The sequence below is a fragment of the Nelumbo lutea genome, chromosome 1 (assembly GCF_056320005.1).
Source record: "Nelumbo lutea isolate HS-2025 chromosome 1, American lotus-T2T, whole genome shotgun sequence".
In the NCBI taxonomy this organism is placed as follows: domain Eukaryota; kingdom Viridiplantae; phylum Streptophyta; class Magnoliopsida; order Proteales; family Nelumbonaceae; genus Nelumbo; species Nelumbo lutea.
The window spans coordinates 130875292-130947380 of NC_142684.1; the positions used below are offsets into that span (position 1 = coordinate 130875292).

Genomic DNA, 72089 nt, shown 5'->3' on the forward strand with positions numbered 1-72089 from the left:
GCTTAATTTGGCCATGAGAGATCTGTCCACGTTAGTGTTGTTAGCGGAATATTATGCTGTTTTGCTAGCTGTTAGGAATTGGCAAAACGGTTGAATTTGAGGTCTTTCTGTGTCCCACCGGATAGCTTGGAGGTGGTAAAGTCTCTCTCTGGCTCTCTATCCTCTTTTTTTGCTTTGGAGATCCCTAAAATGCTTGTAGACATCCATTCAGAGCTGGACTCAACTTTTTTGATTCATTGGCAATTGGCATCATATACTTCGAACAGGGAACAATGCAGCTCACTTCTTGATCAGTAACAGTTGTAATTTTGTAGGACAATGGGATAGTGCAGAAGCTATTCCTGCTGAACTCTCTAATACTTTGTATCAACTATGCTATGTAAACTCTTCTATTCCAGTTGCTTTAATATAATTTTCCCTTTAGGCTTAGTTTGGAAGGAGTAGAAATACATATATTTAGAGTGCAAAATCTTACATTTTATATTATTTTGTATGTATTTGTATGCAAAAGTATGTATTTCTTCCAAACTGAGCCTAAAAAATAAAGTATGCAAAAGGGTATTGGACTAATACTAATTATCAATGAAAATTGCTGTGACAAAGACCAAAAAAACATGGGAGAATATGTATAGCAAGGAAACACAAGATTCACGTGGTTCGACAGACTTTTATGTCTACATCCACAGAAGGGCCCTGCTGTGAAATTCATCATTCCCAGATCATTAATTAGAACACACAGTTAGAGGTGTAAATGGATCGAATTCGAACCTGATCAGGTAATATCCGAATTCAAATCTGATTAAAAAATTTGATATCCGAATTCAATTTGATATTCGACGGATATTGAAAATTAATATTCAAATTTGAATCTGATTAAATATTTAAATATTCTGTTCAAATTTGACTAATTAATTATTTTAGGTAATTAATAAATATATAAAATAAATATTTTATTTATATAAAGTATATAAATATATAAATTATTTATACAATGTAATTATCATATATATAAATTACATAAAACATTTAAAAATTATATATATTATATATAAGAATTAAATAATCGATTGAATACGAATATTTATTGAATCGAACTAAGTGATATCCAAATTTGAATCCAATTAGTTATTCAATATGAATAGAATATTTGAATTCAACGAATTAGATATTACCGTTGACACTCAATTATACCAAACCTCAAATTCAAGATCAGATTTACCGTTGACACTCTACACAACCCCAGAAAACAATTTCGTTTGCTTTTACAATACTAATTTATTCTCTAAGTAAACTGTTTAAGTGTTAATTAACCGACTTGCACACGTCAAAGGCATCATTATTGAAGACCTTTTCAGCGTCTTCTTCAGAAGCTGTCAGCTTGGCACTTTTCTTTTTATTTTTTTCTTGTTTGGCACCGTCGCCGCAGCCACCAAGAAGTTGACTTGACAAAAGGCAACTTCTATAACAAGTTGATGGCAGCAATAGAAAGCAAACTTCTGCAGTGACCACAGTATGGTGAGTCGGTGACACTCCCTCTTCCTTCCAAAGGGCCTCTTACTTTTTGAGCCATCGCCACGTCTAACTGTCCAAAATCCAAATGTGCAAGCAGAGTATTCCAGCTGAACCTGTCGGTGGTGCGTATCATAGCTTTACAATTGGCTTAATTAATAATAAGGATGAAAACCCAAATGGGGTTTGACTCTATTAATTAATTAACTATAGGTTATGGTTAGTGCCTATGATAGCAGATTCGTTAGTGGGGAAAGGGCATGCATGAATATAATGGTGGACCACTGAAAATTTGATTATCTTGGCAAAGCTTCTCCATTATTCAGCCAAAAAGGCCAGTCTGGCAGTCTCATATTTGTGTCTTTTCATGGTACATTATTGAGTCAACGCCTGCCTTTCACATTGTACATTTGTTTCAGTCATGGGCCGGCAAGTCTATACAGCAGTACTGGATTAAACTGGTTCTAAAGAGAAAACAAGAAAAAAAAAAACAAAAAACAAAAGCTTCTACAGGAATATACTAGTAATGGAGAGAAAATGAGGAAAAAAATGTGGTGGATTCCAGGCAAGAAATTTTATTTTTCACTCTTAAGACTTATAACAGAGGAAGCATTGTTCATATTTAATTTTCACTTGCAAATCGAGTTTGTCTCTTTATAATCTACTTCCCTTAGTTTCTTCTCTTTGTTTTCTTGTCACAATTTTAGAAACCCAAAATATGCTTCCACATGGTTTCGAAGTCCACTAGAAAGTAATGCAGTGTGCCTTGATCATCATTTTCCGGCTTTTCTATGGAAATGGAAAAACGTCAGGCTTTGAGCTTTGTGAAGCTCACATTCTACTGATCAATAGGGGTGGCCAATTTACAGAATCGCGAAAAGTTTGGTTCGTAAAAAATTTGGCTCGGTTAAATTTCAACTGAGTTTCGAGTTGAGCTCGAGCCTAATTTATTGGTTCAATTAAGAAACGAGTCTCTCTCTCTCTCTCTCTCTCTCTCTCTATATATATATATATATATAATAAAATTATAAAAAATAATATATATAATAAAAATATTATAATTCTCACCTTTTAAAATATCAAATAAAAAATATTTTTTATATATATTTTTTATTTTTATAAAATATTTTTTCTCAAATCAAGATCGAGCTTATGAGTTTTTGACTTGAGCGGAACTCGAGCTCAATGTTCTAGCTCGAACTGAGCCTTGTACAACCTTTGCAAGCCGAACTCGTGCCTCGTACTATTCGGCTTGACTTGGTTCGAATCCACCCCTACTGATCAACAAGACATTTCTTCATCTGCTGGATTTCTTTAAGATTAGATAGGATGAATCAGAAAACCTGATATATAGCAAGGTTCATTGAAAAAGGAAAATCCAAGTAATTCTAAGAACTGGTCCTACCAATGCAACTGAGAGTACTGAGAACATCAATTTGACGACAATGATGAAATCAAGCTCGACAAGGACTTGCAAACAATAATTGCCAAAATAATTTAATGCATTATTTACCAACTGCGCAACAAAAGAAGTCGGCAGCCTGTCTACCCTAGGAAAAAGGCCAATATGAAAGTTTCAAATCTCTCCAACGTTTCTCTGGTTGAATGTCAAGATTTGCTGGGATATTGTGTGGGAAACCTTTCAGCTCAGCTTATTTGGTAGAGAATTTTCTCTAAGCTTTTGGCAGTCATCTTCTTATCTATTGCTTAGGATCCTGATACCATTTCTAGATTACTTAACATCACAGACCGCATTCTGCTTCTTAGCTGGGGCCTTCACTCTCCACTTCCAAATTAGCTTTGGGAGCCAAAATGATGTTGCTTACTCAAAATATGCATGATTCCAACATCTTAATCAAGATATTAAATCCTTCAAGACAAGCTACTGATTCTAATGACTCCTTTCATTCGCACCCTAAATCACTTGATGGATAAACTCTTGTAGATGGGAATAATGGGATGGGGTTCAGAAAGTGAACACTTTTGATCAAGAGTAGCCTTGAAATGGGATCAATCATATCGGGTTTTGATTTTAGCATTTGAAACCACCCAGATTTTTGTTATCTGAAAACCGAAAATGTGTCTGGAAACATTTAACTATTTCATTTCCTACTTTTTCGCAAGGTAGGATTATGCTATATTCAACCCTCTTGGATCATGACCTTAATGCAGACATGCAGTTTTTGTTACTTACATGCAAGTAAAAGCCTTAAAGATGATATTGTTTCTCTTAAGGCCCTGTTCGCTTTTCAATAAGTTAGTTACCCAGGTAAATGTAGTTACGTGGGTAAGCTTTTCCTGGAAACACTTACCAAGGTAAGCTTTTCCTGGAAACACTTACCAAGGTAAGCGCATTTATCCATGTTCTTGTATTTTTCATGTAAATAAAACAATGACCATTTTAATCATAAAAATACATTATTAAAAGAGGCATGTTTGTCTCATTCAAGTATTGGCAACTTCCCCCTAGGTGGGAAAGTTATTTGTCCACCTGGGAGATGGGTATCACTTACCCGGGTAAGTGGTACCTAGGAAAATAAACTTCCCCTGGTACCAACATAAATCTGAAAAAAGAACATGGGATTCTTAATCAATGGAAACCAAAATCTAATTGATCAACTTTTCCCCTCTCAAAATCCAAATAAAGAACACCCCCTAAGTGGGACCTCGAACAAGTTTCCTTCCTCCATGTTAGCAGGCACTAAATCCATCGGTTCATGCTGTTGCTACAGCTATGGGTCTCACGCTTCCCCCTCGTTTACATCTGATGCTGCTCATCCTTGGCTTAGGCCTTTTGCTGAATCCTCTTATGAGGCAGACTATTCCCCATGATGTATGATGTATCTTCTCTTTGGCTTGTCCTTGGAATAAATAAGCCCTCTTATTACCAAAAAAATAGTCCATACCATAGTCCATCACAATGGAAACAGACATGTTACTATGTTAGTACCAGTCAGACATGTTATTATGTTGGTACCAGTGTTACAAGTTACAACATCACAGCAGCTGTCAGCCCTTAAAACTATAGAAACCTCTACGCGAATGCATAAATGTCTCTGCTTAATGCTTTTCCTCTTTCCAATTGAAAAGCTCCTGGCTATTGCGAGTTGTGGAATAAGTATTCCTTTAATGGAGATACAAAAGACCAAAGCTGACGATGACCCTGCCCAGACACTCGTCAGATTCATGGTTTGTTGCCAGACTACCTAGACTGATACAAACTTCGACGAGGACTGCTAATGGCATCCGAGAAACCAGGCACTGGAGGTTAAACTCAACTATAATAATGGTTAAAATTGTAGTTGTCAAGAAACACTTTTAGAATCTTACGACTTGCATGCTTGCTTCTTGCATCATCACTTCATTCTGTACAAATTTGTAAAATTTACAATTTGCACAAAATTCACCCACCTTCATGCTAGGCTGTTCCAAGAATATTTAGAGTCATAAGAAAAAATAGTAATAATTGGAGTACACCCTTTTCAGGACAGTTTATTCAGGCAGAAGTGGTAATCTGTCCACATTGTAGGATGAACCATTCATTTCACCATCTGTACCACCAAAATCATCAAACCAATCACCCGTTTCATCCATTTCACCATGTCTAACCACATCCATCTTCGTCTGAAAAGGAAGGATACGGAGCCGTAAATTAGGCTCCTCCCCTACTTTCTGTGATTGTAGCTGGTATTTTTGAATGAGATCCATCTGTAAAGACATGATGTGGGATGACCTTGGAAGTAGCTCAACAGGCTCTCCTTTTGGAATCACAACTTCCTCAATGGCCAATCTCACCTCCTGTCAAATGGAACACAACATCAATAGAGTTCTTCACAATACTAGTTGCAGAATTGTACTTTGCCTATCTAAACAAGGTCCAGGTATAAAACTGCCTTGTGTGGTGGATATATATATATATAGACCCTAAGTGTCAGACATTTTTCAAATAGCTACAACATGGATTCATACTTGTTATACAACCATGCCTCTTTTCTAAAGAGAATAACTTGGCCATTAATGAAACAGATATATCACACTACCTGAGACTTGAAGTTCTCATCCTCCCTAGGTGGTTTGATTTCATGTGGTAAAGACAACGTTGCATGGAGACATGGACTAAATGGACTGATGCATCATGTGGGGCAGGCAACTGAGTCCAAAACTCCACGGATTATTGAAGTCACTCCTACTCTATATAACATTTTCATTTTTGTCTCCTAGCTTATTTGACATGAATGAACAACCAATCTACAAGATGAATCCATTTTTTGTATCAAACATCACTTAATAAAGGCAATATTTTTGTATGTACATAATATTGGAATTCAAAATATATGAATTATTTTAAATAGTATAGACTTTTTTCATAGACATGTATCAACGTCCATGTCCATGCAACACTAGGTAAAGGAGACTAGAAAACCAGCACTGATGGTCTCCCCGAAATTAAAGAGCCCTTTGCATTTATGATCATTGTCTCAGTGCAAATACAAAAAGAGAAGAATTGCAGACTCCAGGGTGAAAGAAAAAAGGTTGGTCAGCTTGCCCAAGAGAGAGGAGAGGTGGAGAAATGATGATGAGATGATGATAATGATAATAAAGGAAAGGAAAAAAATGTAAAACGAAATAGTGGAGCTAGTTGCTTCTGCTTTTGGTTCCAAACCTTAGCAGGTAACCATTTTAATAGACACAAAACATTCATTCTCCCATGGTGATCAAATTAGGAATTTCTTAGGTGCCTGCCAAGCAATGCAATATAAAAAGGAGGGGGATCCAGTGATACCTCTAAAGCATCAATCTTCTCTAATGAACTCATTCTTTTTTCAGATTTGGAATCCTTTGCTCTATCTGCATATTCCCTTGTAAATGATCGTATAGCCTTCACTATCTGCAGTAACGAGCTTGTCTGCAAGGAAAGAAAAAAAGGTTCATCATCTGGGGACTATTCAGATTGACAACATGACTGCTGAATTACCTTGGTCACATAAATGGGAATTTCATGAGATTTAGCAACAGCTTGAATTCGGGAATTCTTCTTCAGCTTAGACTGCAAGGCAAGTAGTGCATCTGCTTCACTGATATTATCAGATAATTCAACTTCACCATCGACTCTCAGCTGTTTAATCGCTTGTATCACGCTTGTCTCCAGGATCTAAAATAACTGCCCATCCTATAAGTCCCAAACTGGCAGCTTTTTTTGTTAAACATTAGCAACTGAATGTGACAACTGGCAGACACTAACATTTTAAACTAAAAGTTGAAACCATTATTTGGTTCAAATATGCTTAGCACTAAACAATTTAATGGTACTTAAATAGATTTCGAGCTGAAATGATAATTGATACTCCCCATCAGGTAAAATCTCAAATGGCCATGTCATCAAGAAAACTGATCAGATTGACCATCTACTAAACCTTTTCCCTTGTGAGGTATATATTAAACCAGTGTTTTAGAAGGCAAGGCTCTAAGATGTAAAGCTTAAGCCTCCCTGAGCCCTCATCTTCAAAGAAACAACCAGGTAAAATAAAGGAAACGTGCACAAGTTTATAATAGTAAAGGGCTACACACACAGATGTATATATTTGCAAAGTTGCAAATGTGATAATATCTTACCCCATAAACATATAGGAAAAGAGGTGCCTCATCATTGTGAGGATTTTCTACCAATACTGTAGGAGGCTCATTGGTGAACTCATTATGGCCATCCATTTTGTCATTAATTTCTGGAATGTCATCAACCACAGATTCATTTTGCTCTTGAACAGAAATATCAGTTAAAGGTTCCATCACTTCAGTCAGAACATCATGTCCCACTCCCTCTGAGCTTATTCTACGAACTTCATAATTTGGTGATCGACCTTTGTTACAATACCAAAATAGCAAACAATAAGAAGATGCCCAAGGACATATCACTGTTACTTTGACAGAGAATAAATAAAACAAAAAAAGGATGGATTGATCAATAGATAGCCAGAGGGATAAGAAGGGAGGGAGGAGGGAGAGAGAGAGAGAGAGAGAGAGACCTGAAAGGATAGCATCCACTGTTGCTTCTAAATTACGATGAACTCGTAACTCAGCTTTTGATATAATCTCCACACCGGAAGTAAAGGTTGAGGGTCCTTTCCTCTCTAGTACAGTTTTCTGTACACCCCTCCTGCTGGCCTCTTCATCCCCTAGTGTAACGCTCTTAAATATGAACCAATTTGAATTAGCAGAAGAAAATAATGTCAGTGGTTTGCCTAAGGCCAATTGATATAATTGAAGAAATTAGCATTCAAGATGCCAAGAAAGAACACTTGTTATGAGGATCTTAAGAAATTGAAACTACAATTTACAAATGCATTCTCTCAAATTGCTTAAGATATGGAAACCATGTAAAGGTATGTGTTAGAGCTAGCCGAATAAGGGTAGATTAGTCATTCTATTTCTGTTAAGTTATGTGCTTATGTGGCAGTTTTAATAGACTTCCTGTCCCATACTTAAGTGGGGGGCAGTTTAGTCTTTGTACAACTAATTAGAGGTTAATCCAAAAGGGTCGACTGATAGGGTTTATGCTATCAGATTTGACTGTTCTTCTTCCTTCTTCTTCTTTCTCTCTTACTCTACTGGTTCGAACTACTTAAACAGAGCTGTCAAAACATGGTATCAGAGCCATAAACGAAGGAGAAGAAGGCTGCGACTTCAAGATTTCCTTCCTGCGGCTTCAAGTTCTCTCTCTTCTTTTTTACTTCTTCTCTGGGCTGCGAATCTGAGGTACACAATCTGATAGCTGCGGCATCTGTTATTTATTTTTTGTTTTAGGACTGCCGCAATCCCTATTACATGTATTAGGAAGGTGCAGCAACCCTAGGATATCAGCCTAATACTGCTGTCACCATGTGTGACAGCCCTAGTCATGTGGTGGTGCTTGTGGTATTTACCCTCTACTGAACAATTTCAAGAGGGTTTGTGTGTGGTTGCTCGAGTTGTTGCATTGCTGTCATAGTGACTACTATTTCTGGGTTGTGAGTAGTGGTGTGAACAGAAATTTTTTTGTGTGTGGTTGCTTGAGTGTTGTGTTGTTGTAATGGTGCCTACTATTTCTGGGATGTCAGTAGTGGTGTGAACAGAAAAAAATTGTGCTGAAAGAAGTGGCCGAATACCTCAGCCTAGTAGCTTTCATCAATGTTCTAATCTGGATGGTAGCCGAATCTGCTCAAAACATCCAGTTCTTAACCTTAATGTTAGTCTACATCAAGTTATTGATTGTGACTAGTTGTGAGATTGTTATCAGTGTGCTGTAGTGTTGCCTTGACAGCAGTAGCCGGTTGGTGACTGAGAGTTCAGCATTAGAGATAGCAGTGGGGGACATAATGGCAGCGACGGGAGATGGTTCCAGTGATCAGAAACCGAGTGTGATGATCCCCTCCGACTATTTGGGTGTGCAGATGACCTCCATTAAACTTAATGGTGAGAATTATGTGCCATGGGCCAAGTCAGTGGAAGTTTTCCTCGAGGCAAAGAGGAAAGTGAAACACATGAAGGAAGATAAACCATCAACTAACTCTCTAGGGTTTGATGACTAGGAACAGGAAGATGCCCAAATCATGACATGGTTATGGAATAGTATGGAACCCAGAATAAGTACCAACTTTATGTTCTTAGATACATCTAAGGACATATGGGAATATGCCAAGAAGCTTTATTCTGGGCAGGATAATACTACAAGGGTATATCAGCTCTATCAGGAGTATTTCGATCTGCAACAAGGGAATAAAACCCTAGAAGAGTACTATGCCAGTATGAAGAACCTTGTAGAGAACACTGATGTGGGCCCCACAGCTGTGGTCCCACTCTGTCCGTAGGGTAGAATGTGCCCTAGTCATCCTAGGGTTAGCTGATGGTCAGTCTGTTATTCCAGTTGTTATTTATATTTCAGTTTTATATTGTTTTATGTGTTATGTAAATACCAAGGGCAGATTTGTCCTTTCATGTAACTAGCATAACCTATAAATACTAAATAGAAATGGTGGCGGCAGAACATTCAGATTCTGTCCTTTCTTTCAATTCCTGTGTTCTACTGCTCTTTCTCTACTCTTTCTCCTCTCTCCTCTATACTTTTTTTCTCCTTTTTTCGAACCTGAAATCTGTTAGGGTTCAAGACCGATAGCAGTCTTGAACATCTACTTGGTATCAGAGCAAGGTTAGGGTTTCTCATGTGAGTCTAGCCCAGCCGACCACATGAGAATCCCCTAGGACTGAAAGCTGAGAAAGTGGAGTTCGTGGACTGATTCTTGGAGATCGCCAGAGGGTTTAGCAGCTGTTGAAGACTTGTCACGGTTGCAGAGTGTTGGTGATCAAGAAGAATTAGAGAAGACTAGGGTTCGGGTAACCTTGGAAGGCAGCGAACAGTTTTTTTCTTGTAAGGTATCTATTTTCTAAGTACTATCAGAGAGGATAGGTTGGACCTATCTGGAAAGGGTGGCCAAACCATTCTAGGGTTTTCTCCCTTCTATTCTCTAGGGTTTTACAGCAAACCCTACTGTTCGACTGAACTGCCTTAGGGTTCTTTTCTCCTACTCTAGGGTTTGAAAGTGATCTTGCGGCAAACCCTGATAAACTTGCAGCAAGCCCTATTGTTAGACTGAACCTTGCAATTTACCTGGAGCTATCCTCAAGTTTGTTAGCATTGATCAACTTCTAGGGTTTCATATTAACCCTACTACAAGTCTATCTGTACGGTACTGATTGGAATGTGCAACTGAAATGTTTTCTTTAGGGACTAATTAAAACCCTAATTCTGCCAAGCATATCAGATCTGCTACTAAGCTGTTTTTTCAGATCCTTTTGGGGTTTTCGAACTCTCTTAAGGGGTGAGAACTGTTCGGACTGCTGCTGTTGTGTTTGCTAGTTGGTTTCAGATCAGATTTATACCTGTTTTGTGCACATACACTGTGAATACAGATTGGTCCTACACTGTTTTGATTGTGATTGGTAGTCCAAGTGCTGTTTTTGAGACTTGATTGAGATGGAGTTTAAAAATCAGGCAGAAAGCAGTTTTGGGAACAATAGTTATGGTAGTGTTTCTGAGATAGGTAGTCAGATTACAACCGTAAAGTTTGATGGATCAAACTATTTGGAATGGGCCCAATCAGCCGTGATGGCTATTGGGGGAAGAGGTAAATTAGGGTACCTCTTGGGAGATGTGAAAGAACCTCCCAAGGGAGACCCTACGTATACCAAGTGGATCCAAGAAAACTACTTGGTTATGACATGGCTGTGTAATTCTATGCAGCCTCATATTAGCCGAAATTACTTGTGGGCAAAGACAGCTAAGGAGATATGGGATGTTATGAAAGAAACTTATTCCCAATCCCTTAATGTTGCTAGAGCATATGAGTTGAAATGTGAAGTGAAAAACCTTAAACAATGAGAGAAACCGATTTCAGTTTACTTCTCTACCATGTAGTCTCTGTGGCGTGAGATTGATCACTTAGAGACTCTTGAGTGGGAGTCCCAAAGATGCACGGATATATAAAAAGCAGGTCGAGACAAACTGGGTGTTTGAATTTCTAGCGGGCTTAAATTCAGAGTATGATATTGTGCGGCAACAGATTTTGACTAGAGACAGTGTGACTTTCTCTCAGGCATACTCCTTAGTACATAGTGAAGAGACCAGAAGGAAGACAAAAAGGATGTGGTATGTAAACATTGTAAGAAACCCAAACATACAAAAGAAACATGTTGGAAACTGCATCCTCACTTGGTTCCGGCAAAGTTGAGAAGCAAGAAGGGCAATGCTCATGTGGCCGTGAACACTGATTCAGCATCCTCATCTGGCACAAGAGGAACATCTTTAGAGACCCTTGCTGCAGTTCAGGCTGCCCTAATACAGTTAGAAAAGGAAGTTGGAAGTTCAGCTCAGCCACAACAGTCACCGTCAGCTCCTGCCACATCTGCCTTCGCACATTTAGGTACTCGAGCTTCAGCCTACCATGCCTCAGCTCCAGGTACTACTGAACATTGTTGGGTAATAGATTCAGGTGCATCCGACCACATGACTAGCTTGCCTTCACTGTTTACCACTTACCATTTGTCTTCGGGTAGGGATAAAGTATCTATTGCTGATGGCTCCCCAGTCCCTATTTCTGGGAAGGGTGACATCAAGTTATCAGATACTATCTCCCTGTCATCTGTTTTGCACTTTCCTAAGCTTGATACTAATCTTCTTTCAGTCAGTAGTATTACCAAGCATATGAACTACTCAGTAACCTTCTTCCCTGACCGATGTGTTTTTCAGGACTTGGAGACGAAGAAGGTGATTGGGACTGGCCGTGAGACGAATGGGATCTATCTGCTTGAGGAGAGGTCTCGTCAGGAAGAGTCAGTAGAGAAGATGTCTTTTGTTTCTCAGAGTGTGAGTTCGGTTATGCTTTGGCATAACCGATTGGGTCATTTGTCCTTTCGGTCTCTAAAGAGTCTGTTTCCTGCTTTATTTGAGTCTATTGAGTTGTCTCAGTTGCAGTGTGAAAGTTGTGAGTTTGCTAAACATTGTAGGTCTTATTTATTGAGTAATAAAAGGAGTAAAAATTCTTTTGATATTGTGCATACTGATGTTTGGGGGCCCTATCACATCCCTTCCATGGGTGGGTACAGATATTTCTTGTTATTTGTTGATGACCATACCCGTTTTTCTTGGGTTTATCTCATGCGTTCACGAGACAAGGTTCCTGCCCTGACCCAAAACTTTCACCAAATGATCCTAACCCAATTTGATGCCAAGATCAAAGTTCTTAGATCCGATAACGCAAAGGAATACTTTGCTAAACCCTTGGCATCTTACCTTCTTAATCATGGGGTTATACACCAGAGCTCTTGCCCTCATACACCTCAGTAGAATGGAGTTGCAGAAATGAAGAATAGGCACATTTGGAGGTGGCTAGAAGTCTTATGTTTACCTCCAATGTCCCTATTCGCTTCTGGGGTGATGCTATCCTCACGGCAGTATATCTTATTAATCGGGGTTCTTTCCCGGGTCCTTGATATGAGATCTCCTTTTTCCCTTCTATACCCAAGTGAGGAGTTGTTTTCTATTCCCCTTAAAACATTCGGTTGTACCTGCTTTGTTCAGCTTCTCGGACCCCATCACTCCAAGTTCGAACCCAAGGCCTCCAAATGCATTTTCCTTGGTTATGCACAAACTCAAAAGGGTTATTGCTGCTATGATCCTGTCTCAGGGAGGAAGCTTGTCTCCATGGATGTCACTTTCTTTGAGGAGACACCCTATTATCCTTGGGTTTCTCCTCAGGGGGAGAGCAGTGAAAGTGGGGGTTTGAGTCCTTTTCTTCAGGGGGAGAGTAGTGAGAGTGGGGGTTTGAGTCCTTTTCTTCAGGGGGAGAGCAATGAGAGTGGGGCAGTTCCTTTAACTATTCCATTGGGCGATGAGAGCTGCAATGGTGAGGGTGGTCAGAGGGATCAGGAGTTGAGGGTCTATCACAGGTGATGCAGGCAGGTTGATTCCGATTGCCATCCGTAAAGGGAAACGACATTGTACCAAATCTACAGCCCACTGTATTTCCTAGTTTTTATCCTATGATCGTCTATCTCCTACCTACAGGTCCTACCTTAGTTTCGTTGCCAATGTCCCTATTCCAAGAACAGTGCAAGAAGCCCTATCCGTCCCGGAATGGAAAGATTCAATGCAAGTTGAGATGGATGCCATGTTGAAAAATAACACCTGGGAGCTAGTTGATCTGCCCAAAGGAAAGAAACCAGTTGGCTGCAGATAGGTATTTACCGTGAAGCACAATGCAGATGGATCCATTGAGAGGCATAAAGCTCGATTAGTTGCAAAAGGGTTCACTCAGACTTATGGTATAGATTACTTGGAGACCTTTGCCCCGGTAGCCAAAATGACCACCATTCGAGTCATATTATCCTTTGCAGCAAGTCACACTTGGCCTTTATACTAAATGGACGTGAAAAATGCTTTTCTGAATGGAGACCTGCAGGAAGAGGTTTACATGCGTTTGCCTCCTGGATTCTATGATGCAGAAACAGGTAAGAAGGTCTGCCGGCTCAACAAGGCTTTATGGTTTGAAGTAGTCACCTAGGGCTTGGTTCGATAGATTCAGACTAGCCCTTGTGAAGTTCAGTTACGTACAGGCCCACTCAGATCATACTCTATTCATCAAGAGGGTAGAGTCCTCCTTGACACTACTTGCAGTATATGTTGATGATATTGTGGTGACAGGGAATGATAGCCATGAGGTTGAGTCCCTTAAACAACTCCTTCATCAAGAATTTGAGGTGAAAGACCTTGGTGTACTTTGATACTTTTTGGGTATTAAGGTTGCTAGATCCAAACAGGGGATCTTTATCTCTCAGAGGAAATATGTCCTAGATCTACTGGCAGAAACTGAAAAGTTAGGTGTCAAGCCTGCGGATACACCCATTGAACAGAACCACAGGATTAATGCAGAGAGTGGGGAGCCTCTTGAAGACAAGTTTATGTTCCAGCGATTGGTAGGAAAGTTCCTATATCTCTGCCTCACTCGGCCAGATATTACTTATGATGTTAGTGTTGTCAGCCCGTACATGCATTCTCCTAGAACTACATATCTTCTTGTCGCAGAAAGGATATTAGCATACTTGAAGAGATGCCCAGGTAGGGGTATACTGTTCAAGAACAATAACCACATGAAGGTGGAGGTCTATACGGATGCCGATTGGGCTGGGACTGTTGATGATAGAAGGTCTACCTCAGGATATTGTGCTCTTGTGGGAGCTAATCTTGTCTCTTGGAGAAGTAAGAAACAAAGTGTTGTCTCCCGATCTAGTGCTGAAGCAGAATACAGGTCAATGGCTAACGGAGTGGCTGAGATCTCTACTTGAGGAGTTGGGTATTGAGTATGAGAAGCCCCTGATGTTGTATTGTGATAATCAAGCAGCTATTAATATAGCACATAATCCAGTGCAGCATGACAGAACCAAACACATTGAAGTTGACCGACATTTTGTACGAGAGAGGGTCTCATCTCAAGAAGTTTGCCTCCCTTACATCACATCCAGTATGCAACTAGCAGATATCCTCACTAAAGCTATATCAAGAAAGAAGCTAGAGGCGGACCTATCCAAGTTGGGAATGATAAACATTTATTCCCAACTTGAGGGGGAGTGTAGAGAACACTAATGTGGGCCCCACAGCTGTGGTCCCACTCTGTCCGTAGGGTAGAATGTGCCCTAGTCATCCCAGGGTTAGCTGATGGTCAATCTGTTATTCCAGTTGTTATTTATATTTCAGTTTTATATTGTTTTATGTGTTATGTAAATACCAAGGGCAGATTTGTCCTTTCATGTAACTAGCATAACCTATAAATACTAAATAGAAGTGGCGGCGCAGAACATTCTGATTCTATCCTTCCTTTCAATTCCTGTGTTCTACTGCTTTCTCTCTACTCTTTCTCCTCTCTCCTCTATACTTTTTTTCTCCTTTTTTCGAACCTGAAATCTGTTAGGGTTCAAGACTGATAGCAGTCTTGAACATCTACTAACCTCATAAATGAACTCAATGTCTATCATCCCCTCACTCCAGTGTTAAGGTTCAGCAACAACAGAGGGAACAACTAGATGTCACTAGGATTTTAGTGGGGTTAAAATCAGAATATGAACCAGTTAGGGCCCAAATATTGGGAGGCTCTACTCTTCCTACACTTGAGGAAGTTTTTGCACGGCTTCGTAGGATTTCTTTGGGATCTACAGAGAATCCCACACAGTCTGACAGATCAGCATTTGTGATAACTAGAGGAGGTCGACGTAGTACTAGAGGGGGAGGACATGTCTCCCGAGGAGGTCGTGGTGGTTCCGTATTTGGCTGTGGTGGTGGTCGTGACTCAGGGGGAGGCCGTGGTAAAGGAAAAAGTAACTCTACAAGGAAGTGTACCCATTGTAGCAAGGACGAACATTCGGTGAATTTCTGTTATGATCTCCCATGGCCCTCCTTCTACATGGGCTAATCTTGCAGTAGCTGGTGGGGTTGATGTCAGTGATAACCAACAGGCAGATCTAACACCTTCCACATCTACATCTGTTTCCGGGAAGGAGATGGTGAGTGTATCGCATGATGAGTATGAGAGGTTTCTCTAGGCTACTTCACAGCATACTACAGCCACCCTTGCCCACTCAAGTATAGCTTGTCTGGCATCCAAACCCTCTCCATGGATTATTGACTCTGGAGCCTCTAATCACATGACCGGAACTTCAGGAGTGTTCTCTTCCCTCTCTGAAACTTCCACATCTCAAACTGTTACCCTTGCCAACAGTTCCTCTTCTCCCATCTGTGGTGTTGGTAATGTTGACACGGCTTCTCTTTCTTTATCATCTGTTCTATATGTCCCTAAGTTTCTATTCAATCTTATGTCTGTTAATAAATTAACCAAGACTCTTAATTGCTCTATTACAATCTTATGTCAGTTGCACTTCAGACTTCACTCACTCCTCTACAGTGGCATTGTCGACTGGGACATCCATCTCTCAAGGCACTCAAGATACTGGTTCCGTCCTTGAGTCATTTGTTGTCTTTACAGTGTGAGTTGTGTCGGTATGGGAAGCATCGTCGTGTTCCCTTCAGTCCTAGAGTTGAAAGTCGTATGTTGAGTCCTTTTTCTTTGGTTCATTCAGATGTTTGGGGTCCGATGAAAATAGAGTCTTATAATGGTTACAAGTATTTTGTCACTTTTATTGATGATTGTTCAAGGATGACATGGATTTATTTAATAAAAGAAATGAGTGAATTATTTTCCATTTTTCAAATATTCCATGCTGAAATACATACACAATTTGGTGTTCCAATCAAAGTTCTTCGTTCAGATAACGGTAGTGAATACTTTCTTACTTCCTTTCAACAGTATTTAGAATAGCATGGCATCATTCATCAAACTTCATGTGCATCCACTCCTCGACAAAATGGGGTGGCTGAACAAAAGAACCATCATCTCCTTGAAACTGTTCGGTCTATTCTTCATCATATGAGTGTTCCTAAACGATTTTGGAGTGATGCTATACTTACTGCATGTTTCCTTATTAATCGGATGCCCTCCTTCATTCTTCATGGTCGGTCTCCTTTTTCTATTTTGTTCCCCACCTTGTCTCCCTTTCCATTAACACCCCGCATCTTTGGCTGTGTGCTTTGTTCACAATCTGAGTCCTGGGATAGACAAGCTGGATGCACGCTCTATTAAGTGTGTCTTTCTTGGCTACTCTCGAACTCAAAAAGGGTATAAGTGTTACGATCCCATTACTCGAAAATGCTATGTCTGTCCTGATGTCACCTTTTTTGACTCTGTCCCCTTCTTCTCGGGACCTGAAGCATCAATGTCTCCACCTTTGCTTCCTCTTCCTCTTCCAGTCAGTGATCCCGTTCCAGTTGTTCCAGTTGGAGTTGACCCTTCACCTCCTCCAGTGCAGATCCCTACTGAACAACCACCGATCCAGCACGTGTATACTCATCGACAGACACCGGCTCCTCCTCCAGCTTCTACCTTGTCTGCAGATCCTATTGTTGCTCCTATCCCAGAACCTTCAAGACTTGATCTTCCCATTGCTTTACGGAAAGGTAAACGTAGTTGTACCCTCCATCCCATTTCCAATTTTGTTTCAGTCTCTCGCCTTTCCACTTCACATCGCCAGTTTGTTTCACTATTGTCATCTATTTCTATACCTAAGAATGTCCAAGAGGCTCTTAGCTCACCTGGGTGGCGGTAGGCAATGGAAGAGGAACTCTCTGCCCTTCAGCATACTCAAACGTGGGAGCTCACTACTCTTCCTCCCGGTAAGCATGTTATGGGTTGAAAATGGGCGTATACTGTTAAATACTTGCCAGATGGTAGTGTGGAGCGTCTGAAGGCCAGACTTGTTGCTAAAAGTTATTCACACGTGTATGGGGTGGACTATATGGAGACCTTCTCTCAAGTGGCTAAGATTGACTCTATCCGTGTCTTAATTTCCCTGGCAGTTATGTATGGTTGGCCCTTGTTTCAACTTGACATTAAAAATGTCTTCCTTCATGGTGACCTCATGGAGGAGGTATATATGGAGCAACCACCTGGGTTTGTTGCTCAGGGGGAGGATAGTAAGGTGTGCAGATTGAAAAAGGTAATTTATGGGTTCAAACAATCACCTCGTGCTTGGTCTGGGAAGTTTAGTGAAGTAATGAAGAATTTAGGAATGAAACAATGTCAGGTTGACCACTCAGTGTTCAGCTATGATTCAGAAACCGGAAAGATTTTACTAGTGGTCTATGTGGATGATATTGTCATAATTGGTAGTGACAAATTGGGGATCGATAAACTAAAGGTCTTTCTACAAAACCATTTTCAAACAAAAGACCTTGGGACATTGAAGTATTTCTTGGATATAGAAGTTGCTAGATCAAAACAAGGTGTAAACCTGTGTCAAAGAAAATATGTTCTTGATCTGCTAGATGAAACAGGACTGCTAGGTGCATGTTGTAAGGCTTACTTAATAGTTGCTGTTACAGTTATAGTTACTTGTTTTCTCTTCTTTCTTTTCTCTTATTATTTTGATTATAGGATATGCCGCCAGGGGCATACTTGTAATTTCAAATTCTTTTATGAAGTTAATATAAATAGAAAAATGGCAGCTGCCAGTAGATGCTTTTCTCTCTCAACCGTACCTCTCTCTTTCTCTCTCTCTCTCTCCCAATCCCCACGAATCACCACATGGTATCAGAGCAAGTTCTCTGGGTTGAAAAAGACCTACGATCCCTTCTGCTCAGTTCTTAAAAGTGTTTGGACGTGGCTGTTTCTACAGAAACCCTAGCAGGTGTCTGGCGGCTGTTTCTACAGAAACCCTAGCAGTGTTTGGCGGCAGTTTTTTGGGAAACCCTAGCAGTTTCTGGCGGCAGCTTTTGTGATCTCTTTTTCCTGGTCGTAATAGCAAGAAAACCCTAGTTGGAGAAGGGTGATGCTGGTGCAGACTCCTCTGTTCGATGCTGTGAAGTCAAGTTCAGATTAGCACCTTCGTACAAATGCTGAACAGGTGTGGTTTTTTGTTTCAATTTGTCCCAGCTTTCTTTGGCCAATGGTGCGTAGGGTTCATGCCTTGATTATATAGTTATTCGTTTGGATGTTGGATGGTTAGAGTGTGTGAACTACAGTCAGACTGATTGTAATGTCTGTATTGGTGGTGCTGAACCGATTACCAGACTGATTTATTGTTCTGTTTGGACGTTGTGTTGACTGAACCCCTTGTTTTTAGCAGTATTGCCTGTGTTCTCAGCAATATCTAGTGTTCTTTTGCTCACATTCTAGGAGTAAACCCTAAGTTGTTCACATTCTGATTGTGGCGGCTGTGCTGTTGGGTGATATTTGAACTGGTTTTCATTAGTATTCAATGGCAAGTCATGATTTAACTTCATTGGGGGCTACACCAACCCGCAGCACAGCAGGTATGGGAGGTGAAAACATGGTTTTTCCCATGCCAATTACCCCTTTAAACGGTCTGAACTACCTGGAGTGGGCTAAGAGTGTAAAACTCAATGTAACAGCAAGGGGTAAAGCTAGTTACATCAATGGAAGGGTGAAAGAACCCAAGGGTGAGATGGCTGAACACGATAGGTGGGACCAAGAAAACAATATGGTGATGTCTTGGCTCCTCGGAGCCATGGAACTTAATGTGAAAAAGAATTTTATGTGGGCGGAAACCGCCAGTGAGATCTGGGAACAGGCCATAACTACCTATTTTGAGCAAAGGCATTACGCCAAGGTTTACCAGTTGCAAGCTGAATCCTCAACATGTAAACAAGGAAACCGTAGCTTGTCCTCATACTATTCAGCCCTTACCTCCATATGGAAGGAGTTGGACCATTATCAGGCCATAGAGTGGAAGCACGATGATGATGCTAAGGCCTACAGGAAGCTGGTCTCTCAGCAATGGGTGTTTGCTTTTTTGTTGGGACTGAACCCTGCATATGAACCGTTGAGGGTGCAGATCCTAGGAAGCAAGGAGTTGCCTACGGTTCACGACGTATACTCCCTTGTCCAATCTGAAGAAAACAGGCGGAATGTGATGGTTACAGCTGAGGGGGAGCAACAAGTTGCCTTGGCTGCAATGAATAATAGCTCAACAGGAAAGAAAAGTGACCCTAAGAAGGCGGATGATAAAGGTAAGCTATTCTCAACATACACGTGACACTTTTTGGGACATCCACAGGAAACCCAAGTGGGTAGCAAAGAATCAAAAACAGGGTAAAGGTCATTTGAAGAAAATGAGCACAGCACATGTGGCAACCCAAGACACTCAAGTTGTCGATAGTACCCGGGACCACCCTAATAAGTCCGACCCCAAGGAGGATATAATGAATTCATTCAGAGAGCACCTGGAATCTTATGGTAGGGCCTTGCGGCAAATGGACAACTCAATCACTGGTACTCCCTCCACTTCATTTGCATCCACTTCAGGTAATATGGCTTCTGCATTCCATGTTACTCCCACAGATTCCCCTTGGATCATTGACTCAGGGGCCTCCAACCACATGACCGGTAAGCCTAACTTATTCCAGTTTTATAGCCTTTTGTCAGGAAGGGATAGAGTGAGACTTGTAGATGATTCTTTTTCTTCCATTGCAGGCCAAGGATCCATATCCCTTCCCCATGGCCTTAACCTGAATTGTGTATTGCATGTCCCTCAACTTCCCATAAACTTGCTTTCAATTAGTAGCATTACAAGCTCCTTAAATTGTAGTGTGACCTTTTTTGCTGACTCATGTGTTTTTCAGGATCTAACTTCTGGGAGGACGATTGGTAAAGGAAGCCTAGTGGATGGTCTCTACATTCTCAACAACAAAGCTGGTCTCTCAGTGTCATCCTTAGAGTCGCATAGTCAGTCAAATAAGTCAAATTTTCTTCTGGCATAGTCGTTTAGGTCATGTTTCTTTCGACATAATAAAATGTTTGTTTCCAGTTTTATTTAAGTCATGTTCAATGTCAGAGTTCATGTGTCAAACGTGTCAATTGAGCAAACAATGTAGAACAAATTTTCACTCAAGCAATAAAAGATCAAAGGTTCCTTTTCATGTTGTGTATTCTGATGTATGGGGGGCTACCAATGTACTCTCTGAGGGCGGATATAAGTACTTTATTACATTGATCGATGATTACTCTCGTTATACATGGGTAATTCCTATGCGTAGTAGAGACGAGGTTCCAAAGATAGTGAAAGACTTCCATAGGATGGTGTTTACGCAGTTCCATGTTGAAATACAGATCTTCCAATCTGATAATGCGAAGGAATACTTCCATGGGGAGCTCAATGAGTTCTTCGCCTCCCACGGATCTATTCATAGGAGCTCATGCGCCAGAACACCACAACAAAATGATGTTGCAGAAAGGAAAAACAGACACCTTCTTGAGGTAGCTCGCGGGATGATGTTACACATGAATGTCCCAAAAAAGTTTTGGGTGGATGCTATACTTGCAGCTGCGTATGTCATCAACCGCATGCCCTCCAGAGTACTGAACTATATGGCCCCTCATTCTTGAGGTAGCTCGCGGGATGATGTTACACATGAATGTCCCAAAAAAGTTTTGGGTGGATGCTATACTTGCAGCTACGTATGTCATCAACCGCATGCCCTCCAAAGCACTGAACTATATGGCCCCTCATCAGTTGTTGTACCCTCAGTCTCCTTTATTTTCCATCCCCATGAGAGTCTTTCGTTGTCGGGCCTTTGTCCATGATTTGTCTCCATCCCGAGGTAAGTTAGACCCTCGGTCCATTCCTTGTGTCTTTCTGGGGTACCCCTCCTCTCAAAAAGGGTATTGGTGCTTTGACCCAATTAGTCATAAATTCTTTGTGTCTATGGACGTGTCCTTCTTTGAGTCCGAGCCATTCTTCCCTCCTCCTCCTCAGGGGGAGAGTCGTAGTGTGGAAGAGGAGAAGCAGGTTCAGGTATCTCTTCCTTCTATTCCGGACCTTACTCCCTTCCGTGTCTTCCAACGTACACGTCGGAGAGATCAGTGGGGTGATAGAAATGTGGAGCAGCCAAACACTAAGCAACTAACACCATCAGGCTCCCAGGAGGTAAATCCATCCCCTAACCCTACTCCTACTGTGGATGACCTTGACATCCCTATTGCCCAACGAAAGGGAGTCAGGTCCTGCACTACCAAACACCCCATTACCCACTTTGTCTCCTATGACCACATTTCTCCCTCGTACCGAGCCTTCCTATCAGCAGTTGATTGCATCCCTGTTCCCAAAAATGTTGCGGAAGCCTTAAAATTCCCTAAATGGGTAGATGCCATGAAGGAGGAGATTAATGCCCTCCACAAAAATCAGACTTAGGAATTAGTGGATCCTCCAAAGGGGAAAGATCCCGTGGGGTGCAGATGGGTGTTCATAGTTAAGCACAATGCAGATGGAACAGTTGAAAGGTACAAAGCAAGACTAGAAGCCAAAGGGTACACACAAGTACATGGGGTTGACTATGATGAGACTATTAGACAGTTTTGTATGCCCTTAGCTTCAATCAAAATGATATGCTTTATGAGTTTATTGTAAATGAATAAAAGTGCATATTTGATTCATGTTCCCTTGGTATGTTTCTGTTAATACCCTTAAACTGGACACTTAATGAGACTCGTGTTAGTTTAGAATGTTCACAGCCAGTGGATCGGTCTGGGGAGACCTATCCTGATAAGGCTGACACTGTGGTGCCACCAAGTCGGTTGGGGTGGCTTGTCTCAACTACCGGGATGAAACTCTAGGCACATACAGTGTGGGATTAATTGAATCTTTGAACTGGACCAGATTTCCAGTATTGCCCTGGACCTTGGAGATTGATGGGCAAAACTGAAAAGTTACACCCGACCCCTAGACTCGATTATGATACTGCACTAGGTGCGGATTAGGCTGTCTTTGATGTACCAATCAGTGTGATCCTTAGCGGGGGTCAAAATCTGGGTATGTTGGGACAGTCTGAGAATTCATCTGAGTGGGTGATCATAGTGACAGGATCAGCCCCTTTGTCGGACAAAGGTAATGATCGGGGATGCACTCCCACTGATGGAAACCAAGACTGCCGGCAACTGATTTCAATCGTTGAAATTTGTTTTGCAAAATATATTTTATATGAGATATAAAAGTATATATATTATGGTTTCGAAATGATTTGCAAAAGGATTTAATTCCCGGGATCCATACTTGAGAGAGTGCAACACTGTTCCTTGCAGCCGAGGGAGAGGTCCTCTCTTGTCGGGCAGTGTATGATCATTATGGGCTGAGAGGTTAAGTGTAAGACCATTGATGATAATACCTGATGGGCTAATCTTGCATCTGCCCACAGTTCCTGGGTGTTACAAGGTGGCTTGGCCCAGGGACCACTTAGGGTAAGTGTTGGGCCCATAGAGCCCATCTGATGGGTTTCAGGGGGTGCACTATCCATAACAGTGTATTCGGCCAGGCCTTGTAACAAAGGCTGGGTTAAACCCATGTGGCTGATGTGTAGATCAATGTTTGGGTCCCATGCCATACAAGGAAGCCCAACTGGGCAGCAGTTTGGAAGGCTAAATGAATACATAACCCTAAATGGGCCTTAAGCCCATTTCGAACTGGGATAATTTGATTAGTCATTAAGGGGCGAATTCTGAGATAAGATCAGCTGATAGGATTAGGCCCACACCCTATCCACTCAGAGAGTCCAAGATCTAAATGAGATTTAGATCTGGAAACTTCCTAATTAGATTAAGAGATGGCTGATCTAATTTGCAGATAAGATAAGGGTTATCCCTTATCTTAAAGGGACTTCTAATCCATATATGATTTGGGTTAGCAACTCCTAATGGGATTAGGAGTTGATCCCTTTAAGTCTATAAAAGGAAGAGGGGGCAGCAGCCTTTAGACACACAATCATCAGCAATAGATAGTCTTGTCTTCAGAGCTGAAATCACAGAAGAGAGAATTCTGCTCCTTGCAAATACTCTCTAGCCGCCTCCTTCCTGCAACCGCCGCCTACAGCAATTCAATCTCCATTCCTTGGGAGAAATCAAGATTGGATCTTGATTCCAATCTTTTGGAGAAAAGATTGGTAGGAGTTGTATTCACAAGTCGTCCAGGTGATTCTTGAGAATGATCAAGTTCTTTGGAAGAACACTGTTGATTCTGCTCCACCCTGCACTACGCCATCTTCAGTGGGAGCAGATTTTGGATCCTACCTTGGGCGTGAACACCTCCATTGAGAGATATTATTTCTCTGTATCAGGTATTATCTCTCCCTACTCCTTTTTGGTTCAGATCTGGTTCAGTTTATGGTTCAAGAATGATCCTTGAAAATATGATTTTCTAAATAGGGAATTCGATTCCCAGTTGAAGGGAGAGAAAAATTTTTGAAATTCGCCCCCTTATTCCGCAATCTTTGGGCGTCCATGTGATGGATTTCCTATCCCTTCAGAGACTTTTGCCCCGGTGGCTAAGATGAACTCGATTAGGGTTCTCTTGTCTTTAGCTGCTAATTTTGACTAAGAATTGCATCAACTGGACATAAAGAATGCTTTCCTGAATGGTGACTTAGAAGAAGAGGTATACATGGCTCAACCTCCTGGATTCTGTGCCAAGGGGAGTGAAAATAAGGTATGCAAGCTACGAAAGTCTCTCTATGGCTTTAAACAGTCTCCCAGAGCCTGGTTCAGTAAGTTTCACATGGCAATTCAAGATATGGGATTCAAACAATGTCAATCTGATCATACACTATTAGTGAAGAGATGTCAGGAGCAGGTTGTTGTATTGATAGTGTATGTAGACGATATCATCATTACAGGAAGTTGGATCTCAGAATACGGAACTTGAAACAATTCCTTGCATCAAAATTTAAAGTGAAAGATCTAGGACTCCTGAAGTATTTCCTTGGAATTGAAATTGCCCGCTTAGAAAAGGGTATCTTTGTCTCTCAAAGGAAATACACCCTTGATCTATTACGGGATACAAGTAAATTAGGTGTAAGGTCGGTAGATACTCCTATGGATGTGGACCACAAGCTAAGTGACTGTGCTGGTGAACCCCTGAAAGATGTGAAGCAGTTCCAAAAGTTAGTGGGAAAGCTGATTTATCTGTCCATGACCCGTCTAGACATTGCCTATTCCGTTGGGGTCCTAAGCCAGTTTATGCACTCTCCTAAGAAGCCACACATGGAGGCAGCAGAGAGAGTCCTTAGATACTTGAAGAAATATCTAGGAACAGGCCTACTATTTAGTAAACACAATCACCTAAAGGTGGAAGTCTTTACAGATGCTGATTGGGCAGGAGTTGTGGATGATAGAAAGTCCACTAGTGGGTATTGCACATTTGTGGGAGCAAATCCGGTGACTTGGAAGAGCAAGAAGCAAAGTGTGGTAGCAAGGTCAAGTGTTGAAGCTGAATATAGAGCTATGGCACATGGAGTGGCTGAAGTCCTTTGGCTAAAGAACCTTCTAGGGGAGCTTGGAGTTGTTGTTCATAATCCTATGTCCCTTTACTGTGACAACAAGGCTGCAATAAACATCGCCAGCAACCTAGTCCTACATGAGAGGACCAAGCATATTGAGGTGGATAAACACCTCATAAGGGAGAAACTGGAAAAAAGGGAAATTTGCATCCCCTATGTCAACTCCAAGGAACAACTTGCTGATGTCCTTACAAAGGGGCTTCCGTGATCGCGGCACAATGAGTTATGTGACAAGTTGGGCATGATAGACATCTTCAGCCCAACTTGAGGGGGTGTTGTAAGGCTTACTTAATAGTTGTTGTTACAGTTACAGTTACTTGTTTTTTCTTCTTTCTTTTCTCTTATTATTTTGATTCTAGGATATGCCGCCAGGGGCATACTTGTAATTTCAAATTCTTTTATGAAAATATAAATAGAAAACTGGCTGTTGCCAATAGATGCTTTTCTCTCTCTCTCTCTCTCTCTCTCTCTCTCTCCACGAATCACCACAGTGCAAAACCGGCTGAAACTCCCATGGAGCCAAATGCTAAGTTGAGTAGTGATACAGGGGAAATATTTGATGATCCTGGAAGGTATAAACGGTATAGGCCGTGGATTATTGTACAAACCAGGAGGAAGACTTTAGGTAATTGGGTATACAGATGCAAATTGGGCAGGCAATGTATCTGATAGAAGATCTACTACAGGTTACTACACATTTCTTGGAGGAAATCTTGTGACATGGAAGAATAAGAAGCAGACGGTTGTGACAAGGAGCAGTGCTGAAGCCGAATACAGAGCCATGGCACACACTACATGTGAACTAGTATGGCTGAGGAATCTCCTACAAGAAATCGGATTCTCCATGGATAGACCTATGAAATTGTACTGTGACAATCAAGCTGCACTCCACATCTCATCTAACCCTGTTTTTCATGAGAGAACAAAACACAGAGAGATTGATTGCCACTTTGTGAGGGAGAAGATCCTTACTGGAGAGACAAGCACAGAACATGTGGGCTCAAGTGATCAATGGGCAGATTTGTTTACAAAAGGCTTAAGCTCGGGGAGAGTGAACTATATATGTAACAAGTTGGGATTATATGGCATATATTCTCCAGCTTGAGGGTGAGTGTTAGAACTAGCTGAATAAGGGTAAATTAGTCATTCTATTTCTGTTAAGTTATGTGCTTATGTGGCAATTTTAATAGAGACTTCCTGTCCCATACTTAAGGGGGGGGGGGGGGGGGCAGTTAAGTCTTTGTACAACTAATTAAAGGTTAATCCATATTAGGGTCGACTGATAGGGTTTATGCTATCAGATTCGACTGTTCTTCTTCTTCCTTCTTCTTCTTCTTCTTCTTCTTTCTCTCTTACTCTCTACTGGTTCGAACTACTTAAACAGAGCTGTCAAAACAGTATGGAAGAACTCAACTGACAATCACATAGCTGCTGCTACATGGTTTCTCAGGCATGATTATGTTGGTAATTGAAAGCATTACCGAACAAAATTACAAAAAAAAAAGAATTATAAGAAAAACATAATTGGGATGGTAAAACCAAACCTTAGAATGAATCCCTGTTAACAAATAATGAATCTCTATGCCATGTCAGCAGCCCTCTCCTTGCTTCAAACCCCCTTCCTAATTTTCTGTTTTATTGAATTTTTTATTTTTTTATTTTTTTAATTCCACATAATTACCCATTAAACCAATAAGGAAATCGCATATGCTTAACTATTTCTAATAAAGAAAGAGGGATTTGCTTTTCTAATGTTTCGCCAAGTGGCACCACTTTCCCCCACTTCTTCCTAAATTGTCTCTAATTCCTATTTATCACCTAAATTATCTCTAACTCCTATTTATCTCTTAAATTATCTCTAATTTAGTAGAGATATTCTCTCCTAAACTATCTCTAATTCCTATTTATCCACTCCCCCACTTTTTATCTATATCTATATCTAAAGAGAGTTTCGATTAAAAAAAAATTCAGAACTATTTAAATGTTATAACGAAATTATATACATATTTAAAATATCTTATTCAAAACACAAAAAATCAATAGATTTAAGAATATTCATATTATTTAAATATCAATATTTTTACAAAATTCATCATGAAATTATGTAGTAAAATATAAATTATAATTTTATGAATTATTCGATTTAAATGTTATTCAAATAACAAGTTAACATTAAAAATAAAACATTATTTAAATACTTCAATAACTACAAATCTTAAAAAACATTAAAAATAGCTATATAATATAACAAAATATTTAATATTACATTATAACATTAAAATAAATAAAATTCAAATAATGAAAACTTTTAAATATTTTACATATTATTTAAATATTTAAGCAACAAAATATTTAACATGAAAAAAAAATTAAACAGTTAAAATAACGAAAATATTCAATAAATTTAAAAAAAAATCTTAAAAGTAGAAAAATAATTATAATAGAACTCATAATATTCATATTAATAATAATTTAATATTTTACAAAATTAATAACGAACTATGTAATAATAGTACAATTATAATTTTATGGATTATTGAATTCAATAAATAAATAATATTTTAAGAATTTAAACAACAACATTATTTCAATAACTAAATAATATTGTAAATAACAACCTTTGCTTATATCAATTAATAATTATAGAAAACAACTATCAACAAAATTATATTTATTAGTAATAATTTTACAAAAATAGTGTATATTCATTATATATTTATATATACTATAATTAATATTTATTTTATTTTCAGTAATTATTTATTGTTTTTTTATAAATATGCTTTCAATAATTATTTATAAATGTATTTTTTTTAATTTAATAGAAAACTATCAATAATTATTGGAGATAAAAAAAACTATTATTTAACTTTTGAAATTTAATTTATCGTATTTATTGTATTTTTGCTATAAATTTATTTTTAGTAATTATATATTTTTTATAATTTATAGATTAATACTTATTAGAGATTAAACCATTATTTAAGATTACACTATTTATTTACTAATTTAGTATATTTTCGGTATATTATATTTTTATAATTATTGTATTTTTATTATATATCTATTATATTTTCATTATTATAAACTTATTTTCAATGATCGTGTACATTTGCTATAAATTTTCAAAAATTTTTGGAGATTAAACTATTGTTATTTATTAGAGATTAGACTATAAATTTAGTTGAAATTAGGAGTGTTCAATCATTAGTTTAGTTCAATTGCAGGCTGTTTCGCCAACCAAATCGATCTGGTCAAGTTCGTAGTTTGTCACTCGAAACCAATTGACCATTAACGAAAACCCACCAACTCGGGTTGTATCAATTTGGATTTATTGTTTAAATTTCACTTAACAAAACACAGGTCCCCATCACCATGCTTCTCCTTGCTCCATTATCCCCACCCTGCATTCTCTTTGACTTTCTCTCCTCTCCCCTTCCTACCACTCCCATTAAGCCATGTCACTCAACTACCTAAAAATATTCATATAATCTCTCTCCTAAGGTATCTCATTTAAACCAATAGGAAAGTATCATGTTGCCCCACTCCCTAATCAATTCATAAATACATCCCCCCAATCTATATCCACTCTCCCTCATTTAAAATATTCATATTAATTAATAAATAGTTAAATACGGTTAATATTTAATCCCACCCATATCCATTGAGTATTAAATAGAGTTATTACAAAAAGTTAATAAATACGGATAGTAAATTATCAAAAAATTAAATATTCTTATTAGTATGGTTAGTAAATTACCAAAAATTAATAAATATTGTTATTAATTAACTCATTAACAACATTTTATAGAAATTGGAACCCCTTTAACTAATTTCTATAAAATTGAGAATTATATTTAACAATTATCCAAAAGTATAAAATTTAAGTTATTGTAATTATTATAATTAATAACCAAATACAAATGGGGGAGCAAAATAATATAATGTTGGAAAATGAAATTATTAATTAATTTATATTAATAAAATACAAGATAAATTAGTGTAATTTTGTTAGTAAACTACCAAATAAAAAATATATTTAATAACAATTTAAAAAAAATCAATAAATCCCCATACTTACACAAATGTAATAAATTTTCCAAACATTTTCATAAAATAACATTTTTGAAATTAAAAGATATAAAGTATTTGAAAGTTTATTTAAAATGCATTAAATAAATATTGAAAATTATTAGAATATTTTGGAAATTTTAGGAAAATTTATTACATTTTATAGATTTTGGAAAATCATTGAAAATTTATGTAATTTTCATTGCAAATTATTGGAAATTATTAAAGATAAATGACTATGGGAATTGGAAAACTATAATTTGAACAAATAATTACACAAATTATTAAGATAAATCAGTACAATATTGGAAAAAGGAAATTATTGGTTAGTTTATATTAGAAATTATAAGATAAATTAGTATAATTCTATAAGTAAACCATTTAAAAAGAAAATAAATTATTTAATAAAAATTTAAATAAATTTGAATAAATTTTCAAAATTACACAAGTACAATAAATTTTCAAAATTTTTCATAAAATTATATTTTTGAATATTAAAGATAATTTAGTATACTTTTAGAAATTTACCATGTGGTTGATACTAAATATATCCTTTTGATCATTTCTATCATCGAATTGAATATTGGGTTGACGGGGACAGTGTTTTCAAAACTAGGTCAAACCAGATGGTTAGACTGGAAAAATTGGGAATCGGACACCATTTCACCTCAAAACCACTTTTTGTCCAAAAACCGTTTATTTGGTTAGCGAACCACTGACCTATGCGGTCGAACCGTCAACCTGGACAACAGTTTTCGGCCTTTTTTTGTTTTTCTAATTTTTTATTTTTTTATTTTTTTTTTTGTTAGAGCAGGTCATCCGTTTAGACCAAACAATCGGTTGTTTGACCCTAGAACAGTTCCCTATCTGGTCTAGTTTTAAAAACCTTGGACGGGGAGTGGGTGCCTTGCCTTGAGCTTGGCTTGGTGTGCAGCATGGCCTGGCCCACGGACCGCCTGACCCACGACATGGCACGGGCCTATGCGTGCTCGAGTCGTGGGCCGTGCCAAACTGACCCCCCAAATTATCCTAGAGGAGGGAGGCACGGCCTGAGACGTCTTGTGGGCCAGCACGGCACGACTCGCACTTTGTGCGGGCCACATGGGGGTCTTGTCATGCCGACCCAACACGACCCAATTTACACCTCTACTTGAACCCGCCCAATACTGGGGACGAGGCAAGGAAATTCAAGGATTCTCCATCCTTGATGAGGAGTGGGGTGCCTTGCCCCTGAACTCGCCCGACATTGAGGAGTGGTTACCTTGCCCTGAACCCGTGTGACACTAGGAACGGGGTGGGGATGGGGTAGAGCGTCTTATCTATGAGGCAAGGAAAGGAATGGGGTGCCCTGCCCTAAACCCACCCCGTTGTCATTCCTATATAATTGTTAATTATTGATGGAATTAATAAAAATGTTAGCTTTTATAATTATTTTTATTTATTTAAAATTAATCAAATTTTCATTTAAAATAATAAAAAGAATAAAAATTATTAAAATTACAACAAATTATTAATAAAACTAAATTTATTAAAAAATATTTGTTCATATTCAATTAACAATAATTATTTTTATAAATCAACATTAAATGAAAAAATAAAATTATTAAATCTTTCATGTTTTCCCGTGCATCGCACGGGTCCCTACTAGTAAGACTATGAATATGGCATCCTAACCAGTATTCCTAACTTTATTTCAAACAATAAAACAGCCATAGCATGATCCAGCTATAAGCTAAATGCTTCTCTGATAACCTTCTGCATTGAGTAAATTGATAAAGAGTGATACAAATGATAGAAAACCCAGTGCCCTTGTGCATGCCTTTTGCAGAGAAAGAGAAACAGAGAGAGGGGCTGCAATATAATAATCGAGTACATGAAGGAGAAGCACTGATGTGGAGGTAGGAAAATATTATTGGACATTTAGGTAAATCGGTGTTTTAAAAGGCATGGGAGGTGTATGCCTGGAGGCAAGGTGCCCCCAAAACACACTGAGGCATTGATGCCTCTGAGACATGCTTAATGCGCCTCATGCATGCATCATACAAAAAGACAAAAAGAAAGGAAAAGAAAAGAAAGGGAAGGGAGAGAAAAAAGAAATAAAGAAAGAGAAGAAAAAGAGAAAAAGGAAAGGAAGGGAAGGAAAGAGAAGGGAAAAGAAAATTTGGGCCGGGGCGGCCCTTGGCTAGGGGGTGAACCTATCACCTTTTTAATGCAGCCCTATTTGTTTTTTCTTTTATGCATCTTCACTCTTCTTAATTAAGACATCTTTCATAAAACCAAAAATAAAGATGAAATCCTCTTTCTTCCTCATCCCCGTCCTCTTAAGGAGGCATAAGCCTCCTTGTGCTTGAGAGACTTACACGGTTACACCTCCAGGTAGTGGAATGCGTTACTTCACACCTCCGTGTTTTAAAATATTTAAGTAAATAGACCATAGACTTGGCTAATTCAATTTATTGTGGGATTCTTTTAAATGAAGCAACTTCTTGAACTGTTTAGAAGGACCATTTCTTTTTCATCATCCACAAATCAAATATTCATTATACGAGATTTAGGACCAAGTCTACCTCTGACTCGTCTGAATTGCAGATCATGTGGAAAATATGCCCCTATATTAATGGCTCTGGACACCAAGGTCCTCACAATAACCACTTTGCATATTATCTTTTTTAGTATACATTTAACAACAAAAAAGACATAAAAAACAAATATAACGACAACCACAATAATTCTTTGAGACCCAACATCATCATCACCATCCAAGCCTCATCCCAACTATATGGGTTCAGCTACATGAATCCTGTTTCATCATCCCATTCTGTTTAATGCCATATCCATTGAAACTTGAATTAACTATAATTATTTTGAAACTTAAATCGAGTATGTAATAATTCATATTTATCCATATGTGAAATGCAAAATGTTGTATATGAAATATAAAATCTAGTTACTTGAATTGGTATTACTAACAGCCAGAGTTTTTAAAGGCATGGGAGGTGTACGGCAAGACGCCCTTAAAACACCCTGAGGCATATGCCAGAGACGCTGATACCTCTGAGGTGTACACCTCATGCGCCTCATATTCCTCACACACACCTCATACAAAAGGGCAAAAAAAAAGAAAAAGAAGGAAAAAAACATTGCTAACAGAATCATACATGTCTATATCCAATCTTAACCAGTCTATTAGTTGACTTCATTACTCTGGAAGTCTGGAGGGTTAGTAGGCTAATGTGCTGGTCCATAAGGATGGGTTTTGATTGTATGTCTATGATATCAGATACCAGCCCTCATCAATTTTACCAACTTAGCAAGCTACCATCCATAATTTTTGCAGATAGAAGATTCATGTTCAAGGTAGAAATTGCAATTGCAGTCCATATTATTAATTAAACGTTGTAACAGGTTTACGTCAGTAGTTTCTAGCATGTTCAAAATGCAATTAAAAAGATAAATGAATTAAAATGAATAGGTGCACCTACCTGTATACCCCCAACAAGCATCTCTAAAGAAGGATTTATTATCAGATTCTCGATTGTTACTCCATGAGCTGTGGCAACTAGCTGTATTCCCCGTTGCGCTATTGTGCTAGCAGCCATAGCTTCAAGTTTTGTACCAATTTCATCAATAACAATTACTTGAGGCATATGGTTTTCTACTGCTTCTATCAATACCTAGAAATGTGAAGAAATAAAATGACACTTAGACTTAACTGATGGATCTAAATTTGCTATTGACTAGGATAGATTTAACATATGTGTTGTGTTTATACACACATGCATATACATAGATAAATACACATTAACAATGATGATAACAAAAACAAATAAAAGTTCCTTGTATTCAAGAAGATCTCAAAAGAGAGAAAACAAGTAACACTAAAAACTTCCCCAGTAACCCTCTTTAAAAAAATAAAAAGAAAAAGGGGTTTATTAAAATCCAAATAGGAGCCTAGGAGGGAAGACATAAACACCTTACCCCTCAAATCTGTACAAGAGAGCAATAACACATTAAAATATCCGTCTAAAAAAAAAATGTGATGAATATAGAGGACGATTGCCTTTGTTCAACCTCAAGGATCTATGAACCAATTCCAATTGCTTAGTTGGCAAAGCCTCCCATTCTTCTTGGATTTTCAATATTCTTCTTCCTCACTAATAAAATCCTGGCTCTGATCTTCCTTCTCCACCAAGGTGGCTTCTACTTCACCACTGCCAAGTCTTTCCCTATTTTAAGAATTATCTGTACAGAATGAGTTTCAAATTCTTGGTTCTGAACCTCCATCTCCACAGAAGCAGCTTCTACTATACTACTTAAAGGTTTTGCAACAACCCAGAAAGAAATTCCCCACATAAGATTAATACGTCTTTTAGGGTCTCATAATCATCCTTTGCATTCAATCTCTCCATCTCCATGTATTGGCCATTCTTGTGTTTCCCTATGTTAGCAAATATCATCCACATCATTGGACTGTCCAACTGCTACATCATTGCCAGGAACTGCCCCCACACCATCAACCAGAGATGAATTTGATCCATCCTCCTGATATGCAAGACAATCTGCATCCCCATCACTGGATTGTCCATCCACAATACCATTGCTATGAGCATCACATTGTATCTTAGAGCTGAGAATTCAAACAAACTTACCTTGATCATCAACCGTCCCAACTGAACAGAATGGGTGAGGTTCCCACTCATAACAATCCTTAATGGTTGCCTTTTTGTCACTAGCCAGGCTGGCTGATATATATATATATCAAGTTACTGCTTCTGGTTGTTAAACATTCTTGAGTTCCTTTCATTTCACACACTCCAAAGGATAGAAGCCTTTATCCATCTCCACATAACCATAGTTTTCATGGCACCAAGGCAAGGGCACCCTGTCACCTAGATGCATAGGCGATAGAATTTTTTTAAATAAAAAGCATATACCCTAGGGTAGTTCCCTAGGTTCCATAACCATATTTCCTTAATAATTATCCATAATTTGCATAAGGAAAGCATAAACTTCATGTTTAAAGTTAGAGAATCAACATATTCATGAGAAGAAAAAGAAGAAAGAAATGAAATTTCAAAAAATATAGGAACTGAACTCCTATTTTTTATAGGAAAAGAAAAGAAAGGGTGGTAGAAGAAGAAAAGGAAAAAGAAAAAGATGTGGAAGAATATGTTGATTAGCCAAAACTTTACGTTCTTCCTTACTTATTGGTTCAGGTTTTTAAGTCTTTGAGGGTTCAATACAGCATTTAGCAATATTTGTGTTGATTAAACCCTTTTTTTATCAAATTTACTCTTGGTGGAGGGGTGGCCACCACATATTTTATTACTAATTGATCAAAAAGAAACCAAAGAGGGGGGACATAAAACCTTACCCCTCAGAAAATCTATACAAAGGACCACCGGCTCATATCATAACAAGGACCATCCAGAGGAACCAAAAAAATATCGATCTCTAAGAAAAGGAAGACCACAACCATTTGCTCTAATAATATCTTGAACGTGCGAAGGTAAAATATCCAAGCTATCATATATAATCTATTGAGGAGCTAAGCAACCAAGCTTTGCGAGTGCATCCGCCAGTTGATTAGCCTCCCTGTAAATATGTACACAAAAAATGTCCATGGACTCCATAACCTCCTGAAGTTGTACAATCCAATACCAGAGTTTCCAAGGGACTGAACACACCCCATTAATAATTTCAATCAAAACAGAGGAATCCAATTCCACCATAATCTTATTCAGGCCCAAAGCTATGGCAAGATGCAAGCCCTCCAACAAAGCTTTAGCTTCAGCCACCAAGTTAGTATCCTGCCCATAGTTACTGGAAAAGGCACTAATAAAACCATTTCTTCCATTTCTAATTAAACCTCCTCCACCACAAGGTCCAAAAATCCCTCTAGATGGACCATCCACATTCAATTTAAAATAACCATCTGACAAAGAATTCATGTAGACAGCCTTCATTCTCCTTCTAGTAACTGATTGAACCATTAAGCCCAAGCTACTTATAGAAATCTGTTGACTGTGATTAATTGCATTCTCAAACTTCAGCATAGGCGAGACTTCATGTACCCATTTTATCACTGTCCAGATAATCATTTGAGAGCACTGAAACTTGTTCTCCATTTTACGTCGATTCCTTTCCTTCCAAATTTCCCATACTGCAAAGCAAGTCACCATTGATTATTAGACCTGATTGCCGCCAAAACCCAACACGAAAGAAGCTCCCTTGCATTTTCAACTCCTGTATAAGGCAGCCCCAAAAGTCTGCTGAAATGTGTCCACACCTTTCTAGCAAGGCAGCCATGCACAAAAATATGATTGATGTCTTCTATTGCTGGCTGTTGGCAACAATAACATTTTGAGACTAGAGGTTCCAAGATCTCTTATGCCTGCACCAACATCAACATCGCCAACCATAACCTTCCAATGAACCTCATAGTGAGGGGATTTATAAAAGCACCAAGCCGACTTAAGAGAAAATTCACCATTGGATTCCACCATCCACATTAATTTGTCTGGACTATTGGATAACCTGACCTCTGAGTTCTGAATCATATTGATAACATTATCATCAAGAAAGCTCCGAATATGATCAAGGTTCCAACTTCCAAGTCCCCTCAAACATCCAATACATCACAAACCTGTAGTTGAATATTAATACCTTCAACATGCGTGACCTAATCAATCAAAGGTCCTGAACCCAGCCATTTATCAAGCCAAATTTTGAATTTTTTTTCTTTTTCTTTTTTTTATGATTAAACCAAAAAATGATATTTCCTCTCCCCACCATCCACCTGGATAGAGTCACCAAGTCATGCCTCAATTCCACATTCAATTTCCAAGTTTGAGAAGTAAAACATGGACAATATGCTATATAGAAATGATTATTCTGCAACACCTTGGTTTAAAAAATCCAACCAGATTGAGTCATGAAATAGGACCTTCCACAGAGCCTTCAGACGAAGTGCTTGATGGACATCCTGAATTTTTTTAATTTGTAACCCACCCTCCTTAAACGGCCCTGTTACCTTGTTCCAAGACACCCAACTGTGTTTTTTCTCCAAATCAGTATTGGCCCACAAAAAGTTTATCAACATGTGTTCAATTCTACAAATTACCCCCTTAGGAGTTGCTATGGATGTCATTACATGAATAGGTATACTATTAAGGACATGATGAAGGAGAACAAGTTTTCCACCAGCCGACAACATTCTACCTTTCCACCCAGCAACTTTAGAAGCAATTTTCGATAGCATGTCAACAAAATCTGTCATTTTCAGCCTTCCTTTAGCCACAGGAACTCCAAGGTAAGTGAAGGGAAGCTTCTTATGAATGAATCCAATTACATTGCTAATTATCTGGATCCTACTACGAGTAGTTCTCGCCGAGGTGAAAAAGTAATTTTTTGCTTTATTCATCATTTCTCCAGAACAACCTCCATATCTTTTTATCACCTCCATAACCTTGTCCAATACCCTCCTTGTTCCCCGAGTAAAAATAATGGTGTCATCCGCATAGAGGCTATGAGTAATAATTGGACATCCTCTATGAGTAACAAATATACCCTCCAGCTGTTCAGCACTTAACTTAGCAAGGCTTCTACTCAGAACGTCTTCTGCTAGGATAAACAAATAGGGTGACAAAGGATCTCCTTGTCGAAGCCCTCTTGTGGATTTGAAGTAGCCGGCTACACCACCATTCCACAAAACTGAGAACTAGCAATTATTCGCTGTTTTTGTTAAAATCAGCTAGTTTTTATGTTATTTATTCTGTGTTTTTTCTATTCTTTGTGCTGCAGGGGCATATTTGTACTTTTCTTCTCTTCTATTATTAAGTTGGGTTGCCCTAATATAAATACTAAAGCTGGCGCTACCAGCCTGAGATTTTGACCCCAAAAACTCTTCTTTCTCTCTTCTCTCTTCTCTCTTCCCTCTGTTTCTCTGATATCTTTCACCCAGAAAACATAGTATCGGAGCAGGTTTTCTGGGATTAGAAGCTGATTCAGCAGTGTGCTAGTGATTTTTTTGTGTGTGCACCGAAAGGAATTGTTATCTAGTGCTGTCTGTGTACTAGTGGATGTTTTTTAACTGAACTGTGAAATCAGACCTTATATTATGTCGTTTGAGGATTCTATTGTGTCTGGTGGGTCCTCCAGTCAAGGTGGAGTGAGTGGAGTATTTGACATGAGCATCCCCATGGCTGTGATACCATTTGATTGTCATAAATACCTAGAATGGATCAAACGAAGTTGGATTTGGAGTTCTCTAGGAGAAATTATGGCTATTTCTTCTCAAGGGTGCAGTCTGTCTACGGGATTCCAAAAAATGCATAATTCCAAGTCTTTTGATTTTCTCTATGCTTTCTCTAGTTTCTAAGTCCAAGTCTTCTAGAGTAATTCATGAATCTAATTAGTTGAGATTCATTGTAAGTAGTTACCTTATTAATTACTCAGCTTAGGTGGTTGTTCCAAGCAAGTCTATATTAGCCCTGTAGTTTGCAGAACAATGGAGTTCAAAATTTTGGGTTGAATACAATTGAGCCTCTAGCTTTTCTCAGAAGGACTTTTAATATCTTGATCTTATCTCTTTGGTGAACTCCTTAGAATGACGAGCTTCCTTTTGGGTTCTCTCTTGTGCACTATCCTCAAGGACCTCCACCCCATTTCAGAGATTTTTTTTCTGGTATCAATCTTGGAACCCATTGAAAGTAACACCCATCAAAACCAATGCAACACTTTGAGAAAAAGAAAGGTCAATAAAATAACTAAAATATTGAACAACATTAAGTTTTAGTATCCTAGACTCTCAAAGCAATAAAACTTGGACTTTTTGTGTCAAATGTTAAAGCATATTTTGCAATCTTACTTCCAAATTCAAATAGATCTAATACCTGGACACCAAAGAATCATGAATCTAATATGATAGTGTCAAATAAATCCAAAATGATCCATGCTTCATTCTGGACCTTAGAGCACAGTATGCAAATCATGGTCACAGGTGAACCCTACGCAGTAACCTAAAGAACTTTAAAATTTAGATGGAAGTGTTGGGGTAAATAACAATAAGTGTTAAAGTAAGCAATTGATAGAAAGTATCGCAAATACTAAAATATAGAGTCCAAATAAACTAATAAAACAAAACAATGTATACTTATTGAGCAGGATTCTCTTATCAGCTACTTGCGAGGTGCACTGAAACCCAAATACAAATGTATTCCCAAGTATCATCCAGTTATGGCCTGAAGACAAGTGAAATACATATCTCAGGTTGCTAAACTGTAGCACCAGAGGACTACTACTTATATCTAGAACAGAGACGGCATGACATGCATAATTACATACATCAGCACTGGTACTAAGAAAATAGCAAAGCTATCAGTATATATTATTTATGCTTTCCTGCAATGGGTATATAATACCTATAAAACTGAGATCCTTCAACTGACCTTGGGACATAACCGTATTAATTCACAATGTCAACACTACAGTTTAACTTGTACAGTTAATAGATTTTTGTCCAGAAAAAAAAAAGACTAATATATTTAATAGATTTTTTAAGACGAGATAATGATATTAGAAAGTACTTGAAAATGAAAAGAAGAAAATAATTGACTATTAAAATATTTAGAATATCAGTTATAATATGTTGTATAGCCTCATTTTCCAGGAAGCTCTGATACCTAAGCCTACACCCAAACCTGAAACCTATTCCAATGCAGATATGAAAAAGGTATTCAGTGCTACTACCATCTAGCATTTAATGTAAAGATTAATGATACCTTGCTTTCTATGTCAAGCTGAATTCTAAAAGTATGTAGATGTTATAATGTTTTTCTTGTATGGAATTCAATATCCAACATAAAGACATAAAAGGACAATAGGACAAGTATCAGGAGTAGTTCTATGGCCAACCTTGTGCTGCATATCAGAGTTGGGGACTTGCATCCTGCGGGCATTACCAATTCCTGCATGAGGTATGTCTCCATCACCACCAATCTCATTAGATGTATCAACAATCATCACACGTTTCTTGTAGTCATTTGCCAGCATACGAGCTATCTCCCTGTGAAAGTTGGATGTCAAGGATATTGTTGAATTTCAACAGTCATCTGTACCTACTAACAACCACCAAATAAAATTCTTAGAATTCCATATGCAAGATTCTATTTGTTTTTGTATTTTCTTATTAGGTTGCTTTTACCTTAAGGAGAAAGCTAGTTTTTCACATACATAATCCTTGAGCTGGCTTTGATGACATTCCCACAAATGACTTAGAAAGTGGAAGGATGTCACTGATTCTTCCCTTCCAAGAGCTGTTATTAGGCCAGTTTGGGTCCCACCTCCTAGTGGGTTTTTTAAACTGAATTTTGATGGTAGCAGTGAGGGGAATCCGGGCCCTTCAGGTATTGGAGGTGTTTTTCGGAATGAGGAGGGTGGAGTTATTGCCCTTTACTCAGGACCAATAGGTGTGGGAGACTCCTTGAGGACAGAAATCCTGGCTGTGATAGAAGGGATCCCAAAAGCAAAGGAGTTGAATATAAGAAAGTTGACCACAGAAGGGGATTCAAAGCTGGTAGTTAGCTGGCTGCAGAAAGACGAAACTGGCTGGTGGAAATTTGTAAATGAAAGGAGGAAGTTTAAGTTTTTAACTCACAATATAGAGATCAAGTTGCAGTGGGTTAAAAGGAGTGCAAATGCTTTTGCCAATGTTTTGGCAAAGCAAGGGATGGGAAGGGATCAACTTTTCTGGGCTGTTCTGTAATTGCTGTCCTCTATTGTCATCTTGGAGAGAGTTAAGAGAGTTTATCTCTCTCCTGGATGTTCTCTTGTATCTTGCTCATTATTAATAAAATTTATGGTATTGATCTGAAAACACGAAAAAAAAAAAAAAAAAATCCTTGAGCTGGATTTACTAAAAAAATTAATAAAAGAAAGGATACTGCTGTGCAATTCTGTTTGCTTCTTAAGATGTGAGATGGTTTCTCTTTCATGAAGATAAAACTCCAATACTCAAATCCAAGGGCTGGTACAGAGCAGAGAAACAAATTTCCTCCTTTCTCCATCACTTCATTTTCCCTTTCTTTTTATTTTCTTTCAATTTTTTTACCGAAACCACCATTAAATCTTTTTAACCTTTGGTAAATAAAATAATAATAGCCTACTTGTGGGGAGGAGAAAATCTATTAAAAGGGAAATACTTTTGCCTTATCAGAAGAACTCGAGAAGGATGATTCGACAGGAAATTAAGAAATACATACTTATCAGCTTGAGAGCATGCAAAACCCTCACTAAATTTTTAAGACAAAGTGGAACTTTTAAACTTAGAACTCACTTTTGTTTGTTTATCTACATGCATTATACTAAGATAGACTGCATAAACAAATCTTGTTGGCAAAAAAATAAAAAATAAAGCAAAGGAAAAGAAGGCTTAAAACCTAAAAAGTTGTCTATAACAATCTGACAATAAAATCTTTAGCCAAGTTGAACAAAGTTTTTTTTTTTCTCAGGTAGTTCCAAGAATCTTAAAATTACACAAGTTCAAAACATTGAAACATGCCAATTTGTTAAAAGATATTATCCAGTGTTGGTTCCAGCTATCTGGGGTCTTGGGAGGGTAGACTGGATACGGTCTTTAACTTTGGATTTTATTTTTTCTTTTTTTTTTTTTTTTGTTTTGTGCACTCAGACTTGAACCCACATGCTTGCCAGCCCAAGATTTTACCAATACACCAAGTAGTAATAGCCCCTAAACTGTTGATACATAGAAATAACCAACCTGATTATTGTAGTCTTTCCTACTCCTGGAGGCCCAATGAGCAACAAAGAAGCCCCATCTTTAACCAGGTCTCGCAACAAATCAGCACTTCCTGATATTGCCCGACCAACACGGCAAGTTAAACCTATAATCCTTCCCTTCCGGTTCCTGATGGCACTTATGCGGTGCAAAGTTCGACTGATGCCAGCGCGATTATCAATGGAGAAGTCACCAACCTTCAATAAGAGAGTTTAGTAAATTAATTTTTATTCCAAGGTGTCCAGTAGGTTTTCAACTAGGCAGGTTGTATAAACAAAAATCTTGGTAACAAATTATGCCCCCTTAGAGCTCCTAATCCTTCAGTATGGATGGTATTCATACAAAATCTTGTCATTATTTCTAGCGGTTGTGATGTCATCATTTACTAAGTCAATTCGTGGTTTAGTATTTTATGGTTAACATGTAATTCCATAATATTCGTGTATGATTATGTACACACATTATAAATGTATTTTATGACTATTTACTCATTCACTTTTGTAACCTGGGTGATGCCTAGCTGTTACATAGGCAGCAACTTGCCTTGCCAGGTAAAAAAAAAAACTAGGTGTTGCCTACCCATCTTAACTACACTAGTTTTGTTTTCTTCCCCTATTTGAAAACCATGATCACATAATATTAAAACCATAGGTACTAAGCTCAAAGATAAAAAGAATCTTAGTTTATTGTTGCATTTTCAGAATATACGATTGCATATTGTGGTGTGCTCAAAAAGAATTCATGAAGCAAGATAAGTACTTGGCATAACTTGAGTTGAATGGAGAATTTTAAGAATGCATTATTGCCATTTATAAAGCAAAATTATATTTCAGGACTAGGACTAACCCAGTTTCAATCACCACTAAGAGATGCTTAGGAAGTTTAGATAGATTTAGCTAAATTACAAATCCCAGGAAAAAGCCAACTCTGAGAAAACCTCCCAATTCAAAGGTTATCAATATATCATGTTTTGACAACTTTGATTCCAAAGAGTAAATATGTTCTTTGCTTGTAAGAATATATTTCCAGCATAGTCATCAAATTAGGTTGTGGACTGATGTTTGCTCTTTTATCAGAAAATGGCAAACGGACAATTTGCAAAGCTGCTTGATGACAACAAGCTGAAGGGCCCAAACTATGCCGACTGGTACAGAAATCTTATGTTGGTCTTAACCTCTGAGAAATTGGACAAGGTAGCCAAGAATCCTGCCCCGAATCGTCCGGGAGATAGGGCTTCTGAGGCCCGGAGAAGAGAATACTAAGAATGGGAGGAGAAAAACTCCCTTGCCCGCTGCTATATCATTGCTTCCTTGGACAACCCAATTCAGAGGCAGTTCGATCAGATCGAACTTGCTAAGGACATATTGGACAGTATCAAGACAATGTACGAAGAGCAGAATCGTTCTACTCGGCATAAGGTCTTGAAACAATTCATGACCACGCAAATGTCCAAGGGCCAACAAGTTCACGACTATTATCTCCAGATGATGAGTTACATCAACGAACTAGAGGCTCTTGGATCCGGGCTGGATCTGGTAACACAAATCGATGCTATTCTCAACTCTCTGCCTCCATCCTTTAATCCATTCATCATGAATTACAACATGAACAATCTGAACATCAGCTTGCAGAAACTCGGCAATATGTTGCAGAGGGCCAAAGAATTGATTAAAAAGGATGAGCCCATTGCCATGCTTGTTGAAACTGGCAAATCGGGCAAAAAAAGGAAGGCAAAGAGAAAGCCCCAAAAGAAGGCTGCCAAACCCAAGAAACAGAGGAAGGACAAGGCATCAGATGCCTGTCATTTTTGCAAGAAGACTGGCCACTGGAAAAGGAACTGTCCTACCTACCTAGAATCCAAGAAAGGTAATTCCAAAACTTGTGTTATAAAACCAATCTATTGGTAGCTTCTGCGTCCTGGTGTATTGACTCTGGGGCCTCAACTCATGCGTGTAACTCACTGCAGGGGTTCAAGGTAAGCAGAAGGTTGAGTGAAGAAGAAGTCACGCTCTACTTGGGGACTACTGCAACTGTTGCAACCGGGGCCATAGAAACCGTGGAGTTACTTTTTAGAGAATGAACTATTGTACTGAAAGATTGTCTTTATGTACAAAATTTAAGGAGAAATTTGATTTCTGTGTCAAAATTGTGTGCAGATGGTTATTCTGTCTTCTTTAGTAATATGATTACTATTAAAAGAAATAACAGATTCATCGCATACGGGGAACTGGAGAACGGTCTTTATGTTCTACATCCTTCTCTAGAAACTAACATAACCGAAACTACGTCGGCTGAAATCCCCAAGAAGAGAGCCCGTGATACAGTTAACCCCACGTGCTTGTGGCATTATCGACTTGGCCACATCGGTGTTGACCGAATCACAAGGTTGGTAAAGGATGGTCTTTTGGATTTTCTAACTGTAGAAGATCTTCCCACTTGTGAGCCTTGCCTGCAAGGCAAGATGACTAAACGGCCATTTAACGGTAAGCATGAAAGATGTACAGGCACACTTGACCTTATACATAGTGATGTGTGTGGTCCCCTAAGTGTTAGGACAGGGAATCAACACGTGTATTTCATCACCTTCATCGATGATTTTTCACGATATGGTTACGCATACCTAATGAGACACAAGTCCGAATCCTTTGAAAAATTCAAAGAGTTCAGACAAGAGGTCGAGAAACAGTTAGGGAGAGAAAGTAAAGCCCTTCGATCAGATCGAGGTGGCGAGTATCTCTCTGACGAATTCAGGGACTACTTAAAGGACAATGGGATAGTATCACAGTTAGCTCCTCCTGCTACACCACAACTTAACGGTGTTTCAGAGATGAGGAATAGAACCTTATTAGATATGGTCCAGTCACTTCTCATACAATCAGAGTTACCCACATCCTTTTGGGGTTACGCATTAGAGACTGTGATTTACGTGCTGAATCGGGTTCCAACCAAATCGGTTCCGAACACTCCATATGGACTTTGGACCAGAAAGAAACCAAGTGTCAGACACTTGAAGATTTGAGGTTGTGCAGCACACGTTAAAAGAACGAGTGCAGACAAGTTGAAATCCAAGACCAGTCGTTGCCTATTTGTAGGCTACACAAAAGGCTCTGTGGGCTATCTATTCTATGACCCAAGTGAGCAAAAGGTGTTCTACAGTCGAAATGCACAATTCTTGGAAACCGATTATATCCTGGACACCCATCGTCAGAAAATAGTCCTTGATGATGAGAGTTTAGGAGCAGTGGGAGATGTCCCATAAGTTCCAGGTAGTGACCAACCTAGAAGATCCACTCGGGTATCCAGGCCACCAGCCCGTTATGATTATGACCAGGATAGTTACCTGGTGGAAACCTTGACTAGTAAAGAGGATCCCGTGACTTACGCGGAATCTATGTTGGACATAGATTCCCAGAAGTGGGTGGAGGCCATGAGAGCAGAGATGGACTCAATGAAGACCAATGGAGTCTAGACTCTGGTAGATCCGCCCTCCGGGGTAAAAGCAACCGGTTGCAAATGGATTTACAAGAGGAAAAAGGGCCCCGATGGTAGGGTTGAGACCTTCAAAGCTCGTCTGGTGGCGAAAGGGTACACTCAGAAAGAGGGCATCGACTATGAGGAAACCTTTTCACCTGTGGCCATGCTTAAATCCATTAGGATCCTACTAGCTGTAGCAGCATACCATGATTATGAGATTTGGCAGATGGATGTCAAAACTGCATTCTTGAATGGAGATCTTACTGAAGATATCTACATGCAGCAGCCGCAAGGCTTCATTGTTGCAGGTCAGGAAAACATGGTATGTAAACTTAATAGATCCATTTATGGACTTAAGCAAGTTTCTAGAAATTGGAACATCCATTTTGACTCTGTTGTCAAATCGTTTGACTCAAGCAAAATCCGGATGAACCCTGTGTCTACAGGAAGTACAATGGAGATAAGGTTACCTTCTTGGTTCTATATGTAGATGACATTCTACTCATTGGGAATGATGTAGGAATGTTAACTACGGTGAAAGTATGGCTTTCACAGCAATTCTCCATGAAAGATCTTGGAGAAGCCTCCTATATACTGGGTCTTCGACTCTATAGAGATAATCGAAGTGGATAATAGGATTATCCCAATCTGCTTACATTGACAAAATAGTCAAAAGATACAGCATGGAAAACTCCAAAAAAGGAAATGTTCCTTTCAGGCACGGAGTCACTCTCTCCAAGAAGATGTCTCCCAAGACTTCTGAGGAGATTGATGACATGAAAGACGTTCCCTATGCCTCTGCCGTAGGAAGCATCATGTATGCCATGCTGTGCACTCGTCCTGACATTGCTCAGGCAATGAGTGTAGTAAGCAGATTTCAGGCCAACCCATGGCAGGAGCACTGGACTACTGTGAAAAACATATTTAAATACCTTCGAAGGACAAAAGAGTTTTGTCTAGTATTCTACAGTATCTCACTACAGATCCAAGGGTATACAGATGCCGATTTCCAGTCGGATCCAGATGATAGAAAGTCTACATCTAGATATGTTTTCACGATAGGATCGTGTGTTGTTTGCTGGAAAAGCAGCAAACAGGGGTCCACTACAGACTCCACGACTGAGGCCGAGTACATTGTCGCAAGTGAGGCTGCCAAAGAAGCTGTGTGGATGAAGAAATCCGTTCACAAGTTGGGAGTAGTTTCGTCCGGCACATCACTCATCCTGTTGTTGTGTGACAACAATGGAGCCATTGCTCAGGCTAAGGAGCCACGAGCCCACTCGAAGTCGAAGCACATCGAGAGGAAGTACCGCGTGGTGCGGGAGATTGTTGGTAGAGGGGACGTCCTGATTCAGAAAGTAGCGTCAGCGGAAAATGTAGCAGACCCATTGACGAAGCCACTATCCTGATAAGGCTAACACTGTTGTGCCACCAAGTCGGATGGGGTGGCCTGTCTTAGCTGCCAGGGTGAGACCCTAAGCACATACAGTGTTGGATTAATTGAATCTTTGAACTGGACCAGATTTCCAATATTGCCCTGGACCTTGGAGATTGATGGGCAAAACTGGAAAATTACACCCGACCCCTAAACTCGATTATGATACTGCACTACGTGTCGGATTGGGCTGTCTTTGATGTACCAATCAATGAGATCCTTAGCAGGGGTCAAAACCTGGGTATGTTGGGACAGTCTGAGAATTCATCTGAGTGGGTGATCATAGTGACAGGATCAGCCCCTTTGTCGGACAAAGGTAATGATCGGGGATGCACTCTCACTGATGGAAACCAAGACTACCGGCAACCGGTTTTAATCGTTGAGATTTGTTTTGCAAAATATATTTTATATGAAATATAAAAGTATATATATTATGGTTTCTAAAATGTTTGCAAAAAGGTTTTAATTCTCGGGATCCATATAATTAGAGAGTGCAACACTGTTCCTTGCGGCCAAGGGAGAGGTCCTCTCTTGTCGGGCAGTGTATGATCATTATGGGCTGAGAGGTTAAGTGTAAGACCATTGAGGGTAGTACTTGATGGGCTAATCTTGCGTCTGCCCACAGTCCCTAGGTGTTATAAGGTGGCTTGGCCCAGAGACCACTTAGGGTAAGTGTTGGGCCCATAGAGCCCATTTGATGGGTTTCAAGGGGTGCATTATCCATAGCAGTGTATTCGGCCAGGCCTTGTGACAAAGGCTGGGCTGAACCCATGTGGCTGATGTGTAGATCAATGCTTGGGTCTCACGCCATACAAGGAAGCCCAACTGGACAGCAGTTAGGAAGGTTAAGTGACCACATAAGCTTAATGGGCCTAAAGCCCATTTCGAACTGGACTTATTTAATAAGTTAAATATGGGCGAATTCTGAGATGGATCAAGCAGATAGGATAGGGCCTTAACCCTATCCACTCAGAGTGTCCAGATCTAAATGTGATTTGGATCCGGAAACCTCCCAATAAGATTAAGGGAAGGTTGATCTAATCTGCAGATAAGATAAGGGTTTATCCTTATCACCTAAAGAGATGTTTTGATCCAAATAAGATTTGGATCAGCAACTCCTAATTGGATTAGGAGCTGATCCTTTGGGGTTACAAGTAAGGAAGTGGGTGGCAGCCTTTAGAGAAGATATACTCACATCCTCTTCAGAGCTGAAATCACAGAAGAAATATTTTTGCAATCCCTGCAACGATTTTTCTTGCCGCCTCCATCCTGCAGCCGCCAGACATCCAGTTCGATCTCCGATGGTGGGAGAAGTCAAGATTCAATCTTGACATCAGTTCTTTGAGAAAGAATTGATAGGAAGCTGTGCTCACGTGCCATCCTGTTGTTTCTTGCGAAGCACAGAATTCTTGGAGAAGAATACTTCTGATTCTGCTCCATCCTGCACTGTGCCATCTTCAGCGGGAGCAGTCTTTGGATCCTTCCTTGGGCGTGAACACCTTCATTGGGAGATAATGTTTCTCCGTATCAGGTATAACCCTCTCCTACTCTTTTTTGTTCATATCTGGTTCAGTTTATGGTTCAAGATTGGTATATCAAAGACAGCCTAATCTGACACCTAATGCAGTATCATAATCGAGTCTAGGGGTCAGGTGTAACTTTCCAGTTTTTCCCATCAATCTCCAAGGTCCAGGGCAATACTGGAAATCTGGTCCAGTTCAAAGATTCAATTAATCCAACACTGTATGTGCTTAGGGTCTCACCCTGGCAGCTGAGACAGGCCACCCCATCCGACTTGGTGGCACAACAGTGTTAGCCTTGTCAGGATAGGTCTCCCCAGACCGACCCACTGGCTGTGAACATTCTAAACTAACACAAGTCTCATTAAGTGTCCAGTTTAAGGGTATTACACAAAAACATACCAAGGGAACATGAATCAAATATGCACTTTTGTTCATTTACAATAAACTTATAAAGTACATCATCTTGATTGAAGCTAAAGGCATACAAAATTGTCTAACAAAACTCTCCAAACCCTTCCACCAACTAGGCAAGTGATTCTCTATACTATAGAGAACCTATCTCTCCATACACTCTCTTGATTTTAGAGTGTACAGGAACGAAGGAAAAAAGGAAGAGGAACTAAACCTGCTCGAATACCAAGATGTAAATCAGTCCTCTAATATCAAGTTTAAACTTAGTGATTAGCAGAATAAAACAGGTCTGGATAACTTTATAAGAGAAGAAGATGGCGAAGAGAAGAGGTAAGAGAAGGAGTTGAATCATTCTCCATTCTCCTCTAACCCTATTTTATTAAGATCTAAAATTTAATGATGACAAGAATGCCCTTAAGTGGGCAACCAGCTTGGCAGTTACATAAAAAAAATAAACAAGAATAAATAACAAGCCCATTAAGTGTGGCCCATCAACATAAAATAAAAGATATTACGAGAGAGGTTGTTAGGGCCCATTCGGCCCAGTCTCTTTACAGTGAAAATGTTGGGGTGCAAACTAAAGAATCCGAATGACCTAAAAGCCTACTTGCAAAAAAAAGAGGACAGCAAGATGAAGAAGAGAGAGCTGAGTGAAGTGCAGAGATTGAAAAGAGACATTGAGGGGGGCAAGAAGTTTGATGTGAAAGGGGATAGGAGAAAAGGGCTTAAATAGATCTTGGAGGAGTTAGGATTGAGGCCAAGAGTTTAAAATGAGAAACTTAAGTTGGAATGTGAGGGGTTTGGGCAGCATGAGGAAGAGAGCAACTATTAAAGAGGTAATTAAGAAGTTTAATCCAGATGTGGTAATGCTTCAGGAGTCCAAAAGAATGGACTTTGATTGCAGATGGGCTAGGAGTGTGTGGAGATCCAGGGGAATAAAGTGGGTGGTTGCTCCCTCGTGGGGTTCCTCAGGAGGGATTGTAACCTTGTGGAAAGAAGAATTACTCATAGGAGTGAAGGAGCTAATCGGAGATCATTCTATCTCCCTAAAGTTCATACAGGTGGATGATGGGTATGAATGGGTATTAACAAACGTGTATGGCCCCAGAGACTATAGGCAAAGGAAGAAACTTTGGGAAGAATTGAGTGATATCAGAAGCCTTTGGGAAGGTCCTTGGTGTGTGGATGGGGATTTTAATGTAGTGAGATTTACAGAGGAAACTAACAACCCCAGACAGAGAGTGACAACAAGTATGAGGAAGCTCAACCAATTTGTTGACTCCTTTGAACTTAAAGAAATTCCTCTCCTAAATAATAACTTCACTTGGTCCAACCTTTAATCTAGGCCAATTTGCTCTAAGTGGGCAGATTTTTGTTCTCAACAGATTGGGAGGAACATTAGGGTAATCTAACTTCTAGAGCTCTTACAAGACTTACTTCAGACCACTGGCCTATAGTGTTGGTTAAGGAGGAAATGAGAGGAGATGGTCCTACCCCATTCAGGTTTGGAAATATGTTGTTGACTCATCCGGGTTTTATTGAGAAGGTCAGAGATTGGTGGGAGCAAGCTAATCCGGCAATTGAATAGGAGGGAATGATGTTCCACAAGAAACTCCAATACTTAAAATCACAATTAAAGGAGTGGAATAGGCTAGAGTTTGGAATAATAGAAAAGAGAAAACAAGTGTTGATGGAGTAGATTGAGGATTTGGACATGAAGGAAGAGAGAGGCTCCTTTGGAGAGGAAGAAAGGAAGTTGAGATGGGTGTTGAGGAGGCAGATGGAGAACATCCTGGTTAAGGAGGAAATTAGCTAGAGGCAGAAATCCAGGTGTAAGTGGCTCAAGGAGGGAGACAGAAACACTAGGTTCTTCCATTCAATGGCAAATGGGAGGAGAAAAAAGAATTTCATCTCTAGTTTGGAAGTTGAAGGAGCAGTGTTGTCCCACCAAGTAGAAATTACAGAGGCTCTAGTTAACCACTTCAAATCTATTTTTAGAAGACCTCTGAACGGGAGAGTGTGGTTGGAGGGATTGGATTGGCCGACTCTAAGTGCAAAGAAGAAAGAGTGGTTAGAAAGGAGTTTTGATCTAGAGGAGATAAAGAAAGCAGCATTCTCAATGGATAGGACAAAAGCTCCGGGTCCAGATGGCTTCACAATGGCCTTTTACCAGGATTGTTGGGATATACTGGAGAATGATCTTAGATCAGTTTTTGAGGAGTTCCATAGAAGGGGAATAATAAATCCGGGTCTGAACTCAACTTTCATTGCTTTGGTCCCAAAGAAGGTAGCTTCTCAACCAAAGGATTTTAGACCTATCAGTCTAGTTACTAGCTTGTACAAAATTATTGCTAAAGTGTTGTCTCTTAAGATAAAGAAGATGCTTCCCTGAAGGGATGGGATCATATGGATGGCCGAACCCTGCAGGAAGGTTGGGCGAAATTTCAAAAATTTCTTTCTCTCCCATCTGGGAATCGTATTCCTTAATTTAGAAAACTGCATTTTCAAGGTTTGTTCTTGAATCAAAACCGGACCAGATCTGAAACCAAAAGGGAAGTGAGGGATATACCTGATACGAAATAAAAGGAACTCCCAACATAGGTGTTCACGCCCAAAGAGGATACCAAATCCGCCTCCACTGAAGATGACACAACATATGTTGAGGCAGGATCAGCAAGAATGGTTCTTCAGCAAGAACCTGGGATTCTTCACCAAGAATCGAGCAAGGTGGTGTGAGCACGACTTCTGATTGTTTCTTCACCAAGAAACAATATCAATAACACTTCTTGATCACTCCAATAGGTGGAGATTGAACTGGGATGGTGCCAAGAAATGAGGGAGAGAAAAGACTACAGAGAGGAGTGTGTTCTTTCTGTGGAATTCGCCCCCTATTTATAATCCCTTCAGGATCAACTTCCTAATCTGATTAGAAATGAGATTTCCTGATCTAAATCTTGTATTTAGATCTAGACTCTCAAGTTGATAAGACTTATCTTATCCAACTGCTAATCCCAGTCAGATTATAAACCCAGAATGGCCCAATTTAATTAAACCATTTAAGCCCAGTTCGAAATGGGCTTAGACCCATTAAGTCATATTGCTCACTTAACCCATTATATGCTGGCTAGTTTGGTTCTCTTTGTATGGTGTGGGACCCTAGCATTGATCTACACATCAGCCACATGGGTTCAGCCCAGCCTTTGTTACAAGGCCTAGCCGAATCCACTGCAAGTCACAGTGAAACCCCGAATCCATCACCATGGGCTCTTAATGAGCCCAACATTTACACTAAATGGTCCTTGGGTTGAACCATCTTGTGAAAACCCAAGGACTGTGGGCAGATGCAAGATTAGCCCATTAGGTACTACCCTCAATGGCCTTACACTTAACCTCTCAACCCTTAATGATCAAACACTGCTCGACAAGAGAGGACCTCTCCCTCGGCTACAAGGTACAATGCTACACTCTCTACTACATGGATCCCGGGAATTAAAACATTTTTGCAAACAATTTGAAACCATAATATATAAGTGTATCTCTATATAAATATATTTTGCAAACCAAATTTCAAACACATTTGAAATCCACTGCCGGTAATTTAGGTTTCCATCAGAGAGAGTGCATTCCACGATCATTCACTTTGTCCGACAAAGGGGCTGATCATGTCACTATGATCACCCACTCAGGTGAATTCTCGGGCTGCCCCAACATACCCAGGTTTTGACCCGGTAAAGGATCTCACTGATTGGCATATCAAAGACAACCCAATCCGACTCCTAGTGCAATACCATAATCGAGGGTCAAGTTTAACATTCCAGTTTTGCCCATCTATCTCTAAGGTCCAGGGTAATACTGGAATTTGGTTCGATTCAGGGTTTCAAGCAAACCCACACTACATGTACCTTAGGTCTCACCCTAGCAGCTGAAACAATCCACCCCAACCAACTTGGCGGCACATCAGTGTCAGCCTTGGCAGGATAAATCTCCCCAGATCTATCCAACGGCTGTGAAAATTCTAAACTAACACGAGTCTCATAAGTGTCCAGTTTAAGGGTATTACACAAAAACACACCATAATAACATGAATTAATTATGACTTTATTCATTTACAATAAATGACAATAAGTACATCAATCTTATTGGAGCTAAGGGCATACATTGTCTAACATTCCCTCTATTATTGCACCCAACCAAGGTGCTTTTGTGGAGTGAAGACAGATCATCGATCAGATTCCCATTGCAAATGAGAGCTTGGAGAGTTTTAGGAAGTCAAAGAAGAAGGGTGTGGTCTATAAATTGGACTTGGAGAAAGCTTATGACTTGATCGATTGGTCTTTCTTGTTGGAGGTTTTAAGGAGCTTTGGTTTTGGAGGTAGATGGTGTAAGTGGATTTGGGGCTGTGTCAGGACCTGTCGGCATTGTGGTTGACTTCTTTCCTACGTTGAGAGGCCTAAGACAAGGAGATTCTCTTTCCCCTTTTCTTTTCACCCTGATTTTTTATTTTTTGGGAGATTGATCCATAGAGCAGGCTCGAGGAATCTGATAACAGGGTGGAGAGTAGAAGGGAGGAGGTTCCTTTAACACATCTACAGTTTGCAGATGACACAATTCTGTTCTGTGAAGGAGGAAACCTTAATTGGATCCGGAATCTAAAGTTGGCAATACATCTCTTTGAACAGATTTCTAACCTCAAGGTGAACTTTGATAAGAGCTATGTGGTGGGAGTGAATGTGGATGTAAGGGGCCTTCCTAAGGGAATACATTGGTGAACTAGGATGTGCAATCTCGGACTGGCCCTTGACATACTTAGGCCTCCCTTTAGGAGACAATCCTAAGAATGTAAGCTTCTGGAATCCGGTAGTGGAGAGGTTTGAGAATAGGCTAGCGGCTTGGAAGAGAAATTATCTTTCTCTAGTTGGGAGAGCCACTCTTATTAGATCTACCCTAGCTAACCTACTTGTCTACTATTTGTTAGTGTTTAAGATACCCTCAAAGGTTTCCAATCTTTTGGAAAAATTAATACGGAATTTTTTGTGGGAGCCTGGAGAGGAGAAGAGAGATGATAGGGTGAGTTGGGAGGTGGTTACTAGGTGCAAAAAACTAGGTCTTGGGATTGGTAACTTCAAGAAAAGGAATATGGCTCTGTCGGGGAAATGGTTGGGGAGGTTTTCAGTGAAAATGAATAAATTTTGGACTGAGATTGTGGCTAGCATACATGGGATGGAAGACAATGGTTGGGATCCTTGAATCATGGCAAGGGCTATAGCTGCTTCTCCTTGGAAATCCATTCACAATCTACTTCCCATCTTCTCCCCTTGGATAAGGTATGGTCTAAACTGTAGTAACCGAATAAAATTCTGGGAACAACTTTGGGTTGAGGATTCTCCTCTAAAGGACCAGTTTCCTTCCTTGTATGCTCTATCAGATTTGAAAAATGAACCTATCTCTTCTTTCTTGGATCCTTCAGACTCCACTTCTGGCTTTGGGTAGAACTTAGGCCTGCGTAGGGCAATTAGGAATACAGACTTGGATAGCTTGGTATCTTTGCTTGCCTCCCTTAAGAATGTTTTCCTAAATCCTGCTAAGGAAGACACCAGATTTTAGACTCCTAGCTCTGGTACTTTTTCTTCTACCTCGTTTTTTGAAACCTTAGCTCAGCCTCCTGTCCCCTTTGAGTTGTCCTTTCCGGCTAAAGAAATTTGGAGCAGACCTATTCCTCTTCGGGTTGGCTTTTTTTTGTTGGAAAATTTTCTTGGAAAGAATTAACACATTTGACTTACTTCAAAGAAAGAGACCCAACTATTGTCTACTTCCTAATAGATGTACTCTTTGTAAAGCCGATGGGGAATCCGGCTACTACCTCATGGTCTCTTGTAAGGTTGCTAAAACTGTTTGGGAGTGGGTTTTCTCCCGCTTTGGGTGTTCTTGGTTTCCTCCGAAGAGTATCCAAAGGTTGTTTTCTCCTTTTTTCAGATGGCCTAAGAAGCAAGGGAAGACTATGTGGAGGAGTATTAGGGCAGCAGTGTGTTGGTCATTGTGGGAAGAAAAAAATTCACGTATTTTTTTAGACAAGGAAAGAACCCTGGAAGAATTGTTAGACCTAATCCTTTTAAGGGCTGCCCACTGGCTGAAATCTTTGGAGTTGTTTTCAGACTTTCCTGTGGATGACTTGCTAAGAAACTGGAAAGAGATTGCTTCCACTATTAGATGCAAGAGGACTCTTTGTCCCTCTTGGTCCCCTCCCCCCTTGGGTTTCATTAAGTTGAACTTTGATGGCAGCAGTGTAAGGAATCCAGGACCCTCTGGGATTGGAAGAGTTTTCAGGAATGAGGAAGGGGTTGTTATTGCTCTATTTTCTAGCCCCATTGGAGAAGGTGACTCTCTTAGGGCTGAGATCCTTGTAGTGCTTGAAGGAATTCGAAGAGCAAAGGAATTAAATGTCAGCCAATTGATCCTGGAAGGTGATTCGAAGGTGGTGGTTAACTGGTTGAAGAAAGAGGACAGTGGTTTGTGGAACTTTAACAATGAAAAGAAGCAGTTCTTATGGATGTGTAGGGACATTGAGATCCAATACAGTTGGGTGAAGAGGAGTGCCAACTCATTTGCGGATGGGTTGGCCAAGCAAGGGGTGAATAGAGAGTCTGTATTTTGGGCAAGTTTTTAATTTTTCTCTCTGTATTCTCTTTGTATTCTGTATTTGGGGAGATAAAGAAGATATTTTATCTCCCCTCTTGTATACATACTCCCCCTTTTTCTCTTAATTTAATGAATCTGGTGTTATTGATAAAAAAATAAAAAATAAAAAATAAAAAACTCTTATATTCTTTGTTTTTAGATATTATAATAATTAGTAGATATTATTAAACTAGTTTCTTAAACTAAAAAAATAGATATTGTTAAACTAAAATATTCATTTTGTGGGTTTACAAAACCCAAATCAATAAGCAATGAAGAGCTTAAAATTTTATTCAATCAAAACATTCTTTATCTTTATCATCATCTTCTTCTTCTTCCTTTTTCCCCTCTTCCAAAACAAAAATAGGGGCCCAGCCCCTATGTTTTATGAATTTCCTTTCTTTTTCTTCTCATAAATATGTTGATTTTCTATGTTTTAATATGAAGCTTATATTTTTTTCATGAAGTTTATAGATAACTATCAAAGACCCATTCCCTATGTTCATTAACTATTCAATTGAAGATACAAAATCCACTATATACTTTTCTTTGGTTTCAGAGCTACTAATGGTCTATTATACATTTCTAATTCCCTTCATATGTGCACTGAATTTTCGAAGTGCTAGTTCCACATAATGAAATATGGAAGGTCAGTGAGCATCCACAAAAAGATTCCAATTCCTTCAATACCAACATTGAAAGTAGATATGGTTAACAAACAAACAAAAAAGGACTCTACAAGGAATGTTAAGCATGCAATTAAATCTTGTCACTAGCATCTGGCTCGGCCAAGACTTTTCACTGCCACAAACCTTCCCAACAAAGTCAAAGGAAATAGTTTAAATTAAGAAAGTTGTATAGGTACTTGGTTGAAATATGAAACAATGATATTTATTGAGCGGTAGCATGCCAGTGCAACTAACTCACAATGTGAAGCCAAAGGCATGTTACTGTAGATTCACGACACTTCAATAATGTTGTTGAAAGATGATGAGTTGCAGTAGAGTCTGGATGCTGTGTGGGGTCAAACATATAATAGAGTTGAATGCAGCAAGTTTAGTGATGGAGGGTGTCGCACTATGACAATGATAGGTCATATCTACGTCTGCAACTCAAGGCACCATGACCAGATTTATTGCAAATTTGGCAAACAAGTTGATCAGCATTGAAACTGAATCTGCTACCTCTTCCACATCCCCTTCCTCTGTTACTGGAAATCTTGGGTTGATTGTAGTTGTTCTTTGGTGCATTCATTGGCATATTTGCTTGAGGATTCTTGTCCTTTGGCAGCTGAATATGTTGCTCACTCCAGGCCTCATGACTAAGTAGAAGACCAAAGGATGTTAGTAAAACTGAGGTTATCAGCATCAGGTCTTGTAAAAACAGCTGTAACGAGGGAGTCATACTCTGAGCCCAAACCAAAGAGAATTGTAAAGAGCCAAATCTTCATTGGAGACGGGTTCAGAAATAGCTGACAAATTATCAGCAATTGCTTTTGCTTTCTGCACATAACCAGTGATAGAGAGAGTACCCTTTTTTAGTGTTTTTAATTGGAGTCTCAACTGTGACGCTCTAATGGAGAAAGATTTGGCCAGTGCTGCCCAAACATCAGCAGCAGTTGATAAGCCAATGACCTGAGCGAGTATTCCCTCAGTCAAAGAACATACTAACCAACTAAGAACTAGTTGGTCTAATTGCATCTAAGTCTGATATGCTGGATTAACAATCATGGCTCCAGTATTCAATGGATCAGTGATCTCCTTTGGTGGCGCCTTTGTAGTTCCATCAATAAAACCCATAAGTTGATGGGTTCTCAGAATGGCAGCAACCGTGCTTTCCATAGCAAATAATTTTCACTGTTGAGTTTTATTGGAAATGGAAGATAATGAGAAATATCGAGGAAGTTCATAGTCACCGAGCTAATTGAAGAAACGTTTGACGATGTAGCAGACTCAGGGGTTGAAGAAGTTGAGGACGACATGATTACTGTGACATAATAGCTCTGATACCAAGTTTGAATTCTAAGGAGTTTAAGAACAAGAGAAAACAATTGGTAATGGGTTCTATGGCTCAATCCATACGAGATCCAGAATATATAAAAGCAACCTTAGAGTTACATCACAACACGTTAACATACAAGCCCGAGCTAATATACAGTTACTAAGAGATAGAGTTATAGTTCAAGTCAACAACTATTATTGTGGAGTGCTCTGAATCTACGCTAACACGGCACTACCCCAACCACCATCGTCAAACCTAAGATAAAATTTAGACCCAAAACCAAATAAACGTGCAAAGACATTAGAATAAGTGAATACATAAACAAAAATAGGTACCTTTAATTATCATCAAATTACTCCATTCCATAAAAATGACAGTAAAATAAGAAATTAAGAACACCCAAATGGGATCTGGGGGAACAACCCACGAATATTAAAAGCCTATACGAGATAATTCCATATGATTGTATTTATAGCATGGTATCGATTCGGTTACCTGCTTTTAAAAAAAAAGAAAAGAAAAGAAAAGAAAGAAAGAAAGAAAAAATCGGTCACCTCACCTGGGAAGTAGCATGCTCGAGGTCCTGGAAGGTAATGGGATGATCAGAGAGGACGAAGTCGCCGGAGGGGAACCGAGCCAAAGGTTTCCGACCCAAGTCCATTACAACCTCAATCAGGCGTTGGAGTTCCGGGTGTTCGCTTACCCTCCGTCGCATCTCCTCCGGCAATAGAGCCAATAGGCGTCCCAATTCGACGTCGGATTCATCTTCCGCCGCGGAAGAAGAAGAAGAAGCAGCCAAGAATTCCGAACCAGAACACAAGCATAAGCTACCTCTCAGGAGGTGGGAAACGCGTTTGATGAAAAAGGGGTGAGGAGAAATCGAGAAGAAATTATGTGTAAGGAAGGGCAGCTGTGTTGGTGACGTTCGAGGACGCAGAGGATGGAGGTAGCTCGGGGGAGGGAGAACTTGCTTTGGCCGGAACGCTAACATGCCCACCCCCCACGTTCTCAAGAAAAGTTCAGCTTCTTTCTCTAGTTTCCGATTTCTCTGGTGTCGACCGAGAGTGTGCAACGTCCGAGGAGAATTTTTGGAATTCTTATCTCGGCATGAATGAAATTCTTGGGTGCTGCACTGCTGCTTGCAGCTTGCCTGCTTGGATCAGGTGGAGGTTCGAATGTTCTAATTCGGGGAATTGGAGCCTGGGATGGATTTGGAAGTCATTCGTCTTCGTCCCCACCCATTTTAGTAATCGGTTCATGGGTTAAATGAATGGATTAAACTTTAAAGTGTTACTTACATTTGATCCAATACTTAATCCGACCCGTATCCATTTTACTCAGTTATATTGGACCTTAAGAAAACTCCACCTGAATGATTGGATTCGGCCTTCGGGCAGTGCAAGGATTCGCAAATTAGGTACAAGTACAACCACCAATGGTAAGAAAGAATACGTCCATTCAACTCCGACCCATATTTTTTCAGTCTTTCCATTCCATAGTTGATGTTTATAGTTAGTTAGTTACAGACCAAATGTGTTTCAAAAATCAGAATTGAATATGGATCTTATGGTTAAGGCTGATATAGAGGAAAAGGATAACCCACGTCATAGATGATATATCTGAATTGGCCACATGATTGGTCCACGTGGCTTAATAGGTGGGGTCACCCAGGAAAAATTCCTGATTGACCAAATGGAATTCAAGTTTCAGCGAGAAGCTCTTTACTTAATAGGTTGTGTTTGGTTTGAAGGAAAAAGTATCCCTACCTTTTTAATACTGATCCAGGCCTCTAACTCCCCCCCCCCCCGTCCCCTCCCCCCCCCACCCCACCCCAGGCCCCCAACTCAATCAAAACTCATTTCAGATAAAGAAACAAAATATATCCATACTCATTAGAGTCAAAGAGTGTTGATTGAACTTTCATTCCCTTTTATCAACTGTAAAATGTATAATTAACATCAAATAGTGAAATATGCGATCTATTGGTATATGGGTTTTCAATCTTTGACGCCCAAATAACAAAAATCCCTTGTCATGCCCAGTTCCACAGTCAAGAGAAAAAATGAATGAAGGGGAAATTCATTCATGATCTCAATGGAAAATAACAGTGCCAACTGAACTATCTAAAGTCCTTCCTAAGAGACGTCCAACGAACCGCTCGCATTGAAGCAAGGCCATCACTAGCTTTCCTCTTGCGAGAATTTGACGTCGACAGCAAGTTGGGCAGCAAAAGAAGATCAGTATCAACATCGACAACTGAACCGCATCGAACAGCTGGAGGAAAAAGGTGGGTAATGTCCTGGAGAGGCCTTCTCACCCTCTTCTTCTTCTTCTTATGGATAGAAGAAGATGGAGTGACTGCATAAACCGGGCTAATATGCTTGGTAGAGAAAGGAGGGATATTCTCCTTGTTGCATTCGCAGAGCGAGATGATAGCATCCATTGCTGAGTAACCACACTCTAACAAAAGCAGCGATCAGAGAGAGAGAGAGAGAGAGAGAGATGGTGGATGAGACGAGGAGAGGGGAGAAAGGTATTTGTAATGGTGGGTTGTTGTACAGGTTTTGGAGGGGAGATTCAACTATTCAAGTTGTTTTGGATAAATTTCATTTTTTTTATTATTTAATCTGCAGCTGCGGGTGGGAGAAGAAGGGAGGGATTCTGTGATTTGATTTTTGAATCTTATAATATTATATCATTATCGGAGTCAAGGCAAGGGAGGACTGAGGAGGGGCGTGGGATTCGCTTTCGGTCTCTGAGTCACGATGGATTCACGAATCACGAGGGGGATTTCGAATTTGAGTAAAAAAAGAAAAAAGAGCAGTAACTAATTCCCTAATTGGGTTACCTTTACCCGGGACGAATTCCAGTGCCAGCAGCTCATAATTGATTTGAAAATTCGGAGCCTCCAACCCAACCCTTCCCGGTCTTTTAATAAAGTTCCGATTTCTTGACTTTCGCGCGCGAGCCAAATGAAAGGAGGGAATTGTTGCATGGTGGCAGTGGTATTAGTAGGGTCCGTGCGATGTACGGTTAATTTGATAATTTAAGGGGTTTTTATGTTTCTGTCCACCCCTATATCTTGATAGAGATTAAACTATAAGGAATGCTTAAAAATTATTATTATTTCCATTGGGCTACATAATCAGGTCATCTCCAAACCCATAAAATCTTCCAACCCTAATGCAATTTGAATTTGATCCCAACCCTAGACCAATAAGAGACCTTACCAACCAACCAATTGATATTTATAGTTTATAGTTAAAATTAAATTAATAAAAATACTTATTTATAGTTTATTGTTGTTTGTACAACAGAAAATAAAAATATAGAAATAAAATTTCGAATATCTTAAAAATTTTTAGTACAAATATTGCTATTAATAAATTATTTTTCATAAATTTATAAAAAATTAAACTGATATGAATAAAATTTTCAAAATTTATTGATATTAATAAATTAATTTTCCAAAAAAATGAATTTATGAACAATTAATTACTAAAAATATAAAAACTTTCTAGTACGCTACTGTGAAATCAAAGTACATTGAAATTCAAAAGACCAGGTCCAGTAGGATCGATTTAGCATTGTAATCGGATTGGATTGCTATATCCGCATCTGATTCAATATATTAAACTTTTGGATCCAGATCCAAACCACAACCTGAAGTTGTCGGGCTCTGATTAGATTCGTATTAAATTTATAATTATAAATTTTTATATAATTGTTTATAACATCAATATATATAGTTAATTTTTGGCTCCATCTGATCCAATTAATATTCAAATGCAAGTTCTAATTTCCAAATTTTGGGTTGGGTTACTACGATCATATTGGGTTCAGGTCATGTTCAGCCTGATCTCATGCTAATTTCTCTACTTCGTTTTGTCAAATGTACTTACTTGTTTTTTAGATTCTAAGGATTCATGTTAATCCAATATTAATATTCTTATTGTAAAAGAACATAATTATCATGTTTTAGAAAAATCATTCATTCTTTATATATATACACACACGTAAATACATATATGCATAAATACTCACAATAAAAAAAATACATAAATATATAGATATATACATTTATGAATGCATAATTGCATAATTATACATGCATGAATAATGAACCTACATATACACAAATACCTATATGCATAAATACATATTTATATAATCTTTATAACATACAAATATAAAGTTAAATTGAAAATTGGATTTAGGTTGGGAAGGCCTCAACCCAAAGTTAAGCCAAGTTTATACTTTTCAACCCTAACCCTAGTTTTTGGGCTGGCCTGGGCTTGGATTGTGTTACAGCCCTAACATCAAATTGGGCATTGAACTTTCGTAATCCATTGGCGGCCCTAATTCATTTAGCACCCCTTTGGCTTAATACTCCTTCGTAAGAGGTAAAGAATTTTGTCTTAGGGTAATACCAAAAAGAAAAGAAGTATTGTTTAAGGGTAGTGAAAATTAAGCAAGAGGACTGATACATTTTGGTATTACTCTTAAACATTTAGCACCCTTGTAGTTTAGTTTTAATGGCGGATGCCCATTTTTCAAAAATAGGAATTCTTATCAAAGGGCCATTTGGAAATTTCATTTGTTTGGACTTCTAACCTGTATCAATGGGTATCTTGAGTGGACAGAATGGTTTTGCACTCTACAAATTTGTGTTTGTAGTATTTTGCAAACCAAGCCTTGAATAAAATTAAACTCGACAAATGGTTCAAAAAAACATACTTCCTTAAAACAGTAACATATAAACATGTTCTTAGTTGTGTAGTGTTTTGATTTTTCTGTTTTCTTTTAAGGCTATGTCTGGTTGCAACGCAAATAAATTTGCATTGATGCAAAACCATGGTAGTGCAAATGATTTGAGTGTAAATTCTGACTTATGTTTAAGCTTATTTTGTTTGATTGTGGTACAAATGAAATAAATTAAGACATGAAGCAGAATAAAGTAAAATCCGAAACAAAATAAAACAAGAATTTGCATTTTTTACATTTGCACTCTCATGCATTTGTATTAGTGCAAATAAATTTGCACCACAACCAAACACAGCCTAGGGTAAAACTGGAAACACATTCTTGAGATTTCCTCTAGCACTTCATAAAGCATATTGTTTGGGTCATGGTTGAGATGGCCTTAGGCGACACGTTGCCGCCCAGTGATCGCCCGGTCACCCCGGCCACGTCAGCATAGCCCGGCTAGCTCTGCGGCATACACCGACTCTGCGGCCTTGGTTGTGCTACACTATTACTGTAGCCCCCATCTTATCTACTCAACACGTCACGCAGATAAGCACGACCAAGGAAAGGAGGAGGAATGAGGACAACTCCACTAGGGAATAGAACTCTATCCCAAAGACCTCGACGGTTAACCTCATCCCAGCAACCCCAGAAGCCCAATCCGACCAAGACACAGATCTCTGGCTATAAAAAGGTATGTCCTGCTCGGTCCAACCATCCACCACCTTCTACCGACTTGAGCATCAGATTGCCTACCCGAGGATAACTCCTCAGGCCTATGACATCCCTTTCTGGATCATAGGTCTTGAAGCGCGGCTCCATCCTACCACCTCGGCTCTGCCCTGTTGGCAAGGACTATCTGATTGCCTTCCTCGATTTGTGCACCACCCCCAATCGAGCAACATCAGATTGGCTTCGTCTATGGGAAACGCACAAAAAGTCTTTCCCGAAATCTTTCTCTCTTACTGTGCAATCAAGAAAGCGATCAAGATGCCCAAGAATCAGTCCAAGCGATCAATCGGCTGATCCCCATCTTGGGAATCTTGCTGTCGCAGTCCCCCCATCAAGAAACCCCATAGCCTATAGCCGTGATTGACCTCGTACAGTTCCAGGCAATGCAAGAGAAGGTCGACAAGATCTTCCGCGGCATCGCCCAATCAAACCGTCCCTCCTTCTGCCCCAATGCGTACGAAGGATGATCCTCGTCCCAAGGACCCCAAAACGCGTCAACCAAACAAGAGGAGAGCGCGGTCTCATCAAGAAAGACAAGAAGATTTGCCTCCTCCGCCCGCTCTCGCAAACCGAACAACCATAACAAGACACATCAATCTGCGTGGATCCCCGCCAAAGAAAGACTCGGGAAGCGGAGGCCACCCTATGTGGTCTCCTTCGTCAAGTCTAGTTCAGTAAAAGACCGTTCTACGCAGCCCAAGAAGGAAAGAGCCACACATACCGCAGCCCCAAACAACATGGACACTGAGATCCATGAGCTTTGACAACGCCTAGAGGAGTTAGAGCACAACCAAGTTCAAAAGACCATGGCACCACCTATAGATCAACTCGCGTGGCCAACCACCCAGCCCAGTAAGGAGCCGCCCTTCGTCCAAGAGATAATAGATGAGGTATCCCCTATGGGGTGGCAAGCACCCCAGTTCGAAAAGTACGGCAGGAATATCGACCCATCTGACCACATCATGGCACTAAAAGCTCAGATGATGTTGCATGGATCATTTGAGGGCCTGATGTGCAAATCCCTTGTGGCCACCCTCAAGGGCCCAGCCCTGGCTTGGTATTCCTCTCTACCCCCGTTCTCCATAGCATCATGGGAGCAACTGGAGATCCAGTTCTTGGCGCAATTCACAGCAAGCCAGAAGCACTGAAAAACTTCGGCCAGCCTCATGCAAGTGCGCAGAGGAAGGAAAAATCTCTCAGGGACTACCTGACGAGGTTCAACAAGGAAGCGCTACGGGTCAAGAACCTAAACCAGTCTGTGGCCATCACTGCCATATAGCACGGGCTCCGCCCCTCACCGTTCAACTTCTCCATCTCCAAAAATCCTCCCCAGACCCTAGCCACGCTAATGAGCCATGAACAAATACACATCAACGTAGAAGAGGCCCAAATGCAATTATGAGACGAACAGGAAAAACCAAACAAGAAGAGAAGGGACACAAAGGAGCAGAAATCAGAGAGATCGGATCTGGACTATAAGAGGCAGGATCGCTAACCTGACCGTAGATTACGGACACCTCCGCCGACCTACTGGAACTTCACACCGCTAAACACACCGCAGTTTTGAAGTTCTGATGCAAATTCGTGATTGCAGTTACGTTTGGTGGCCCGAAAAGATGAAAACAAAGGGCAACAAGAGGAACCGTGACAAATATTGTGAGCTCCACAGGGACCAAGGACAACTACTTTGACCTCTGCAACCACATCGAGGACTTGATTAGGCACAGGTACCTCGGTGGATTCGTCGACAAGAATGAGTAGCTAGCTCAGGAGGAACCACGCACAAAAAATGCTCACCCACCACCCCAAGAACCTCTTGTCATCGTAATTCATGTGATATCCGGAGGGATCGCTGTGGGAGGAGAGAGTAGCTTGGGGTGCAAGAAATATGTGCAATTGTGTGAGATCGACAACTAGGGACAGAAGAAAAGGCGAGACAATGTTACCTGACCTCCTACCTAAGACTGTACCCAGTTGTAGAAATGCTTATGACGGAAGCTTATGATTTACGGGACGAGGTGAAGACACAACATGGCCAACTTGTCGAAGACCTCATCCAGGTTCCACTCAATGAGGAAGACCCCGAGAGGATGTTCTAGGTCGGCTCTCTCCTGGATGACCGCTTCTGGGGCGAATTAGTGCAACTACTGAGAGATCACACTGACGTGTTTGCATAGTCGGCAATGGATATGTCGGGGATTGACCCCGAGGTCATCACACACTACTTTAACGCTGACCCTCTCAATTGATCTATCAAGAAGAGGAAAAGAAGCTTCACTATAGAGTGGTAACAAGTGATCGTCGATGAAGTGCATAAACTACTCGATGTCGACTTCATTTGGGAAGTAAAATACCCCGATTGACTAGCCAAATTGGTGATAGTGAAGAAGGCCAATGGGAAATGGAGAATATGCATTTACTTCACTGACTTGAATAAAGCCTACCCAAAGGACATCTTTCCCTGACTGAGGATCGACCAGCTCGTCGACGCAATGGCAGGGCATGAACTCCTGAGTTTCATGGACGCCTTCTCAAGGTACAACCAGATTCGAATGCACCCATATGACAAGGAGAAAATGGCCTTCATCACCGACCACAGCCTATACTGCTACATGGTGATGCCCTTCGGCCTCAAGAATGCCGATGCCACCAATCAACGGCTGGTGAATGAGGTATTCAAGGATCAGCTCGGCCGAAACGTGGAAGCTTATGCCGACAACATGCTTGTGTAAAGCAAGAAGGTCGAGCATCACCTTGTTAAATAGTTTTGTATGCCCTTAGCTTCAATCCGATTTGATGTACTTTTGATATTTAGTGTAAATAAATAAAGTGCATGTTTGATTCATGTTGTTTATTATAATTATGTGCAAGACCCTAAAACTGGACACTTATTGAGACTCGTCTTAGTTTTAAATGTTCACAGCCATTGGATAAGTCTGGGGAGATTTATCCTGCTAAGGTTGATACTGGTGTGCCACCAAGTGTTGGGATGGCATGTCTTGGCCACCAGGGTAAGATCCAAGGCACATGCAGTATGGGATTACTCGAACCCTTGAACCGGACCAGATTTCCAGTATTGCCCTAGACCTTGGAGACAGATGGGCAAAACTGGAAAGTTACGCATGACCCCTAGATTTGATTATGACACTTCACTAGGTGTCGGATCAGACTGTCTTTGATATGCCAATCAGTGAGATCCTTAGCGGGGATCAAAACCTGGGTATGTTGGGACAGTCTGAGAATTCATCTGAGTGGGTGATCGTAGTGACAGGATCAGCCCCTTTGTCGGACAAAGATAATGATCGGGAAGGCACTCTCTCTGATGGAAACCAAACAGCCGGCAGTTAATTTCAATCGTTGAAATTTTGTTTTTGTAAAATTTATGTTTATTATATGTATATATACAGTTTCAAAATATTTGCAAATGGTTTTAATTCCCGGGATCAATGTGAGTAGAGGGTGCGTCATGGTTCCTTGTAGCCGAGGGAGAGGTCCTCCCTTGTCGAGTAGTGTTTGATCATTAAGGGTTGAGAGGTTAAGTGTAAGACCATTTAGGATAGTACCTGATTAGCTAATCTTGCACCTGCCCATAGTCCCTGGGTTTTTATAAGATGGCTTGGCCCAAGGACCACTTAATGTAAGTGTTGGGCCCATAGGGTCCATGTGATGGGCTCAGGGGTTTATTGAGTTTTTTAATGAATTTAGTTGGGCCTTGTAATAAAGGCTGGGCCGAACCCATGTGGTTGGTGTGTAGATCAATGCTTGGGTCCCATGCCATACAAAGAAGCCCAACTAGGCAGCAGATTGGAAACTAGTTAAGCACTGAACACTTAATGGGCCAAAAGCCCATTTCGAGCATGGCTGATATGATCACCCATCTGTGGGGCGGATCTGGGATTAAAGTTAGCAAAAGGATTGGGCATTTTAGCTTATCCACTCTGGGAGACCAAATTCAAATCAAATTTGAATCTAGTAACCTTTTGATAAGATCAGGAGTAAGCTAACTTAATCTGCAAATAGGATTAAGATCATCCCCTATCCAAATATTGATTTGGATTGGGATAACTCCTAATCAGATTTCGAACTTAGGGGTCTTGTGCAAGAAAGCATCATGCGAATTGAGATTGGATCTCATACACACTCTAAAAGAAGAGAAGCTATTCAGCCATTTTCGTCCCAGGAGTTCTCCTCCAGCCACCACCATTCTTTCTGGCAAGATTCGATCTTTGAAAAATAAAGAAATCAAGAAATCAAGAAATCAATTCTTGACATCAGTCTTGCAGAAAAGGCTGAAAAAGATTTGGTGCTCAGAGTTTCCAGAGGATTCTTGTGAAAGATCCAGTGTGTAGGATGCACTCTGCTAGTTCCGTTCCACATAAAGCTATGTCATCTTTAGCAGGAGCGGATCTTGGTGTCCTCTTTGGGCGTGAACACCAACTTTGGGAGATACTGTTTCTCTGGATCAAGTATAATTCCTCCCTTCCCTTTTGGTTCAGATCTGATTCGATTATAATTCAAGTAGGATCCTTGAATATTGTATTCTAAATTTAGGGAATACGATTCTCAATTGAGAGAAGGTAGGAAAATTTTTGAAATTCGCCCACCCATTCCGCAATCTTTATGGCATCCATTAGATGGATCCTACCATTTTTTCAGTGGTATCAGAGCCACAAGTTTGAATCTTGAAGAAAAAAAAATTAGATCCGACCTGTGCAGATAGACAGAAGATGTTCTACCAAGATTTGCGCAGATTGTTTTCTTTATTTCAAGAAAATGTTTCTTGTTAAGGGCAATTGATGTGAAATTAATTTTGTTAAATCCAAAATTTATTTAGAACTGTTCTTTATTTATTTTGATTTATTGGACTGTTCGAACCTGGAGATCGTAGTGCAGTTTTGGCACAGATGGTCTGCGCACCATTTTTTTTCTTTTTCTTATCATTTATTTTGTTCAATTCGGTCTATAAATAATTTTTTTTTTATTTTCTAGACTGAATGTATAGGATTTGATAAAAAATGTAATTAATTAATAGAAATAGGATTATGTAATTTTATTTTCTTGATTAAAGAAGAAAGAAGAAGAAGAAGGCGCTAGAGATTTGCAGATGGAGAAATCGCTTTCTGCGATTTGCAGTTTGTGAAACTACAACCCTAGTGATTAACCACTGTTTTGCAGGTGGTGCGAATAGTCCATATTTGATTTGTGATTGTTTAAAATCGAAATTGTTAATTTCAGATCTTTCATGAATTAACTCTTGAATTGAAAATCAGTTTCGGACAATTTCGGACTAGATTGGACCAAAACTGTTTGGACCGAATCTAGGGTTCGAAGGGGACTATTTTCAGTCCAATTTTTCTCACACTTGTTGTTCCAAATCTGATGTTCAATTACAGGATTTAATTCGGCCCACCTGTAAAGCCCAGTTTTAAAAGGTTAAAACTGCAAAAGCCCACTCTTGTGAGAAAAGTTGTATGGGCCGAATTGCTGACTACGATTCAGCCCATACACTTAGACGACATTAATTGTTAATGTTATGGATTTTAAATGGGCTGTTCAATGGGCTTTACAATAGTTAATTGATTGGATCAATTCTTCCTTTACATGTGATGTTTGGATGTTTGATGTGTTGCGACCATGGGCCATAAGCACTTGGCCCATGATGACTTGTTAGTGGCTCTTGCGCACACCACGGCTGAATGCACATCATTGCCATGATGTCCCTTAAGCACCATGGCTGAATGCACATCATTGCCATGATGTCCCTTAAGCACCATGGCTGAATGCACATCATTGCCATGATGTCCCTTAAGGTCATTGGATGACCCCTCCTTGCTTGGTAGGCCCCACAACCCTAAAAAGGGATGCGTACCGAAACCCTAGCTGATTAAGGCCCACCAAAAATCTGACTTTATGAAAGTCAATGGGAGTCACTCTGGTTTGACCTAAAATTAGAACTATGGCGTAATTTTGTTTCCTCTAGAAAATATGAGTGTATGTGATAGGGAGATCCATATGATGGACTCTTTAAAGGCCTTCCGTCATTAGCACAATGATGGGTCCTTTACTAATGAGGAAACACACCATAAAATTGGGCTATCCGTTTGCTGTTGGATCTGTCAGAGTGTTTCATAGGATGATAGGGGCATCATAGACCGGTGTGGGAGGGGCTTCATCAGAAAATGGGAACTCTTTCACGGTACCTTGGCGTGACCTGAATATGATGGGTGAGCACTCACTAGACAGAAAGGTTTACCTAAAAACGACTCTGAACCTTGTCTGACATAGGCCAAAGGGAAACCCATTTGATGAGTGGATATGACCCGTCACAGAAAGGTGGTGGGGTTATGCAGCTGAAACAGTTGGCTCCATGCACCCTATGTGATTTCCCACATTTTTAGAGACATTTCTCTGTCTCTGCCGCTAAGAAAGGAGGGAAATCTCAGAGATGAACAAATGGGAATGGAACATAGATCACAAACCATATTTATGTAGGTAACATGAATCAAACTAAGGTTGTGGACTAACATCTTTGCTGTTTTATTAGAAAATGGCAAACGATCAATTCGCAAAGTTTCTAGACGATAACAAGCTTAAGGGCCCAAACTATGCCGACTGGTACAGAAATCTTATGTTGGTCCTAACTTTCGAAAAGTTAGATAAAGTGGTGAAAAATCCTGCCCTGGAGCGTCCGGGTGATAGGACTTCTGAGCCCGTAGGAGGGACTACTAAGATTGGGAGGATAAGAACTCCCTAGCCCGTTGCTTTGTCATTGCCTCACTGAACAACTCAATACAAAGGCATTTCGATCAGATCGAACTAGCCAAGGACATATTGGACAGTCTAAAGACAATGTATGAAGAGTAGAACCGTTCTATTCGACAGAAGGTCCTGAAACTGTTCATGACCACCCAAATGTCCAAAGGGCAGAAAGTTCATGACCATTGTCTCTGGATGATGGGTTACATTAACGAACTCAAAGCCCTTGGATCTGGGCTAGATCTTGGCACACAAGTGGATGCCATCCTGAATTCTTTACCCTATTCTTTCAATGCATTCACAATGAACTACAACATGAATAAGCTGAATGTCAGCGTCCAGGAACTCAGCAATATGTTGCAGAGGGTTGAGGATCTACTCAAGAAGGATGAACATGTGGTTATGTTTGTTGAAGCTAACAAATTGGGCAAGAAAAAGAGAAAGGCAAAGAAGCCCCAGAAGAAAGCTGCCAAGCCCAAGAAGCAGAAGAAGAACAAGGCATCTGATGTCTATCACTTCTGCAAGCAGACCAGCCACTGGAAGAGAAACTGTTCTCCCTACCTGGAATCTAAGAAAGGTAACGTTGAAACTTGTGTCATAGAAACTAATATGTTAGTTACTTCTGTGTCCTGGTGTGTTGATTTCGAGGCTTCAACTATTGTGTGTAACTCACTGTAGGGGTTCAAAGTTAGCAGAAGATTGAGTGAAGGCGAAGTGACACTATTCTTGGGAACGACTGCAAGTGTTGCAACTGCGGCAATAGGAACCATAGAATTAGTCTTTAGAGAAGGAGTGCTTGTACTTAAAGATTGTCTTTATGTATAGAACTTAAGAAGAAATTTAATTTTTGTTTCTAAACTATGTACTGATGGATATATTGTTTATTTTAGTAATATGATTATTGTTAAACGAAATAACAAATTCATCGCATGCGGAGAACTGGAGAATGGTCTCTATGTTCTACATCCTTCTCTAGAAACTAACTTAATTGAAACTACGTCGGTCGAAAATCCCAAGAAAATGACTCATGATACAGTAAATCCCACATGCCTCTGGCATTACCAACTTGGCCATATTGGTGTTGACCGAATCACAATGCTGGTAAAGGATGGTCCTTTGAATTCTGTAACCGTAGAAAATCTTTCCACTTATGAGCCTTGCCTCCAAGGTAAGATGACTAAGCCCCCATTTGACGGTAAGCCTGAAAGATGTGCAGGCACACTTGACCTAATACATATTGATGTATGTGGTCCCCTGAGTGTTAGGACACAGAATCAACACGTGTATTTAATCACCTTTACAGATGATTTTTCATGATATGGTTACATGTACCTAATGAGACACAAGTCTGAATCTTTTGAAAAGTTCAAAGAGTTCAGATAGGAAGTTGAGAAACAGTTAGGGAGAGAAATTAAGGCCCTTCGATCGGATCGAGGTGGCGAGTATCTCTTTGACGAATTTAGGGACTATTTGAAGGTCAACGGGATAGTGTCACAATTAGTTCCTCCTGGTACACCTCAATTCAACGATGTTTCAGAGAGGAGGAATAGGGCCTTGTTGGACATGGTCCAGTCACTTCTCGTGCGCTCAGAATTACCCACATTCTTTTGGGGATACGCATTAGAGACTATTATCTATGTGCTGAATCGGGTTTCAACCAAACCGGTTCCGAAACTCCATATGAACTATGGACCGGAAGGAAGCCATGTGTAAGACACTTGAAGATTTGGGGTTGTCCTGCACACGTTAAAAAAACAAGTGTGGACAAATTGGAGTCCAAAACCAACCGTTGCCTGTTTATAGGCTACCCAAAAGATTCGGTGGGTTATCTATTCTATGACCCAAGTGACCAGAAAGTGTTCTGCAGTCGAAACACCTAATTCTTAGAAACCGAATACATATTGAACACCCATCGTCAGGAAATAGTTCTTGATGAGGAGAGCTCAGGAGCAGTGGGAGTTGTCCCACAAGTTCTAGGTAGTAACCAACCTATAAGATCCACTCGGGTATCTAGGCCACCACTTCGATGTGGTTATGACCAGGATAGTTACCTAGTGGAAGCATTGTCTAGTGAGGAGGATCCCATAATTTACGCGGAAGATCGGACCATTGTCTCTGGATGGACCCCATCACATAGTACCTCCGATATGGCACGCTCTCAGAAGATCGGATAGAAGCAAAGAGGCTCCAACATAGATCAACTTGATACTGCCTTATCCAGGGTCAGCTCTAATCGCACACTCTCCCCGACCTGAAGTGTCTCCCTCTAGTCAAGGCGGATTACGTCCTCAGGGAGATTCACGAAAGCATCTATGGAGACCACCCCGGCATACAAGGCACTCCGGCAAGGATACTTCTGGCCGACCTTGAAGTAAGATGCAGCCCAACTCGTGCGGAAATGTGACAGTTGTTAGCGGCATTCCAACCTCCATCATCGGTATGTGGTTTGCTTGAAGCTGATCACCAGCCCATCACCATTTGTACAGTGGGGCATGGACATCCTCGGTTCCTTCTCCAACGTGGCTGCATAGAAAAAGTTTCTCTTGGTGGTAGTGGACTACTTCACCACTTGGGTGGAGGTTGAAGCACTGGCATGCATTACCATGCACAATGCCCTTAACTTTTTTCTGGCAAGGTATTGTCTATCGGCTCGATATTCTGTGGGTCCTTATCACAAACAATGGGATGCAGTTCACCGGCCAAAAATTTGAAGCTCTCTGCACTGACCTGAGGATTAACCACCGAACGACCGCCATACATCGACCCAGAGCAATGGACAGATCAAGGTAACCAACCAGACCTTATTGCACGGCCTAAAAACCCGACTGGACCAGGTCAAGGGAAGGTGGGTCAAGGAGCTGTCGAGCCTACTTTGGGCATATAGGAGTACTTCACGGACGGTTATCGGAGAGACACCTTTTAGCTTGACCTATGGGGCCGAAGCCATGGTACCCATGGAAATAGGCTCCCCGACTCTCCGAACCGAGCTTTACAATGAAGATTAGAATGACGAGGACCTCTGTGCTGAGCTAGACCTAGTGGAAGAAGCACGGGACCAAGCACACGTCATGATGGTAAAACAACAGCGGAGGATGGCGAAGTACTATAACTCCAAAGTCTGAAGACATGAGTTCAAAACAGGTGACCTTGTCTTCCACAAAGTCATTGTGCCTACGCCAATAGAAGGCAAGCTGAGACCATACTGGGAAGGGCCATACAGAATCACTAGAGTCCTTGGACCCGACACCTACAAACTAGAAGAACTCGATGGACGACCAATACAAAGAAGTTGGAACACCAGGAATCTCTGAATGTACTACCAATAGTTCATTATCAATAAAGAGTTTATTCAAGCTATAGGTTGATTGCTCAGCACACCACACACACATGCACCACGCATGACACATAACACATTGCACACACATCACGTAATCCATGCAACACATGTAGCTCGGTGCACAACACTAACTCAGCTGACCTTCA

At 39.9% G+C, this 72089-nt stretch overlaps 1 protein-coding gene across 4 annotated transcripts; it reads right to left on the reverse strand.

The window, feature by feature from the left end:
• Nucleotides 1-4771: 4771 nt before the first annotated feature.
• LOC148877583 (P-loop containing nucleoside triphosphate hydrolases superfamily protein) lies at nucleotides 4772-57629 on the reverse strand. Of its 4 annotated transcripts, none has more exons than XM_088942182.1 (10): nucleotides 56932-57524; nucleotides 55299-56392; nucleotides 40836-41050; nucleotides 38972-39122; nucleotides 32539-32730; nucleotides 7533-7695; nucleotides 7123-7367; nucleotides 6485-6661; nucleotides 6293-6415; nucleotides 4772-5307 (listed from the first exon to the last, which is right to left on the reverse strand). In XM_088942182.1, the coding sequence occupies exons 2-10, from the start codon at nucleotides 55401-55403 to the stop codon at nucleotides 5002-5004; spliced, it is 1677 nt and encodes a 558-aa protein (XP_088798308.1). In that variant the 5' UTR covers nucleotides 55404-56392; nucleotides 56932-57524; the 3' UTR covers nucleotides 4772-5001. The 4 variants fall into 4 exon arrangements, with proteins under 4 accessions (XP_088798308.1, XP_088798309.1, XP_088798306.1 ...); XM_088942183.1 differs by having other exon boundaries at nucleotides 55299-55692; nucleotides 56932-57490; XM_088942180.1 differs by lacking the exon at nucleotides 55299-56392 and having other exon boundaries at nucleotides 6485-6556; nucleotides 56932-57629.
• Nucleotides 57630-72089: the final 14460 nt, after the last annotated feature.

Coding starts and splice junctions, on each gene's coding strand:
- LOC148877583 (XM_088942179.1), bottom strand. CDS start 57,363: ATGTTAGCGTTCCGGCCAAAGCAAGTTCTCCCTCCCCCGAGCTACCTC. Junction 39,123..40,835: donor GGAAAGACTACAATAATCAG/GTTGGTTATTTC, acceptor CAACTTTCACAG/GGAGATAGCTCGTATGCTGG. Junction 7,368..7,532: donor AGTGGATGCTATCCTTTCAG/GTCTCTCTCTCT, acceptor ATTGTAACAAAG/GTCGATCACCAAATTATGAA.